The 71,839-nt window shown below is 37.4% G+C and overlaps 5 protein-coding genes across 7 annotated transcripts; 1 reads left to right on the forward strand and 4 right to left on the reverse strand.

Annotated features, from left to right (window-relative positions):
* Positions 1–4,940: 4,940 nt before the first annotated feature.
* On the reverse strand, positions 4,941–7,161 carry LOC110894746. Of its 2 annotated transcripts, none has more exons than XM_022141980.2 (4): positions 7,029–7,161; positions 5,480–6,070; positions 5,291–5,374; positions 4,941–5,208 (listed from the first exon to the last, which is right to left on the reverse strand). In XM_022141980.2, exons 2-4 carry the CDS (start codon positions 6,027–6,029, stop codon positions 5,108–5,110), a joined length of 735 nt encoding a protein of 244 aa, XP_021997672.1. In that variant the 5' UTR covers positions 6,030–6,070; positions 7,029–7,161; the 3' UTR covers positions 4,941–5,107. The 2 variants fall into 2 exon arrangements, with proteins under 2 accessions (XP_021997672.1, XP_021997671.1); XM_022141979.2 differs by having other exon boundaries at positions 5,480–6,075.
* A 5,105-nt stretch (positions 7,162–12,266) lies between these two features.
* Positions 12,267–15,170, reverse strand: LOC110894747 (small nuclear ribonucleoprotein SmD3b). Its single transcript, XM_022141981.2, has 5 exons — positions 14,904–15,170; positions 14,266–14,318; positions 13,486–13,552; positions 13,330–13,386; positions 12,267–12,521 (listed from the first exon to the last, which is right to left on the reverse strand). The coding sequence occupies exons 1-5, from the start codon at positions 15,060–15,062 to the stop codon at positions 12,474–12,476; spliced, it is 384 nt and encodes a 127-aa protein (XP_021997673.1). The 5' UTR covers positions 15,063–15,170; the 3' UTR covers positions 12,267–12,473.
* A 1,742-nt stretch (positions 15,171–16,912) lies between these two features.
* LOC110894749 (pentatricopeptide repeat-containing protein At5g42310, chloroplastic) lies at positions 16,913–20,281 on the reverse strand. Its single transcript, XM_022141982.2, has 4 exons — positions 18,485–20,281; positions 18,240–18,392; positions 18,079–18,150; positions 16,913–17,494 (listed from the first exon to the last, which is right to left on the reverse strand). Exons 1-4 carry the CDS (start codon positions 20,207–20,209, stop codon positions 17,360–17,362), a joined length of 2,085 nt encoding a protein of 694 aa, XP_021997674.1. The 5' UTR covers positions 20,210–20,281; the 3' UTR covers positions 16,913–17,359.
* Positions 20,282–32,064: 11,783 nt separating this feature from the next.
* Positions 32,065–33,466, forward strand: LOC110894750. The gene is made up of 3 exons (XM_022141983.2): positions 32,065–32,369; positions 32,458–32,532; positions 33,216–33,466. The coding sequence occupies exons 1-3, from the start codon at positions 32,205–32,207 to the stop codon at positions 33,270–33,272; spliced, it is 297 nt and encodes a 98-aa protein (XP_021997675.1). The 5' UTR covers positions 32,065–32,204; the 3' UTR covers positions 33,273–33,466.
* Positions 33,467–34,963: 1,497 nt separating this feature from the next.
* Positions 34,964–39,038, reverse strand: LOC110894751 (AT-rich interactive domain-containing protein 5). 2 transcript variants are annotated; one of them, XM_022141984.2, is made up of 14 exons: positions 38,772–39,038; positions 37,641–38,277; positions 37,418–37,551; positions 37,300–37,339; positions 37,145–37,197; positions 36,905–36,950; positions 36,664–36,759; positions 36,489–36,584; positions 36,323–36,374; positions 36,156–36,225; positions 35,982–36,051; positions 35,828–35,878; positions 35,631–35,723; positions 34,964–35,353 (listed from the first exon to the last, which is right to left on the reverse strand). In XM_022141984.2, exons 2-14 carry the CDS (start codon positions 38,268–38,270, stop codon positions 35,249–35,251), a joined length of 1,536 nt encoding a protein of 511 aa, XP_021997676.1. In that variant the 5' UTR covers positions 38,271–38,277; positions 38,772–39,038; the 3' UTR covers positions 34,964–35,248. The 2 variants fall into 2 exon arrangements, with proteins under 2 accessions (XP_021997676.1, XP_021997679.1); XM_022141987.2 differs by having other exon boundaries at positions 35,002–35,353; positions 35,651–35,723.
* Positions 39,039–71,839: the final 32,801 nt, after the last annotated feature.

A 71,839-nucleotide genomic window follows, 5' to 3' on the forward strand; every position in this document is an offset into this window, starting at 1 on the left:
CACACTAGAATTTAAAACAAAATATGAAAAATCTTCAGTTTTTAAATAACCTACACATATGTAGGTTATATGTAGGTTAAATTACCTACATGTATGTAGACTATGCGTAGGGAAAAATATATGATTTTTTTATGTAGATCTAACACAAATATGAATGTAAGAAACATAAAATTTAAGAAATATGAACTTTATATCCCAAAATTTAGTGATTTAGAGTTGTTTTTTTTTGTTCTCGCAATAATTAGTGTTCTGTAATGATCCTTATCCTATATATATATATATATAAAAGTTGTATGTATAGGTGTGTGAGAGAGGGGGAGGGCTGTTTTTCGTCTTTTTGTGGCCTATCGGAAACGTCCGCAGGTGGACGGTGAGGACGCCGCTTGGGGGGGGGGGGGCAACATGGAGAGGGGACCGCGCCGGTGAGGGACGATCCAAGTCGGGCTCCCACACCGTGCAGCCTTATAAAAACAACTAAAAATAATGTGGAAATTCAAGAAAACGACTAAAAATCATGTGGGAAATTCAAGTTTCAAAGACGAAGAAATCGAGGACATTTTGATAAATTCATTTAAACTAGGACCCATATACAAAGAAACAATATAAATAACGACGTTTCATATAAATCGGTCAAATTAGGCTGTATGCTCTTTTTTTGTAGATTTGGATAAAGATGTTTGAATGGTTAAATTTGGATAAAATTCATTTGGATAAAGATTTCGAAGGCTGTACGCACCAATCGTTCAAATTTGGATAAAGATGTTTGAATGGTTAGCGAGCACTTACTTTTTTTAATTTATAATAATAACTAGTGTTTAGTACGTGCGCGTTGCGGCACGTTAAACCGTAATGCGTGGCAACCAAATTGTTCAAAAGTTGACTAAACAATAAAAGCGGTCGTTTCAGGTTTAATTTGAAAGCATCGCAAACCCGTGCGTTATTGAGAGACATCAATAATATTTGGAACTTTAAGAAAATTATCACAGAAAAAATAAGAATAAATATAATAAACCAACTATAAATAAATAGTGCAATTGCACTATTGATGTCTTATTTAATATATAACAACGGCAAACTGTTAAAAGATCAAATTTGTATATAATCTATCCAGGAAAATAAGAATAATTACAATAAACCAACTACAAATAAATGGTACCAATTGCAATATTGATGTGCTATTTTGTGAACAACAAACTATTTTTTTTGTTTTTCTCATTTATTATCCAGGTAGTTTTTTTATTTTTTAGTGGTTTTGCTTTTTTTTTTCTGGCGAACTGAGAAATATCATCTGAACAAAATCGGTATAGGTATTCGTTTGTATTGTTTTTTGTTACTTAAAGTGTGTCTATATCCTCTTTATTGCTATATCGAGTGTCTGTATCACACCGGTGTTGTAATGAAATGAACCATTGCCGACTGGAAGCCTACCATAACAGTTGGCCGATGTTATATATATCTGAAAAATTTCAAATAAAGTAAAAAAATTAGAAAATAATTAAATAACCATTTAAAGGGAAAGCTTGAGAGACATAAGTTATGTTCCGTATTTTGAAAATAGGTAGAAGGAAATAAATAACCACAAGCAGGGGAAATATACGTATCAAAGAAGATAATACCACAAGCTATGAAATAGACTCACGACACAACTGGATTCAGGAGGATTTGATAATCAAGTTTTCAGATTTCAGAAAGGGGTCAACGTACCAGTACATCGGAGCTCTGCCGGAGCTCCCCTGCCGCCACCGCCCGCGGTGCCGCCGTCATCATCACTTGCTCCTGGTGTCTCTCTCTCTAACTTCAGTCTCTCTCTCTAAAATTGCTGGATGTCAGTGTACAAATATCGGTGAGGTCAGGTTGTGAGTTAGGTGTGTACAAGGAGGGGTGTTCTGAGTGTGGTGTGGTTGCCTGATCGTTTGGCCGGAAGGCGGAATAGATGGCGGAAGTAGCTCCGGTGATCGGTCAAGTGGGAAAAGGGGGAAGAGTCGGTGTGCGGCAGTTCATGTAGGGTTTTGGTTTTAATAACAGCTTGCTAACGGCCGTTACCGTTAAAACACTATTGCTCGGTTATGTCTTGAATTGATAATATATATAAACTAGAGAGAGTCGGTTATTAAGAAAACTTGGTTAATTTTTTCATATACATTCTGTGATTCGTAGACTCTTTATGTATTTGTTTTTCCAAGTTAGTATCTATTTGGTATTTTAAATAGAGTAAATTACGATTTTGACCTCTGTGGTTATATTACTTTAACCCTATTAGCTAAAAAAGAATTTTTTTAACATCTGTACCCCCAACGTCTCTGTAACTAACTATTTTGGCCCCTGCTTCTAACTCAATCCATAACCCAGGTTAATTAAATGTCACATGCTTCTCACATGATAGGCAAATAAGTAATTTCACATGTATCTCTATGTCTCTCTCTCAGCTTTCTCTTTGAATTTCGTGAATGAATAAATTGTTTTGACTTTTAACTCAAACTAGTTTTTGCCCTGCCCGCGTTGCGGGGCAATAAGCCGAATATTTCTCTCTCATAACATGTATGTCTGTACAGAGGGTAAAATCGTAATTATATTTTGAACTGGAGGCGAAATCATAATTTTAAACTGAGAGGAAAATCATAATTTTGAGCTACGGGGAAAAACATAATTTTATTTTGAATTGTGGGCAAAAACATAATTTTGAGCTGAAGGTAGAATTGTAATTTTGAGCTAGAGGAAAAAGCAACATTTTATTTTAATCTGGGGGCAAAAACGTAATTTTAAACGGAGGGCGAAACCGTAATTTTAAACTGGGAACAAAATAAAAAAAAAGAGTTTTTGACCCGAGGGCAAAAGCGTAATTTTGAGCTAAGGGCAAAGGTATAATTTTATTTTGAGCTGAGGGTAAAAACGTAATTTTAAACGAAGGACGAAAGTGTAATTTTAAACTGTGAATAAAATTAAATTAAAAATGGTATAGTCCAATAGGGAAGTGCGACACAGCTGTGTGGCACTATTCCCCCAACTTATTTTTGTATACGTAGGGTAATTACTCTAATGTTAACATAATAACTCTAGTTATGTGTATGCTTGTCTTCTCCACTAAGTGGAATTAACAACGACAATAAAGATTATGTGTATGCTTGTCTTCTCCACTCAGTGGAATTAACCACAATGAAGATAATAACTAGGCCTTTTTGGAGATCGTCAGTTCGAACCCAAGTCACACGGGGGGATTTGTTCAACACGAGTTACACCAGAGAGTTTCGACTCTTGCGGTGGCACAACTGGTACCAAGTGGTATCAGGGGTTATGGTTCTTTCGAGAACGTAGTTTGGGCTATTTAAGCACGTGTTATGCCCTCTATAGAGAAACCCTGTGGCCAGTCTCGCAAGCCGACCTGCGACTACCCAATCAATTTGAAAGTTGTCGTTCCAAAAAAAAGTTATTTGTACGCTTAAATCTATTTATACTGGATCCTAATACTTAAATGAATAATATAACGTAGGATGAGAGTATTTGGACCAATGTTTTAAAAACCTGTTTAATCTGACCGGCTAAACCGGTTAAACCGGATGTCGGATACTTGGCTGCCACGAATCATACAGGTAAACTAAGGAAATGGCAAAGAAGTTGTATCGCCGGTAAATTGGGTTATACCGGTTTAAACTGGTATACCGGTACCGGTTCATACCGGGCCAAAGGTCAAAATTTTGAACTTTTAATTTTTATCTGCCTAAAATGGTGACTATTTACCTTCTTAGTTAAAGTGTAAAACTTAGCACTCACAATTGACAATCCACATCGATCAAACTTCTTCCTCACTCAAAGATAGAAAATCATTGGGTTTTTCAAATTAAGTTCTTCAACCAATTATCAAGGTTTACCTTCTTTTGACTTTTGTTCAATCATAATGGGTATTTATTCATGAATTTTTGGATAATTCTTTGATTATAGATTAACTTCTGAATTTTTTTTTTTATTATGGAAAATGTAGTTTTTTATTATTTTTTGAGTTGAAATTATATTTTATGGATTTATAGAGTTAATTAGTCAACACAGTTGAACTGCCCGTTTCAACCGATTGAACAATTTTTAAGTCTAACCCGATACGATTATTTTAAAACATTGTTTTGAACCCCACGTCCCCACCCACATCGACTCTTCTATCTTTCAATGGTATATGATCTTTATCTCGTAATTTTTATTTTAGTCATTTAATCAAAATTGTTTTTGATATTTATTGTATAATTTAATATATATATTTATAGATAGGAAAACGTAGAAGAAATTTTTTCTCGTTTCTATAATGATATGTTAAATCATGTCCGTGTGGCACACCTTCATTCGTTGAACGTCATAAGTCTATATATATAAACAAAACTCGTAGATGAACTTAGAATGTGACTCTAAAGCCTATCATTATCTTTCATCTTAGTCCTTAGATGTCTTCTACCTTTATAATTGGTCTTTTGATTACATTTATTTACTTCCTTTGCTCAGAATAATGACAAAAGAGATCAAAGTCCAAAGGTGGTGGCCCTAACATTTATAATTGGGCCAACTAATGACTATAAAGAGAGCATTACCCAACTTACCGCTTCTTCATATGGGCCCAAGTCTCAATGATTTTCATCTAAAATGAACATATATTTCTTTTTTTGAAACGAAAATGAACATATATAGAAGGGTTAAATCGCAACAATCCCAACCGGTTCATGTTAAAACCGCCTCAAGCCTCAAGCTCATCACGTGATAGATAAATCAAACTCATCGAGCGGCCCACTCAGAGCAGGTCCAAACTAACTAACTTAACCACATAAAACTTTTCAGTGTTGGGGATTTAACCCATGTTACTTTAAAAACAAGTCATTAGATTACAATAAAGGATTTCTAAACTGACAATGTAACAAACCTGTGACAAGTGCAAATGAATTATCATTTCAAAAGAGTTCTCAAGCTAAACATAAAAAAACTGAAAAATTCTATTAAAAAAGAGTAAAACTAGTATTACATAATGCATAAATTCATTTTCATAAGATACAAAAACTTTAAAATAAAGAAAAAACTAATACGAAAAGTGTGACATGGCAAAGTCAAATTTACCTATCTGCAGCAGCCTTAGAATTCAGTTCTTGTGTTGGATGTGTTGTGTTATTGGCATTGAATTTCTGGTTATTGAAGACTTCCCCAAGATATTTAGCGCTTGCATTCGTTGCATTTCTTTTCCTGCAACCAAAAAACAGTCGGAACCAAATACAAATAATATACGAGGCAACCAAATTTTGAGTTCTATGCTGCAAGAACATACCTTCTTCTATGGTTAACTGAATCGCTCTTTTCTCTAACTCAACTGCGTGTCTACTAAGCTCCAAAGGCGATAAACGCAAGAGCACTGTAAGATCATAAGAATCATCAGATCAAAATAGATTCATAAATTATTAAACGTCTTATGTTCGGTAGTAATCCATTTAAAAAAAAGGGAATCAAGAATATATACATTGAATATTATCCTTATACTCTGACCCATCACATTGATTGATAAAATTCTGCAAATTTACCAATCGGTCAGTCCTCTGTTCCTCATTATACTCTTTAAACCGAGAAACAGACACCTTCGAAGCCATTTGGTTCGGCACCACTAAAGAACCGTAACGCATATTATTCCCATTAATCTGGCTCATTTCTTGTTTTATATGAGGTACACTTGCAGATTGAGAATAACCAACGTTTTTCCCATGGTATCCTTCATGTTTACTATGCAGGAGATTAAAACGCTCATGTGCGAGATTATTGGTCAAGATAGGAGATGGCGCATAGTCGGGTGTAGCCCTTTTAGCACCGCATGTTTTAGATGCGTCTGCAAACAGTTGTCCGTCGACTGGAAGTAAACGTTCCGAATGGATGTCGCGCGTTATGTTGTTATTATTGTTCTGCTGCACCTCTCTTAGTGCTACTTTTTTGGCTGCGAAAACCGGCTGTTTGTGAAATGCGGTTGTGCCGGGTACATTAGTCCCGAGATCAGTTGTGTTAATCTCAGAGTTGATCATTTCGAGATCTTCGTAAACAAAATATCCACCAAAGTGTTTAACTGACCTAGTGACAATATTAATTTCATCAATAAAATGGCAATTTAGAATTTTAGACACAATAATTTTATTTTTTTACTATCATGTCTGGTTAAGACTAGAAAGTCAACAACATCAAACTGTTTTTTTCTTTCGTTAGAACTAAGAAATCGCTATGCACTACTGAAACAGACTTAGAAATTATCCCAAACAATGCATACATACTGTAACTGTAAAATTTAACATCAAACGCAATGTCGATTTATAAAATCAAGCTACCAACGGTAATCAGTTACTAACCCTATCTAACTCTGGGTTTAAAAAGCGCGCCTGAGGTGGCCTAAGGGACAACCCTATCACCTCAGCCTACACAAACAAGAAGCGCAGCTGAGACGCGTTTTTTGGCCAAAAAAAACTGACCCTGAGGCGCACGCCCTATGTATTTTCCATAGTTTTGTGCAGCAAGTTGTTGTACAGCATGCTTTTCAGGTTGTAAGTGTATGTAATTTCAATATTAAAACATATATAAAGCGTATTTGTGTCTAAATATCGGGTAGATGATGCTAGAAAATATATAAAAAAATTAAAAATTTATTTGCACCTACCCTATGGCTTTTGTGCACTTAAAACCAAGATCTAACTAACAGCAAAATTAGGTTTGTAACATGAAACTTATTAATCAAGCAACCAAACAAGAATCAATTACTACTAACCCTATCTAAAAATTAACAACAAAATGAATAAGATGTAACGAGACGATCGAAAATGAAAGTCAAATCAATTTACGAAATCAAGTAAATAGAAATGAGATTTGGCTCATAATTCAGTAATGCATAAAATCAGAAACAAGTAGAAAGCACATCAAAATTCAAATCAAATGAATCTGTGAATCGAACTCCGGTAACAATATGATTTGGATTTGAATTGAATTGATCGGTTAATTGAAGTAAATAAATATAGAAGAGGTTGAAGAATTATTACCGTTTATTTTATAGCATTGAATTGAATTGAGTGGATCCGAAAGAAAGAGAGACGGCGCAATTGGGGTTTTGAAACAAGGTTTGGCTCCAACAAAAAGCTGCCTCGCTGCTTAGGTCACCTTCCTTTTTTTATTTTATTCATTTCTGTTTTTTAATTGTCAACTTTGGATAGATTCTTAGAGCATAGGGTGTGGTTTGGGTAGTCCTTTTAGGTCTATCCGTTACGTAGGCGTCACGTCACATTGGGTGAAGGATCATTCCTTTGGAGACTACCTAAGGGTGTGGAACACTACCCAACTTATAATAAAAACCAATATATAATAAAGGAGAGAGAGAGCACAAACCAATCAGCTGGCTCGTCTCCACCGGCCTGGTGGTGTCGTTTGCGCCGCGACGAGGGGGAGGGGGACGGTGTGGGACGAGGGCTCACGTTGGCTTCAGAGTTTAGCTTAAGCGCTTCTCCGAGAAACAATACCGTCGACTACCACTTGACAGCCATTGTGCCACTACAATAGTTGAACACTCTTTGGGACGAAAACCCGGGTGGACTCAGGAGAGAACCTGACACCTCCGCAAGGAGGCTAGGCTCTATCAATCATTGCATAATCCACTAAAGTGGCACAAATGGGGATGAGAACCTAAGCCTACGCACCACGAGAGCATAAGTGATGGATTACAAACAAGCAACTTTTCTAGTGAGGTTTACAACTATGTGCCCTTCAAGAAAATAATAATAATAATAACTATAACTAACAACTAATAAGTCGTAATCATGAGAAATGTTTTTTTTAACATTTCTCATGATTACGACTTATCAGTATGTATTACGTGTTTTTAAACCATTGTTCTCATTTTTAACAATTAAAATTAAGACGATGGAATAATTATATTTGAAAGGAAAGTTTAAAATCTTAAAATGACTTAAGGGGAAAGGAGATTATACGTATATGTGTTCTTTTGAGCTTTGCTTTCGTTTTATCAGTTATTTTAAAACCGAGTAACTTTTATATAGTTGAAATATATTCAAAAATTTATGTTATAAGTTTGAGATTTTAGTAAATTCTGGTCAAACAGAAAAAAGATCTGTGTTGCTTGATGATATAATTTCACGTCTAAATTGTTTAATTCCAACTATATTGGTAAACTAATTACAATGGTGCATTTAAACAAATTACAATAACGTGTCTAACGTACAATGATGTGTTCAAGTGGTCTAGGCCCAGTGCAGAACGATGTGTGTTATGTGATTATAATGGTGTGTCCAAACCATTAGAGCAATAAGTCTGAAACCCAATGCGGATGCATATACCCAAGGGCGGACCTAAAGTCAACCCAAGGTGGGCGGGCGCACCCCCGGGGAAAAAAAATTAGTGCTAAATTCCTTCGAAAATCCCGTCCGGACCCCTTGGAATTTTTCGTCCGCACCCCTTGGAATTTTTCGACCGCAACCTTGAAGTTTTTCGTCTGCACCCCTTAGGTAAAAAGTGTTATCAATTTATATTTTAAACCCAAATACCCATACCTTTACCCACTTATAATTCCTAACTAGCTAGCCCACTAAGTCTTAGCCCATTAACCACCCAACAATATTTCAAACTATAATAAAATAATTAAAGCCCAAAACCTTTAGAAATTCTCTCCCTCTCTCTCTCTCTCTCTTGCGTCCCTGCACTGCCAACGAACAACATCACCCAGCGACAACAGTCCAGCAGCCGGCAACCACCGGAATCAGCCACCATACCACCGTCGTTTGACACCAAATTTAACCGGAATCCGAACACGGGTAAGTTTCTTTGTTATTTTGACGATTTTGGTTGATATTATAGGAGAAAAAAGGGTAATAAAGTTGTTAAATAGGTTTGAAATTTTATGTGTTTTGACGCTGTTTATGGTTGTTTAGATGATTTTTAGGGTGATTATGTTGTTTATATATTTTTAGGGTGATTACAACTTACGTTATGATTTCTAGGGCTTGAATAGTTGAAAGTTAAAATTGAAACATTATGTTATGGAGCGATGAACTTATGTTATATAAAGAAAGAATTGCTTAAGAAATTAGTTTTGGATAGATTTCAAAAAATGAAAACCCGTAGGGCGTCGACGTTTTAATTATGTTTGTAACAAGGTTTGACATGTTTTTGATGATTATATAAATTTAGTTTGATGTTCGTTTATTTTACATGACCCGACCCGACCCGATACGAACCGATTTTTACTTATATACCTAAGGGCCTAAAATTTTTAAAAATGTTTCGCACCCCCATGGAAAAATTCCTGGGTCCGCCACTGCATATACCCTCCACATAAAATACATATGCGGAGCTCTAAATAGTTACAGAAAAATCACTTTCTACTATACCATACCCCCTATAGCTTTATTTGTGTATAATATCTTGGAATTTAGAAATAACGTGGTAAACTTGTTAGAAAGCCTTTCATATCACGTCATTTTTTTCTTTGCAATTTATTTAAAACGACTTTGCACTGTGTACATATCTTTTTCTCATTAATATAGAACACACATTACACACTCCTAGTAGCACCTTGACCCGTTTATCGAAATCAACCCATATGACATTTCAGTTAAGATTGATGAGTAAATTACTTTTTCACTCCCAATATTTTGGTGGTTTTAACTACTTGAATCCAAAATTAAAAAGTTTAACGTTTTGAGTCTTTAATCGCTTATTTTATAACGTTCTCAGTCCAATTTTTAACACTTGTACTTTTGATTTTGGACTCAAGTGGTTAAAACCACTAAAATACAGGGACTCAAAACGTTATAAAATGAGCGGTTAGGAACTTGAAATGTTAAACTTTTTGATTTTGACCTCAAGTGGTTAAAACCACTAAAATAAAGGGACTCAAAAAGTAATTTACTCAAGATTGATTAAAGAGTAATTACAAGTTTTGTCTTTTATGTTTACACCAAATTGCAGGCGGTGTTCTTTGCCTTTAAAATTGACGAGTTTTGTACTTAATGTTTCAAAATCTTGCATGGTATGTCCTTCGAGCCTAATCCAGTTTATTATTATTATTATTATTATTATTAAATCTAGTCATGTGTCATGCACATGAGAGCATTCTTGTCATTAGACCATTCGAGGGGTTAGTATGTAAATAATATATATATAGGGACTGTTTTGTAAAAATAAAAAAGATTTTTACCTCTTTCTTCTGCACTCCCTCTCTCTCACACACACTCTAACTTTCTCTCCGTCTTTCCTCTATCTCTCTCTCTCTCTAACTTTCTCTCCCTCTTTCTTCTATCTCTCTAAGCTCTCCACATTCTCTCTATAAAAAACCACTGCCAGAGTGGTGGGTTTAGCGGTAGGGGAAGATGTACGGTGTTGGGTGGTGAATTGTGGTGTGTTTAGCGGTGGTGGGAGGCGTACGTTGATGGGTGGGTACGATGGTGATGATGGGTGGCGGTGAAGGATGTGTACGGTGGTGGGTTGTGGATGGTGAAGGTGGGTTTGCGGTGGTGGAGGTGGTGTTAGGGGTGTTGCAGGTGGTGGTGGACGGAGTGGTGGTTTTGGTGGTGGTGGGAGGTGTACGGTGGTGGATTGTGGTGGGTTTAGCGGCGGTGGAAGGTGTATGGAGGTCAATTGTGTTGGTGCAATAATGATGATGGGTGGCAGTGGTCGGAGGTGTACGGTAGTGGGTGGGTGCGATGGTGATGATTGGTGGCAGCGGTGGGATGTGTATGGTGGTGGGTTGTAGATGGTGAGGGTGGGTTTGCGGTGGTGGAGGTGGTTTTAGGGGCGTTGAAGGTGGTAGTGGCCGGAGTGGTGGGTTCTGGATGGTGAAGGTGGGTTAGGCGGTGGTGGGAGGTGGTGTTAGGGGTGTTGCAGGTAGATTGATGTTGAAGATAGGTAGAGTTACAAATTATTTTGTTTTATTTTTTAAAACGATATTAAATAAATGGGGTAAAAAGACTAAAATACCCCTGGGTGAACAGATTTAACAAAAAAATAAACTAAGTTAGGCTCAAAGAACATATCGTACAAGATTTTGAAACATTAAGTACAAAACCCGTCAATTTTAAAGGCAAAGGACACCGCCAGCAATTTGGTGTAAACATAAAGGAGAAAACTTGTAATTTACTCTTGATTAAACAACTACATTGTTTTTATGATTCAGTAACTTTATATATATTATACTAGCTTATAAACCCGTATATTACACGGGTTGAATATCGAACAAATATAAATCATAAATTTGTGTATAGTTTTTATCAGCAAAATGACTTATTACTTAAAATTGTGAAATAAAATGTAAAGTTACATTTATCTATTCAAATACATTTTTTTAACTTTCATTTCTCTCTTGAGTCACTACAATGTATCTTATTATTACGACTGTAAAATAAGTAAAACTAAAAGAATAAAAACAACGATGATTAAACTAGAAGGGGCTGTTTGGTAGCCTCTGAATGGTCATTAAGAGGCTACCTCTTAATGGAACCAAACAAATTTTACCAATGAGAAGGTAGAAGAATGTGACATGTGATGATTTACCATTCAGAGGTTACCTCTTAACCATTCAGACTTGAGGTTACCTCTTATTCATTCAGAGGTTTTAAACCATTAAGAGGTAGCATCTGAATGGTCATTAAGAGGCTACCAAACAGCCCCTAAGTGTTTTTAAAAATAGGCAAATTAGATTTAAATAATCCCAGTTTTCTCAATTTGGCCGATAATAATCACAACTCAGTTATTGACCACTAATAATCCGAACTGGTCCACTTTTTTGTCGATAATAGTCCACCGTTAAAAATAGCTTAACGGAGTTAAGCTTTTTTCCGAATTACAAACGAATGTTTTATGGATTTTGATCAGAACGAGGATACAAGTCGATTTATGAAAAACTTACATCGAAACGATGCTTCAAACGACTTGATTTTTGTTAATTAGAAGTTTAAACACCCGAATTGAAACACCGTTTTCGTCGTTTGGGGCAGTAGTTCGATGTAAATTTTACATCAATCAACTCGTATCCTCGTTCTAATCAAAAGCTCTAAAACATCAGTTTGTAATTCGGAAAAAAAAACTTAACTCCGTTAAGCTATTTTTAACCCAGACTATTATCGGCCAAAAATGGACCAGTTCTGATTATTATCGGCCAATAACTGAGTTGGAATTATTATCGGCCAAATTGAGAAAGTTGGGATTATTTAAATCCAATTTGCCTTAAAAATAAGTTGAGTTGACATACAAGCTTTAAAACATCTTTGAGCTTCCATCAAATCCACATTTTTTTGAACGACGAAAATCACCAAACCTGCCCTTTGCAGACTATCCCCTTGGTACATCAACTCCACATTCAGAACATATGCTTAGATAGAACTTATATCAAACATCAATCTTAATCTTACAAATCAAAAACAAAAACCTAAATGCAAATGATTACTAGGATCCAGTGATGATCATGATTAACAAAGATATCACCTCCCTCTACCAGGACCCGCAGCTCCACGACCAGCAGCCTGCGCCTGCATAGCAGCAAATCACCATCACTTCAAATGTTTTCAATGAGATAGATTCTCCTCAAAATCTCCTTCATTTACTACTCAGGCCGGATGGATATTTTATTTATTTAAGTGCTTGTATTAAAATTACAAATCTACACCAAAACACAAGTTATATTGCAAATCTACACCAAAATTGTAAATATTTTATCAAATTAGTTATGACGCTGTCCAGTCAACCAACAGAAACATTAGTTGGGACTAGTTCAAGAGGATTAACAGTTTCCCTTTATGAAGGAAACTAATAACAACTCTGACACGTAAATGACACATAATAGCAGATCTTTGATAAAAATATAGAATCACAAGATACGAATCCAGCTGGATGGATCCAACATGAATCCAGCTTTGTGAGCAACAAAGATTGGGATTATGATGTGTACGAATTTCAACATGTTTACTTATGAATGGGTCGGTTTGGGTCTCAAACAGATCAAGTCAAAACTTTCATTAACAAAGAACGTGTCAAAGGTCATCTTAAGTCTATTTTTTATGCATGAAATTTCCTAGGTTGTTTTTATTCCAAGATCAAGAATACTAAAGTGATAATACTGCTTTTCTACTTATAAGTTATAACTAACTCATTAACTAATTATAAAGAAAAATGTACCAAAAAAAGAACACTAACATGTTTGTGGATTAGCCCAGACCGAACCAGTTTTGTACACGTTTCCATAAAACCAGTTTTGACTGTTACCTACACCCTCTAGTCATGGGCTTTGACTTGAAATCTGTTTCAAGTAATATTGTGAAAAGTAATTGTAATACTTACCCGAGCTCGCATAGCAACAGCACGGCCCCGACCAACACCAAGTGATGAACCTTTCCCCTACAAGAAAACAAAATTGTATGAATTAGAGATATATGCTTATCTATAAAAACATTCACACATAACACGTTGAGGACTTGAGGGACTCAAAGATGGTACCTTAATTCTAGCTTCTAAACGTTTGAACATTGGGGCGTTCTTAAGCATGTCTGGTATGATCATGAACCTGCAAAGATTTGATAAGCTCAACTTAATTAGGTGAGTGCATCATTCTAGTGTAAGAAAGAACAATGTGTAAGTGGCATATATAGAATACAATGTCAAGTGTTGCTGTTAGATTACGTGTACATACGAGTATTAAGTATTGGATCCAATGACTTTTCTAAATGACTAGTTTGACTGTTCCAAACGGTTGACAAAAGTTGATTGATAGAAAATAGTTAACCAATCCCCTCGTTGTACATTTTGGACAGACTTTTAGAAACCCACATGTACAGTGTAGCTAGTGTTTACAAAAGTGGTACAGTAATTTTGGTTTTCTGAAAACGTAAATTGTCGTTAAACTCTGGCTTTTGGATCATACTTTCTAATGATAACCTTGGTTTAGAAAAGCATGAGGCATGAGCTACACATACGCAAGGTTTTGCTGTATGCCTCTATGTACAACCAAAAGCTACATCTCACTCATATCTTTTAAATATCAGCCTTTTTATCTAGTAAACCATTCATAATTTCTTCATCCTTTGGTTGTATTTACATATCAATTTTGACCCAAATGTGCATGAGGCACTGACTCAAGTCCCTGAGGCCCGCGCTTTTTAAACCCAAGAAGATAACTAGAACATATAATAACTATATAAACAAAACAGTACTACCTAAGATGCCTTAGTATTTCCTCAAAAAACGCCCAATAGCTAATCTCAAAGAACAAATACACACCTGACTTTGCTGCCCCGAATAAACACATGTTCAAGCTGAGCCACCTTCCCATCCTGCAGACATGCAGAACTACATTACACTACAGTTGTTTCAAACGTTCAAGAAAAACAATTTAATTCCATAACAAAATTAAGTTTAAACTTCCACTAAATTGGTGCTATTGTCTAAACCACCATTATCAAACAAACATCCCTATTCATGTGTGCGAAGTCAGTTATCTAATAAAAGCATAAAGATGAACAATTTTTTTGTTCATTTAATTAAAAGAATGAACATGAGCACATGTATTGAACGTCCGTTTATGTTCGTTCATTTATGTTGGTAAAAGTTAAATGAATGAACACGAACATACCGTCTTTCGTGTTTGTTCGGTTCGTTTGGAAGCCTAGTGCTAACAAAGAGCCCTAACAACTAACAAGCACATTCCTATAACTATTTTTAGGGTTTAGGGTTTACAAACACACAAAAAAGTAATTCAGTGTTCAATTATGACCAAATCTTTATCAAAAATCATATAAATGTGGTTGTTGCAGTTGCAGATCTACTCACTAACAGTTAGGGTTTACATCATCAAGTAGTTAACGAACGAATAAAAACAGAAACTATAATTGCATAAAAATGAGGAATGGAGTAGAAACCTTAGCAGTGAAGGTGATGTTTTCTAATTGACAATTCCAGTTGTCTTCGCATTCAATCATGCTGCCTCTGTAAACTTCGCCGCTCTTGAGTTCGACGGTGACTATGTGTCCGGCGGCCTCGTGCAGCAGCTTCACCGGAATCCCTAAGCTCCGACTCATTCTGGCCGGATTATCTGACTCTCTCTCTAGAAATTTGTGGTGATCGGCGGCAAGGGTTGCAGTGTTTTGAAAATGGAGAGTGCAGCGATTGGGTTTATTTAGGGGTTGTTTGGTAGCCTCGACCATTCAGATCCTACCTCTTATTGGTTTAAAACCTCTGAATAAATACGTGGTAATCTCAAGTCTGAATGGTTAAGAGGTAACTCTGAATGGTAAATCATCACATGTCACATTCTTCTACCTTTTCACTGGTAAAATTCTTAATGGTTCCATTAAGAGGTAGCCTCTTAATGACCATTCAGAGGCTACCAAACAGCCCCTTAGACCGGTGGGTGTGGGCGTTCTTGGCCTTTAACGCGGGGTACAACACCCTGGGTTGGCGTTTGGGTGGCGTTATCTGCTTGGCGTGGGGCGTTGGTGTGGATGACGTGTCTGTCAATGGTTGGCTGGTTGTAGATGACCGTTCGACTAGTTAAAAATTAGGTGTCACATGGCAACGCCAGCCTAGCCACGCCCCTTCCACGCCCCACGTTTTTTGGTATGGACTGATGAAACCAACACCTGTTATATGTGTCGAGCAATACCCCCAATTCAAACCTCTCCACACCCGGGAAGTAAGGTCAAGGGTACTTACGTCAAACAAATAACTTCCTTTTTGTTTTTAAGTTGTTTAAATATAAAGAAAATACAAAAATAATTATTTATATTTATACTCCATATAATTACGATAGCGAAGCATAGCGGTATGATTTTAAATTGTGAGTATAAAGAAAATACGAAAATAATTATTTATACTTCAATATAATTATGATGGTGAAGCATAGCGGTATGATATTTGTCACACATGAAAGTTGTTTGGGTTTAAATTTAAAAAAAAAAATGCAAGGGTGGTTAAAAATTGATGTTCAAAAGAAAATTTTATGATAGTCAAGTTTATATCTTTTTCATAATAAGTAGTGGGATTCCCTGGTATCACGAAACAGGAATTTGGTGGATGTCGGTTTATTTGTTACGATACCGGCACTCGTTATATCGACCAAGAAAAAAAATGAATAAAAGTTGTGATACAAAATTACATTGTGTGAAAGTGAGTGTTAAGGAACACCACGTTGAATTTAAAGAAAAGAGTAAAAAGTTAACCCCAGTTGGTTTAAATAAAATTTATATCAAAACATAGATACAATTACGCATGTAGCAATGATGCATTTCCCTTATTTTTTAAATGTTCATGACTTTTTCATACAACACTTTTTTTTAAATTGCACCATAAAATCAAACATATTTTAATCATTAATTTTAGTATCATATTGCTATACAAAATATGACAACTTAAAAACCCAAAAAAATTGTGTTGTATTTCTATGTTGTATAACATTTTTGTGCTGAATTTTTTATGTTTTATACAAGTTGTTTTCTGCTTGATTTTTTTACTAGATTTTTTATGTTGTATTTTTAGTGAAGACTTTTTTATACAAGTTTTTTTATGTAGAAGATTTTTTTTGTTGTATTTTAAGAAAATAAAAGGGATGAAAGTTTGTGTTTTAGGACCAAAATGTCCATTCATCCTATATTCATCATATTTACAAGGGAGTGACATAATCTCTATAATCATTATTAGACTAGTTACACAAAATTCACTTTTTAGTTTTCCCATGTAATTGTATTTATATGAGTAGTTCAATGAGAATCATATATGGTGTTAAATATGACCAATTGTATTGTGATAACATGATGGTATCATCGTTTCTTGCCAATTATATGCTAGAAACAAAGAACCATAAATGACATAAAGTGAAATGCCACATTGTGATAATTCAAGATATATCCTTCGAATTTATTCAATCCTAGTAAAAATAAACTATGGTTGTATGTAAATTCACCATATATACACAAAGTCAAATACATAAATTTCAACCTGATATTTCCAGTTAAAAAATTATCACCTGCAACATGCATATGCACAAATTATCCAAAGAATGAGTCCATTACACGTACTTGTGTATGCTTCTACCTTAGCAATTTAAATAAATTAAGAATCCCATGTGAATTTTGTATCTGCTGCTCCCAGTTTGTTGTATTTTCTTGTTTGACCCTTTGACTTTTTAACAGATAACATTTACAAGTAAGAACAAGGTCTACCTGGTGAACATAATTCTGATATGTGCAAGTATGCTACAAAAGTAAACAAGCTCATAGTGGATAATTTCAAACCCAATTGAGCAACAAACGGACCACCCACCCGATGTTGGTGGACCATGGTTTACCAGGGTGTTGTGGGTGGTTGGTGAATGATGATATCAGTACTTTGCCGTGGTATGGAACTCTGATTTCAGTCTTTGTCTCATATACTTCAGTGCAGACCGTAGCTTAGCTCTAGCTTTGCGGTCTGGGGTGCACCCAGACAATATCATTTCTTCATAAACGGCCGGGACCTGAAATTTAACACCTTTTCAGAGAAGGGTACTGGAAACGTGCTTAAAATGCCCTCTAAAATTCCGACTAAAGCTGGTAGGAGAATGATAATAGGCAAACAGATCATTCCTGATTATAAATTTGCAAAAACTGAAAAGGGAAACATTTCGGTTTCGACTGACTGCTCAAAATGGAAATAGTTGTAAGTTGTAACTTTCTTTCATGTGATAGGAGTATGTCATATACTTCATGTTCAAATAAGAATAACACCTTTGACTTTTCAGAGTCAAACAAGAGCTCCAAATTTGCTATAAAATATTTTGCAAACACTATTTTCCTTCCACAAAAAATTCAATTGGAAGTACATTGGTTTTATTTAAAGACCTATCGACATCAAAGCTGCTTTTTATTGATTCCCAACGGTCAAGAAGGTAATCTTGCCCAAAAAATAACAGTATACAATATTCAAGAAGTTACACTTATTTTGGGACATATTAAATATATTTAATTTATATAGTTATTAATTATTTCTTGGAAATTAAATTAAATACATGTATATATTAAAATAATGGTTCTAGTTAGAGTAGATGTACAGATTCCATACCTCATCAAATTTCTCCACACGAATCAAAGCTTTCATAAGAGTGGTGTATGTGACAACATCCGGTTTCAGGTCCTGTAGTTGGGAAATCACATATTAACATTCATTCATTTGTATAACCACAATTAGGAAAGAGCTCAAATGAGGTTTTTGAAGACGCTTACATTTTCTTTCATTGAACGTAAAATTGCGAAGGCTTCAACGTCTCTCCTATCTTCACAGAAAGCATTTATTAATGCATTAAGAGCTAAATTACTAGGTTTCAAACCATCACTTCTCATGACCCTAAATGCATTCAGTGCTTCCTCAGATAGACCCTGCTCAATAAACAAATTTCAATATGAGAAGTTGTTTATTCATGTTCATTTTATAAATAAAGAGAGTTAACAAAAGTAGATGATAAAATTACCCTCTGAGCATAGGCATTAATCAGAGCATTATAAATCGTTGATGTTGGTTTCAAACCAGCAGATTTCATATCCTCTAAGCATTCAGTGGCATCCATGAACCTCCCTGACCGACCATATATATCAACTAACGTCGTATAAGTTATCACATTAGGCTGCAAGCCCTGACTTTTCATCTTTCTTAACAAGCCCCTCACTCCCTCCCACCTTTCCTGTTCTCCAAATGAGTTAATCATTATATTATACGTAGCAACACAAGGCGAACACCCACTCTGCTGCATTTCATCGAACAGTTCCTCTGCTTTATCATGCTGTCCAGATTTACAATGACAATCTATAATCGTGTTCCACGTAACCGTATCAGGCTCAATCCCTTCATCTCTCATCCGTTCCAACACCGCCATCGCATTATCAAGACAATTATACTTCCCAAACGTATCAATCATCACATTGTAAAACTGTCGTTCCGGTTTCACACCACACGCCTGCATCTCCTTCAAAACTTGAAACAATCTTTGCCACTCGCCTCTATCGCGATACGCGACCAAAATCCTACTAAACACATACGAATTCGGCTTCACATTATTCACCTCCATTTCCTTCAACACAATCCTCGCACTCTCCCACCTACCAGCATTCCCATACGCCTCTATCAAAAGACTATACGTATACTCATCCGGTGAAACCCCATTCCTCTCCATCTCATCCACTACCCACTCCGCATCCTTTAAACTACCGTTATTAACATACGCTTTCAACACCGCGTTATAAGCCCTAGTCCTCGGTTTCAATCCGCCATCACTAATCTCTTCAAAAACCGCTTCCGCTTCCTCAACTCTCCCCAAACTCCCCAACAATGATACAATAGAAACAACAGTCGAAACCTTTGGTGTCAATCCGTTCCCCTGAATCACACCTAAAAAATGCATAGCTCTATCAACATCACCTGCTTTTGTAAAACCTAAAACAACATTATTCAACAACTCTATATCTAACTCAACAGCATCTGAAACCATTTCATCATATAACTTGTTCAACAATCCAGAATCTATTTGATTATTCCGTACAAGCGATTGAATAATTAAACTATAATTAACAAAATCTGACTGGTAACCTTCCGCACGCATTCTGTTCATCAGAATAACCGCTTTTTCTAAATCATCGTTACGCGCGCACGCGCCGATGAGAACGTTGTAAGTTAACGGAGTGAGCGCGTGGTTCTGCGAAAGCAAAAACGCTTCGTACAGCATCTCGGAGCGTCCGAGCGCGTGGATCAAAATCGAGTAGAGAAATTCATACGAGAAGCATAATTTGTGCCTGTGGAGCCAATCAACGAGCGCGTAGACTGTTGAAACTGAGTCCGGTGAAGAAGATGAAGTTGCTAGGGTTTTGAGAAGGTAATGCCAGAGAGAAGCCGGAACTGATCGGTATGACCCGGCGAGTTGTGACTCAGTGATTTGTGACTCGGTTGAGTCGCCGGATGTGGAGAGGAAGTGGAGGAGAGGAGAGAAGTCGTAGCGGCGGTTAACGTAGGGTGAAATGACGTCGTCGTCGTGTTGAGTGATGACGTCATCTTCTGATAAAGAGAGTGAGGTGATGGATGAACGGAAAGGTGAGTGTTTGTAGGAGGCTGTAGAGAGGGGCGGATTGGAGATGTTGCGGTGGCGGAGGAAGTGTGTGGTGGTGGTTGTGGTGGCGGACGGTGGAGGGAGGAGGAGAGCGTTCATTATTTGCAGTTTCCGAAACTGGTGGTTGGGGACATGGTGACGGTTTATCCGTTGTGTAAAGTATGCATTTAGTCCTTAAACTATGAGTGAGTGTCAAACTTAAACAAAAATCGGTGTGTTTAATTGTTTATCTATTCAGGGTATCGAATGATGCGAAATTATTCTTTTGAAATTTATCATGATTTCAATGTTAATTGTAAGTATCCTACTTTAGTTGGTTAAAATCACGATATTAGTTTCACTAAAATGAATAATACGGGTATCGATTTGTTAAGCAATCTCTTTGTTCCTGAAATTCTCTTTCAATATTATCATTGACATCAATGTGGTTTGACCTCCGGAAGCTCGATCAGTGTGAGATTCTACCAACATCATGGAAACCGCGACAATGGCAACAAGAAACTAGGAGTTGGAAAAAAACATTAAAGACCATGAAAAGCTCTTCTAAGATTAGATGTAGCATTAGAACGAGTGGAGCAGTCGTTTGAGGTTTACATACATTTTGTTAACGTTGGAAGGCTTAGTGCGGAATTCGAACAACTCTATGGCTTTCCCAAAGATGCACTTAGAATAACTTACATAAAAAAGAAAGACAAAATGCACCAATTGGGGAAAGGTAAATTCCATGGGTTTGTGGGAAAGATGTCGATTATTGGATTTGAAAATGTGAACAATATTTTCCATGGATGAAACTTCGTAAGGGTTTAAGGTGAGGTATGTGATCAAATAATGTCCCAAAGTGGTATTATTAGTCGTATACCAAAGCTATAAGAATTCTAGTTAGTGTAATATCATGGAATAAGTACCCAAGAGCAATTGTAGCAAGATTTTCAACTACGATGCTAGAAGATACAGTGGGAGCATTAACTTCTATTTTACATACGGATTTTGGAATAATATATTTAATAACATGTTTAAAATCATAATATCGTCACTAACATGTTTTGGTTGCAGTTTTCAAAATTTAGGGTTTGTGTTTGTTGGTGTGCACGTAAAAGAAAGAAAAAGAGAGACAATCGTGTGGCGGTTTGATGTTGATGATTCGAAGAGTGGATATGAAGTTGTGAGAGTTGAATCGAATAATTTAGGGTTTTCAGTTGAAGAAGATGGTGAAATTAGTGAAATTATGGTTACAAGAAGATGGTGAAATTAGTGAAATTAGGCTCTTAACCTTGTGGTCATGGGTTCGAGCCCTACGGTGGGCGCCAATGATGAAACACAGGTTAACACTGAGGCTAATCTGTAGGATTGTCTCTTCTGTGGGTTCAATCTCTTTCTCTACTCGTGAAAAGGCTATGATCCTGCAAAACAGCAACACCGTTAATCTCGTCAAGACGGGAATATAGGAGTTTCCCTCTTAACCAGGCTCCGGCGTGAGAATAAGTACTGTTCTGAGAGGGATAAAACAGTGTGTGTTGAGTGTGAGAGTGTAGAGGATAAGATGATTCAACCTGAATGATGAAGGGTCCTATTTATAGCCGGGCGATGGAAGAGGGAGGAGCAGTGTTGCCAGCTGTTACAGGGCGCCAGCTGTCCGACCAAGGGGAATATCCTCTTGGTCTCCTCTGCTGTGGTCAGGCTAGTGGTACACGTGGCGCACCTACATTTGCTCATGCTGGAAATGTCGTACTGCTGATGTCAGTCCTGCTCCTTGATTTGTTACAGGCCTACGTGGCGCTTGATGAGTGGTGACACGTTTGTCCTTTTTGTCGGAGGGAGCATCTTCGGTGCCACGTTGCCACATTCCAGAAGCTTCTAGAAGCTTCTGGATTCGTTTGCTGATGTGTGCGCCTTGTAGGATGGAAAAGTGACGTGGTCCTTGCCATGTAGGCAAAGATTTGGGAGTTGGGACCATACCTCTTCAAGAGGTGATGATAATTGTGAGATTGGAGAAGATTAGTCCCCGAGTGCATTATATATCCTATATTTTTATCTGCCATTTGAAATTATATATGCATTTGTACGTGCTTAAGCTCAACAGATTGGAAACTGGTCCATTGGATTGCTTTTGTCTTTTGAAACAAATGGGACGCAAGCTCTATTCCTCCAACCTAATTCACAAATTTCTTTACTTGCTTTTTTTTCTCTTTTATTCTTTATTCAAATATTAGTCTTTTACATGCTTTTTTTTTTTTTCTCTTATATTCATTAGTCAAATATTAAACTAAAGGCTTTATCATAACATTTATATTTATATTTATATCCTGTTACGAGATGTCCTACTAAAATGTAAGAATTCAATTCTATTAGCCTAATCGATTCATTTTATATTATAGGGGTTATAGTCCGCGCGATGCGTGGCTTCATCCAAAACCGTATTATTTACTTATAATATTTCAATAACAACTTCAGCATTTTAATATAAAACACAAAAGATTTCAATAAAGCACTCCATAACCCTTCGAGAGGATGCAAGTGACCGTCTATTCAATTGAAAGGAATCATTTCATTACATCTCTGCATAAAAAACAAAATCGATAAATTTAGGGAAAATGGGATTGAAAGATGATAACCCAACAGTGAAGGATCTCATTTTACAGCTCCGATAAATGCAGGCGTGTTTTCAAATAATGCTTCCGAAATGTTTGAAGACCGACAAATGTCCAAATAAGTAGCACTGTGAACATTTGTCGTTCTTTGGACAAATGCCCACAGTGTTGCTTCTTTGGACATTTGTCGGTCTTCAAACATCTAGTAAGCATTATTTGAAAAAAACCCTCTAATTTATCGAAGTTGTAGAATGAGATCCTTAACTGTTGGGTTATCATCTTTCAACCACGTTTTCCCTAAATATATCATTTCTGTTGTTCATACCTCCCAAAGCCACTTATCCGCCTCCAAAGAGATCAAGACAGCTTGAAGCATAATCTGTACTTGCAAGTAGACAGGTATGCCACTCTACCCATTCACTGTCACCATGATAAAAAGGAATCATTTTGAGATTTAACCAAATGCTATGATTTATTTCAAAAACATGAATGATAAGTGAAAATGTCAAAAAAAAAAACAAAAAAAAAAACAAAGAAATAGAAATACCTGCAAATATGACACTATATAAGTGATAATAGCCCCATGTTCAATAAGTTTGTTTGCTATACATGTCATGTGCCAATATTACCTATCCTAGGTGGCATTCTTCCTTCTGCAGGGAGTATCGACTGCAACATTCACTGAAGTTGATTAACTACTGACTAATATTATTCCCTTCAAGCATCATGAACATTTATAAAAACAAAAAATGATAATTTTAGAAATATGCAAAACAAAAAAACTACCTCCTCTAATCCAATTTACCACAACATAAAGTGCTCTAATCTAAATATCTAACAAAGCCAATACACAATATAGAAATTATCAATAAGATACCTTAAAAACAACTTCCATCGCATCCGATACTATCTTATAATAATAACAACACTATAGTAAAAGAGATATATCAATTAAGGATTTATATAATTTAATAAATGACTACTTAACATATAGATTAAACTTTCAACTAATAACAAATGAGCGGTTAAAAGCACAATTAAGAGATGCAAAAAATGTAATAAATTGAAATTGAAAACCATAACGAATGTCATAAACCAAAAAAACCATATAAAATGTTGATATCTACCATATGAAAGGCAAAACACATGACCTAAATGTCATATAACTAATGACTACACCTAACGTAAGGTACAACCAGTTCAACACTCAACACCTGCTCATTTTCATCAAAAGAATAATGAACCCTGTCAAGGACGTTAATTCGAGTTGTTTTCATAAACTTCTTCCACCTGGTTAACGCGTATCGAAAACCTCCGTCGGTTTTTCTTTCACGTCTGGTACCGTTAGTAAATTGTTGTGGGGGATCTAGATGCATAAGCCTAACGGTGATATCTTTCAAACCTTCATCAAGTCTAGCCATCCGTGATACAGGATCAGCAATCCTTTGTATTGTTGTAAAAAATAAAATTAATAATAAATATGAAACTAAAAGAAGAATGTTTATTAAGTAACAAAAAATAGTAACACTTGTTTTTTAGTGGTTTGTAAAATGATATTAAAACTTACAAAATAACGTTCACAAGCAGTACGAACAAAACGACGAACACCACCAGGTATTTGTTCATCAACTTCATTTTCAGCATCGATAGGTGCAACGTCAGCCTGCAAAATAAATATATAACATGTATTAAATTAACATATATAAAATATATATTTAAGTACCAAAATGTAACTTACCTCATCGACATCTACATCAGGAAAATTCATTTCAACACCATTTTTTCCAAAAATTTTTAAATGGAAAAAATTACCAAAAGCTTTCGTAAATAACAAAAAACAACCAGCCTTCAACTGTAACTGATTGACAATTACGTCAATACCAACAGTAAAACCGACTTTACCGTCAGACGTTTCAATGACAACGTTAAACGTTTTGTTATCTAAAAGTACAGTAGAGATTACATCATTTGATGAATAATCATAATATTTTGGCAGGATACATTCAGGAATGACCTGTGAGAATAATAAAAAAAAAAGAAAAAAACAAATTAGTTTTAATATAAGTAAATTAATACATCAACACATTAAGAAAAATAAAAAATAGAATTTATCTTACATAAAAATTAGATGATGGAGGGAGCAGATACGTCCAGAAAGAGCCACGACTAACCCCATCAACGAAATATGTTAATTTAAACGTAGTACAAATTAAATACTACCAAACAGCCTTTGGTTAGTCGCAAATGTTCTACAACATTGGACCAACCATGAAAAAAGAATAACTTTCCTTTAGCAGCGTTTAAAGATACATTAAATAATCGGCCATCTTCAATGTGTATAATAACATTTGTAGGGCCTTTATCTACACCCCACAATTTGACCGCAACATAATCTGGAATGGACTAATAAAATAAAAAATTGCAAAGTTAATTATAATTACAATGAAAATATATAAACTATTCAATAATAATAAACTGTATTTAATAATAAGAAAAATAAAATAACAAAAATAACTTATGTAATCATTTATCATTTACCAGAATAACTTCATCTACTACATTCATTAGCCTACAGAACCAGGGTCCTCTGAAACTGATTAAAAAAAATTCGATGTTAATAAAGTGTAACATGTTAATGTTAGTGTGATAAAAAAAAACCAAAAAAACATGAAAAAAAAACACAGATACTACATATGAAATGTTACATAAACTAACAAAATGAACAAAAAATACCTTGATGAACTTTCTGCCATATGAAATATCTAAAAAAACAGGTTACATAAACAAACCACATCAGATGAATGATTTAAAAAATTATAAATAACAACATAAAAAACAATGTGAACGACATGTTATAATAACAATCTATATATAACAAACCTCATCAAAAGTATCTTTTATTAAGAAATCTATATTAAATGGAGGCAACCGATGATATAACCATTATGATACATCATAATAAAAAATCGTGTAGAGGGATACCATTATTAAAGAAGGAATTTAAGAAAAACAACTTACAGATTTGTAGAGGGATATGTGAAATTCAGAAATCGATTCAATAAGTTTCAAATGTAGATGAAGACGGTGAAGAATGTAAAAGCATCTATATATGTAGATCCACTAAAGAACATCATTGTTATATGGAAACCGATGGTATTCTTGGAAGAAGATTGGAGTGAAGATCAAGAGTTATTTGGAACCATACCTACAAAGGAAGTAACTATATTTTTTAAATAATATAACAGCAACCTAATTATAGAAAAAATGTCTAATTAAAGAAACATATTTATATTATCAAATTCATAAATTAAGCATAAAAACATTACTCTGTTTATAGAAAAAAACGGTTTTAAAAAAGAAATTAAATTTCATAAATTAAGTAAACTGCAATAAAATCAATATCAATTAAAATAAATTAAATAAATTATTAATTAAAAAAAACCATAACACAAAAAACAATCAAAATATATTATTAATTAAAAAATCTAAACAGAAAGCCTAAATATAAAATTATATATAATAAACTTTAAAAAATAATATGGTGGGATTAAAAGTATAAGATTTAACTAACCTCTGTTGCTTGACGAATGGTGGGATTCAGCTCGTTATGACGGAGTTAGGGATTCACATGAAAAAAAAAAATCAACAAAAATTAGTAACTTCGATAAATATGATCGGATCTACAGAAATCAATAAAAATCAAAAAGTTTATTTTGTTTGAAAGAAAAATCAACAAAAACCTCTGATCAACAAAGAACAATAACTTAGACAACATCACTGACAGCTCGACAACATTACATACACTCCATCAGCAAAACCATTGACTATTACAGACCATACGAAAGAAAAAGTACAAAGGAATTAAACACCTAATAGGCTACAAACAACAGTAACATCAACAAATAACAATACATGAACAAATAACAATACATGAACAAAGATTTTAATACCCTAAATAACAGAAAAAAAAATAAACCAAACATCAAAATGGACAATTAGAGACCATGAAAAAGAAATTGTACAATTGAGTTAAAACCCTAATCGGCTATGAAAATCAGTAACATCAACAACTCACAATAAATGGACAAAGAATTTAAAACCAAAAATCACAAAAAAAAAAAATTGTTCAACATCGACCACATACACAACTCTAAGAAACGAACAATCTAACAAAGCCATTGAAACTGAAAATCAAATAAAAAAAACGAAATAGTATATAACTGATGGGTTTATCGGAATCAAGCATAAATACCGTCTATGAATACCAGCACGGTAAGGCTCAAACAAAGGTCTCAAGCTATCATAGCTGCACCATAGGTTGCAAGCATATAAAAATGCACCTGCCATCCTCTATGATGCCATGTCAAACAATGATCAGACCTAGAACATCATCGCCAACTAAAATAGCGAAGGCAACAGTCAACGGTTTAATCAGTTTAAGAGAAAAAGAAAGGACCAAGCCAGAAGCCACCAAAGCTGCAATAGGGGTTGTAGGTGCTAACCTGCCATCCTCCATATCTGCCATGCCATGGCGACGTATTGGCTTTATTTTGTTCAACATCAACGACATACACATCTCTAAGAAACGAACAATCTAGCAAATACATTGAAACTGAAAATCAAATAAAAAACGAAATAGTATATAACTAATGTATTTATCGGAATCAAGATTGAATACCGTCGATGAATACCAGCACGGTAAGGCTCAGACAAAGGTCTCAAGCTATCATGGCTGCACCATAGGTTGCAAGCATATAAAAATGCACCTGCCATCCTCTATGATCCAACGTCAAACAATGATCTGACCTACAACATCATCGCCAACTAAAATAGCAAAGGCAACAGTCAACAGATTAATCAGGTTAAGAGAAAACGAAAGGACCAAGCCAGAAGCCACCAAGGCTGCAATAGGGGTTGTAGGTGCTTGCACCTGCCATCCTCCATATCTGCCACGCCATGGCGACAGATTGGCTTTATTTTGATAATTCATCACAGCCTCTGTGTAACAACCGTCCATTTAAACCAACCACAGCCAAACAGAATTTTCCGATTAAAGCCTTCAATAACCTTTTATATCCTCCTAAATCTTAAAATCTGCATATTCGGAACCAGATCAAAAGTTAAACCTGATCTAATAACTTGTAATGCACATTTTATTTTTTAAAACCGCGTTTAACACGAGACCAGCCAGTGATGTGATCCTTCATGTTCACAACATCCAAAAACTGGCCATAGATACTGAAATACTCTTTTAGACGCGCTTCATTTGTCTCCCATTATATCCCACAAAAAAACTTGAACTTGCCCATATCAGATTGCATTTTGTAAACCCCAACTTAAACCAGAATTACAAACAATATTCACGTTTCATTCAGTTTAAATGTGGGTCAAGATAATCAACACTATTAAACCGATATACCCCTGATTATAATTTATGACATAGATTTAGAGATTATCGAATAAAAAAAAACGAAATCTTATGTAACTGATGGGGTTATCGGAATGAAGCATGAATAACGTCGATGAAGAAAGTTAACTAAATAGATTGGTTATACCTCTTCACAAAATCACCGATTTGATGCGGCCGATGTGATTTCTGGCAAAATTAGCCATATGAAAACATATAATCGATCATGAAATACTATAATTAAATAGTACCATATACGATCTGACTTCAAATCCGATGAGTCTAGAACAAAATTATTGGATCGATTATAGTTCCTGTGTTCGACGTCTTCGTTCAGAGAGGAAAAAGAGAGAGAGTCCGATTTAGGGTTTTGAGAGGAGAGAGAAGGTTTAAGCGTAAATGAGAAGACTTGGTTCAATCATCAACTATGAGGTGTGCCACATAGATGCTGACATGGCTTGCTGAGTTGGCTTGCACCATTGGGTGACATGTGTCCCCCAATGGTTTGCTTTATTATATATATAGATATAGATTATATTATATTTATTGACACACTTTGCTTTAAAAATGTATAGTTCATGAAACACGTCGAGTTCCGGTCCATCTCAACTCGTGTGATTAAACAAATAAAGTGAACACGTACCGATCCACTTTTGAGCATATTTTTATAGTTTTATTATATACCTAAACAATTTTTAATAGTTTTTGAATTGTTTTTCCTTTTTATAGTATTTGTTTTTTTGGATTTGGATAACAAACTATATACACATATAACCCTTTTTGATAATTTTATTTACCTCTAACAACTTGTTTTCGTTATCTTTATATAAAATTTATTTAAAATATAATTGTATTCCAAATAAAACATTTTTGTAGGAACAAAGCAAACTATGTACCTTTTTTTGTTATAGTGTCGCATATGTGATAGTTTGGTACAAAAATATACGCTCACTGTCTTTTTTACAAGACAACCTGCCGCGTAGCGCGAGTGTCTCACCTAGTTATAGACATTTCACTATTTTTGTAACGATGCACAAACTAAATCTGTTAATGGAGACTCAAATGACAAAAAGTTGCAACCATGGAAAAGTTAAGGACTCAAGGTATAATTTTATGTAAACCTAACGGATGCAAGTTGTAATGTACTCAAACATAAAACATAGAAAACCTTAAATAAACCTTAAATATGAGGAATGGTATATGTACCAAGTATTACTTGTGTTATACTTCATATATTTTATTCTAAATTCTCTTAGTCAAAATACAACATAAATAAATAAATAGAATAGAATAATAGATTTTAAACTCTACTTAAAACTACATTATTTATAATAAGTGGTCAGATTCTTTAGTGTTTTGCTGTAGGAATTCGGTCAATATTGATACAGTTCATTATGGTATCAGCACTCGAAAGAAATCGATCGAAACAATAAAAACTAATACCAATATCAATGTTAGTACCAATATTAAGCTGGTATTGATTTAATTGTCACGATAGCAAGAGTCGCTATAATCTAATATAATTTTTTGCTGTTTATGATAGTTTTTTTATGTTGTTTTGACTGAAAATTATTATTTTATAACTTATTATTATTATACATCTTAAATTGGAATTGGAATGTAGGTGATTTTTTCAAATGCACTCCCTAGACTTTTCATAAGCATCCCAAGCTTTTACATATTGCAATTTAAGTTACTGTAATGGCTTCTTCATAAGCACCAACAAGCTTTTACATACTGCAATGTAAGTTTGTTGACTTTACTAGCCTCAAAATTTCATAAAATGACAGATTTATTCCTAGACTACTACTACTACATATTACAACTTTTACAAATTAAACACTCAAGTTTGTAATATTTTAAGTTTGTTACTATACCATATATGATAGTGTTATTGGATTTTATCATCCTAAACTATTGGCTATTGGCCGCTGCCACCCCCAACCATCACTTTGACGTCCGTCACCCCCAAGTTAACATTTAGAGTGTTTTGTCACCGGATCGTTAACTGATCGCTAATTTTTTATCATGTTACTATACTTTTGGGGGTGTCATAGGGATCTTAAGAAGGTTTTAGGGATCTTAGGACACCCCAAATGTATAATAACAGGATCAAAAGTTAGTGATCAATTAACGACGTGGTGACAAAACACACTAAGTGTTAAGTTGGGGGTGGCGAGCGTCAAAGTGTTAGTAGGGAGTGGCAGTGGCCAATAGGCAATAGTTAGAGGTAATAAAATCCAATAACCTTATATAATATACGTTTTTAAGCTATTATTTTCTTCGGTAATTTTCATAGGCTAATTAATTTTTAAAAATATTTATTTGAGTTTACCCCTTTCGTTCCTTTATTTAAAAAAAAACTAACTTTACGTGCGTATTTTTATGTACGCGTCGGTACAGATTTGGGTTTGTTTACGTTTAGACGTAAACTTTTTTATGGAAATGAATCAGCTCAAATATAATACATTTCGTACTTATTTTATGTACGTTTCTATTTGGTATATGTTTTGACGTAAATTTTGTACCAAACCGAGCGTAGTTAAATATTATACATTTTCACCTGATGGTACAAATTCGGGTTAATCTACATTTCGACCACTAGCAATGCAAGATATGTAAAATTACAACTATATTATAACTATCATATATCTATATTAAAAACCATAGTCGTTGATGTTTACACTTCGTGACTTTGGTCATTTCACTTTGCAAAACACTCATGGTTGCCCTTGATGTGAACGCGTTTTCTTTTTTCCTTTTGTGGTTTCTATATTTTTAAAGCTATAATAAGCCCTATTGATTACACGTGTTAGTTATTTCTCTATACGTACTCTATGTTTATTTGATACGCTACGTTATAAGTTATAACCGTGGTATAAATTTGATTTACTTTACCTTTTTCATTCAATCGAAAAGCTTATATAGGTTATATTGACTTAAACCAAGTATGTTGAAACATTCATTTTCATATGGTTAATGCATGACGTAACGCTTAGACTGATCTATTTAAATAACATCATAATTATTTTTACAATTTTATTACTTACTATTTTAGGGGCTGTTTGGCTAAGCTTATTGGAATGACTTATTTACTTATTTGCTTATTTGAAAAGCAAATAAGTCATAATGGAATGACTTAGGGCCTGTTTGGTTGGCTCTGAATGAAACCATTCAGAGGTCCACCTCTGATTCGGTCAGATGTGAAGGTGTTTGGTTCATTAAGACATCACCTCTGAATGGGTTCCATTCAGTCTGCTAGTTACCACATCTGAATGAAACATTGGACTTGTATGCCCTTTGCCCCCATCTCCTTCACGAGTTCTCCACAGCCTCATCTCCTCTCCTCTCCACTCCTCCACAATCACCGGCCTCCTCCTCCACAGCCGCCATCACCGTCCCGCCGTCGTCCCCGGTTGCACATCAGCGGAGAAGAAGAAGAAGAAGAAGGGGGGCGGGGGGTTGTCGGCTGAACAAAATCACCACCGCCACCGCTGTGAGAGGCGGCGGCTCCACCTGCCGTCGCAGGAGATCATCGGAGAGGGGGGGTTTAAGAGGTGAGGGTTGGATGTTTGGGTGAGGGGTTGATTTCTTTGTGTTTGATTTAAGTTATGTATGTGTGTATATGTAGAGGAAAAAGAAGGTTTTGAGAGGAAGGAGATGAAGAATATGAGAGTCTGCACCTTTTGTTTAGATGGGTAAAAATGTATTTTCACACGGTCATTCAGATGTGCAACCAAACAGCAGTTCACTGGTTCAGAGCCTCTTAACCTTTCAGAGCCTCTTATTCATTCAACACTTATTGGTTCAGATGTTGCCAAACAGCCCCTTATTTACTTATTTCTCTCACATAATAAGCTAACCCAAACACCTTTTAACTTTTCAAAAAGTAAATAAGTAAATAAGTCACTAAAATAAGCTTAGCCAAACACCCCTTACACTTGCAAAATTAATTAATTTTGTGAAAGCTCCGAATAACACGACCCGACGAAACTCCTGCAAGAAGTCGGTTACCTTCACAAGACAATAACCTGAATGTTCATTCTTCCACTCCAAAACAGAAACCCTAGATCAACCACCTCTCAAAACCCTAACAACAATGGCTACCGGTTGGAAGAAATCATTAGGTAATATCCGTTCCGCCGTCGGAAATGCAATGGGCGGTCTTCGAGGCGGAAGCAACCTCGCATCCTGGGTGGTTGCCGGAACCCTAGCATACTTTTTGTGGATCAAACCGTCACAAGAGCTCAAACGAGAACAAGAAGTACCGCTTTTTAACTCTAATATTATTCGGAATGTTGTGAGATTGATTGATTGTGATTGTTTGTTTGATTGTTTTGTTTTTGTTGCAGGAGAGAGCTGCAATTGCGGCAGCGTCTGATCGGTATCGGTATGTTGAGAAAGTGAAACCGGTTCCGGATCTTCAGGTTCGATTTTGCCCTAATTTTGATGATCATGTGCATATTTTACCTGAAGAATATTAAAATTGAGTCGATTTGATGACATTTAACTGATTTCGGTATCAAAAGCTGCTGTTAATCCGAATTTGTTTGTGAAATAGACGATTCAGTTAGTGTTGTTGATTTTGTATAGATAGAGTGCGGTTATTAACTGAAAATCCGGTACTCATTTTGTTTGGTCGGTATGGTACCGGTTCACATGGTTGCCAATAGCGGCTATAGCGCGCTACTAAGCATATAGGTCATATGTCGCTATATGGTATATAACGATAAATAACAACGTTTTTATTTTTATTTTATTTTTTCATCTCCACTACTCGATGCCTCAGGTTTGGTCTTATAACATGTATTTTTCCGTATTTTTCTCATTTTCGTTGCTCGATAACATGTATTTTTCTGTTTCGCTATCTTATCTCGCTATGTAGCATATGGGTAGCTTGTCGCTCCTATTGACAACTACGCCGGTTCGGTAGTATTCGGTAAAAAATGCTTATCCCTAATTGAGTGGATTTGATAACAATTAAGTGATTTATGTATTTAAAACTGCTTTTGATTCGGATTTGGTTATGAAATGGATGATTTGATTACTGCTGTTAATTTTGCATGGATAGAGTTAAGTTATTAACTGAATTTAATGTTTGATTGTGTAGGAAACAGGGCTAATTTATGGGAACAAAACTAAAAGTAATAATAATACTGAAAAGTGAAGGAGGCATTTCTGGAAGAGGTTTGTAGTATACGGTGGTTATGAAACTTAATTATGGTGTTAAATTTTATAAAGTTTTTGGAGAGAAAAGTTTATAGTTATTCAGTTTGCAGATAAGTTCTGCATTGTAATAATGTTCATGTATGAGTACCAAATTTATACATATGAAATGGTAATTGTTTATTCTACTGTGTATGAGGTAGCTTGATTGAGCAGTATTCTATAAATTATTATTCATTTTGGTGGCTTTGTATTTCTGCACCTGAACTATTGAATTGTTGATTCACTAATAATCACTCTTTTTTTGTGGGAAGATGAAATGAATGCATTTGTGTAGTATCAAAGATGAGTTAGGGGCTGTTTGGCAACATCTGAATGGTCAAGTGCTAAATTAGTAAGAGGTCTGAACTATTAAGTGCTGAACCAGTAGGCCTGAACCATTAAGAGCCTGTATAATGCTTAACCGTTTAGAGGCAAATGTCTGACCAATTCAGATTAGAGGTCTTGACCATTCAAACTCTCTATAAATCTTAATCATTCAGAGGCAAATGTCTGAACCATTCAAACATCTGCTCGTGAAACAAACAGTCTGAACCATTAAGTGCTGAACCAGTAAGAGATCTGAACCATTAAGAGCTCCATTAAGAAGTAAACAAAGAGCCCCTTAGAAGTTTAGTTCTATATATGCACAAACATGCACTTATGCATAATTATAACCACATACAAACGGGTTTTAAAAAGCACGCCTAGGTGCGAGGCGCGCTTTTTACAAAAAGCCCCCAAAAGCACAATTTTGGGTGGTTTTTTAGGCCTGAGACGCGTGCCTCATGCACATAGGCTGTTTCTATGCTGTTTTTAAATATCAAACTGTTGTACAATAGGTTTTTGGCATGTACTTATAGGTAAAATCATATATAAACTTTATTTATAGCTATATTTTGGATAAGGGATGCTAAAAACCTATGGGGTTTATATAAAAAAATATATAAATCACTTTGCGCCTTGGGTACGAAAAGCCCGCAACTTTTGTGCTTTGCGCTTCGCGTCTCGGTTTTAGACCTCGTCGCTTTTGTGCGCCTCACTTTTTAAAACCAATCATACAGATGTATATGAATCCTCTATATAAGAATCGATAGTCATTTGGATATCTTAACAAATCGACCAAACGTATTGAACTGCCATACTGTTTTAGTTCTTGTTGTAGCAGAGGGCTGTTCTGGTTTCATCATCAGATAATACTGGTTTGGTCATCAGGCTGGTCAATGTTCAAATTAGTCAAAGTATTAAGTTTAGGAAGTTTTACTTGTGCTCCTGGTCTCCTACTACATGTACAAGTAAAACCTAAAGAAAAAAAAACAGAAAAAATTCAGAGAAATGAGAATTGGGCTGTTAGTTGATGAAAATAAAACATAAGAAAACAGGTGGGGATAGCCCTCTTCATGTGTGGCGCCCTCCTATATACATCACGAGCGCCACGAGTTCATGGGGCGCATCTTTTTGTGTATAAAATCTTTTTTAATGTATATTTACTACTACTATTTATAGAGATTGTAAAATGAGATACAATGTCATTGAAGTGTATTAAACATTTAATAGTATGGTCATTGCGTTTTTCATCGCATTACCGCCAAGTTCTTGCAAAATGTTATATACCTGTACCGTCAGTTTATCGAAACAAATTCCATGATCACATACTGAAAACAGCAATAACTAAATACATGAAACACAAGTGAAGCAACAAAACTATACCAAAAACTTGCCCACTGATATTACAAATCAGGCCATAAAAGGCCATAACTTACGGGCAACTGTGAACTGAAACGGTGTATCAGGTCAAACTGTAACTACTTAACTGTAACTACTTTACTGTAAACCATACACAACAAAGACCGTTTTTTAATCATAATTAACACTAAATATTTGCTTGCTACCACTTTCAATGTCCTAATTACTGACAAGTAAAAAGGGTAAGGAAGTTTAGATGTTTGACTGCTCAAAAGGCACACGAACCAAAAGCCGTCCATGTAAGCTCACAACCGCAGATGTGCGAAGCGGATCGATTCTTGATGGTAGGCTAATCACCTATAATATCATAGCCAAACATCAATTAATTATCAACAAACCATCACTTAAATGTGGCACTTTTAACCCGTTAACACAAATGGCTCCGATTTGGGTCATGTTTTATCTCAAACCTTTAGGATCCAGATGCGGAAAACCAAACCTTTGGACGAAAGTCGCAAAACTGGCCAAACCTCATGGACGAAAATGGCATTTTACTCAACATATAAATGCACAACAACTTCCATAAGAAATAATTCAGCTTTGTTTTATTAAATGTTTTACTCAATCAACAAACCTTTTTGAAAGGTGTAATACCCCATGGATTGTCAGGTTGCTCAGGTTGACCTGTGATGACAACGCGTCCAGCGGGATCTGACTGGACACGCACCTGAATCCATCAGAAAACAAAGATGTATACTCGATTCTTAGCCAGAGATTCAGCAAATCGGTAATTTAAAATGAAAACAAAAGAGTCACAAGTTAGTCTCTTACCTCTTCTCGCAGAAGCCCGGGAACTAGGGCATACACCTCAAAACAATCTTTCTGTTTCCACGATAAAAAAAATAGTCAACTTTGACATCTAGTACTTGAAAAAGTCAAAATGCATGTCATAAATGTTACTGGTTTGATAATTGATAATACTTACTGTTACTAGCACGTTTATTTTAACCCAATTAGCAGGAGGACCGACATCAGCAATTGTTGTGACAACTCCTCTTTAAGAAAAATGACACACAAATAAAAGAATTTGAATAAATGAAATGAAAATGGCGATGCAAATATAAAATTAAACGAAAAAACATAATTGATCGTTAACTACCTAGATGTTTCTATTCGTGCCGCTTTCATAGAATGCTCCATTTCACTTGGTCTCTTTTGTTTTAATGACCCTATATGTGATCATTACTCAATTAAGAAAACACAATTTATTGATGTATAATGTTATTATTATATGTATTACTATATACTTTGACAAGAGGACATTACCGATGCTTTTAAGACTTTTTTCACGCCTCTGTGGACTGTTGGAATTCTTCTCCTAAAAAAAGAAAAACAATAAGTCAATTCATCATTGCAAGATTTCTTTATTATGTTTTTGTCACTTGTAGAGTAGTAAAATGACAAAATGCCCCTGAACGATTGCCTTACTAACCTCACCAAAACCTAAGAGACGTTGAGCATGCCAACCTTGCATGGCTCGAGCTGCAGCATCCCTCCGGGCCCTACCTGGTGTCTGATGACCATTCGCCTGCACAACCCATTTATAAATTTATATTTGGACTCAAAACAAAAATACATATATAAAATCTGAAACTTAATCAACAAACCTCATTATCAACAATAGGGGCCTCGGGGAAGACGGTTGAAAGAGGGAATTCAAGCTCACCAACCTGGAGCTTATGCCTTTCGTATTCAAGAAGTGCCTATAAATAAACAAAATATTTATTGCAACTAGTGATTAAGAAATTAATAACACAGGGCCTGTGACACCTTAAACTATATTAACTTATCAAAGTAGCTACATATCACATATGTGATATGTATATCCACCAAAGACAGCATGACTACCTTTTCATAGAACTGGCGGAATGTCCACGAAACGGTTGTGCAAGTCCTTCAGAATATAAACCATACAGGATTAGTAGCATGATAATCACATACAAATATCTTTTTTGTACAGGTTAGAGAAGACACTGAAATGTGACACGAACACAGATTTGGAGGAATGAATGAATGACCATTATCTCCTATTTTTTTTTTTAATAAAACACTAGATGATATTGAATAATAAACTCATGTTCTTCTTACTTTGGTGGATGGAAAGATTCTCCTACTTGTCGCCACAACTTTGACACAGTTACCTGAAGAGAGATCGAACGTTGAATACTGTTAAACTGCGCCCGTTTTTTTTTTTTTTTTTAAGATTTAGCTCACGATTATTGGAAGAAGGAAAAAAGGTATACCTGGTCGTATCCACCCAATTTGATAACAGACCTCCACAACCTATCAGAAAAGCACAAAAATAAAATGAGTCTTCACCCAAACATCAAAATATCATGATATGGGAATCAATAGGCTTACTTTAGGCAATTTAACGGCTGTTGATAAAACTTTGGAGGCTTAAATTCCAAGCCTTTCTCCTTATACACGGCTTCTACCTCTTTCATAAATGCTTCTTGATCCTCTTCAGTCCCTGATTCATATCCCTCATCCATCTAATAGCAACATATCAAATTGTTAATAATTAAAATAGCTAAAGGTCCTCTAAAGAAGTCGATTAAAAAAATTTCGAATGTAACATTACCTTTGTTTCCTCTAGGTCGTTCTTCAATGTCTCTGTAGTATGACCCTCAGCTTTATTAGGTAAATATGCCACATGTTCTTGATGTTCTTCATTATTGTTACTCTCTAGCATCTTCATAGAACCGTCAAGATCATCATCCATATATGTAGCATTGTTCTGACTATCCTCAACCTTATCATCACCCATTGGTGAAGCATCTTTCTTACTATCATGAGCCTCATCCACAGGCAATTCCTGCTCGATTTTGTTAGCTTGTATCTTCTCTTCATCTTGCTCAGTTTCATTTGGGCCTGTGTTAGCTTGCATCTCCTCTTCGTCTTGTTCGAATTCATTTGGGCCCGTGTTAGTTTGCATCTCCTCTCCATCTTGCTCGGTTTCATTTGGGCCTGAGGTGGCTTGCACCTCATCTTCGTCTTGCTTGGTTTCATTTGGGCCTGTGTTAGCTTGCATCTCCTCTTCATCTTGCTCAATTTTATTTGGGCTTGTGTTAACTAAACCAGAAGACTCTTCTGGTTTGCCTTCTACATATTCCACACTTGTCTTGTCTTCTCCAACACACTCTTCACCACTTAGTTCTTCATCTTCTAGAAACTTTCCAGCATCCTCCATCTCAACTTCTTTCTGATCCATTAAAACTCTACAACAGAGTATTTCAAATACATTCATAAGTAAATTTCCATAAATTTCAAATACAAACCATAGCTTACTACAGTAAAAAAGCACACAAAATCAGCGTGTCAAAACAGTAAGTCATGACAAGAACAGCATTATGACGAAATAATTTCGTTATCAATGTGATCCTATAGGTTTTAGACAGCTATTAGAAACAAAATTCTACAACAAAACAGGAGGAATCTAAATTGACAACAAATTACAAAAGCTATTGAGGCTACATTGCGTGTGTTATGAAGCGAATAAGCTAGGGTTTGTTCTAACAAATTTTGAACTAATAAAAAATTCATACACAGAAACCCTAACTTCCTACCGTCAAAAACGCACAAAATCAGCTTCTGAAAACTGTAATTCATGACAAAAACAGCATCGATGTGATCCTATAGCTTCTAGAAACAAAATTATACAACGAAACAGGAGGAATCCAATCTCGAAAGAAATTGAGGTTGATAAACTTACATTGCGTGGGTTATGAAGCGAATAAGTTATCTAGGGTTTGTTGTTAATAATAATAAATAAAGAATAGGTTATCCAGGGTTGTGTTGAGGAAGAGAGTGAGAGGAGAGGGAGCACGGCGGAGGTGGTGGTGGTGGTGGCAGTGGTGTGTCTGGCTGTCTGCTGTCTCCTGCTGTTGCGGTTTGTTCGTCAAAATCAGAGAATGAGTCTTCCTGTGTGTACCACGTGGATAGAGTTTGTTACCTGTGAAATGTCTAAATTGCCCCCACCGATGTTTTTGTTTACTTTTCTTCCGTATTATACGTGTGTGACTTGTAATTTTTTTTTTTTTTTTTTTTTTTTTTTGGAGTGAAAATTTTTCTTTTATACCATTCGACATGAAAAAGGGCAATTACAAAGCAATGGCAGGTAGTCGGGCAACAAGTTGCGCCGCCACCCCCTTTTGAATAGAAAAACCAATTCTACTAAATACAAAGTTTGAAACCTTTAGCGACTTGTAATGATTTTAGAGAAATGTAAATGCATCTTGGTTAGTTTTGTCTTTTTCTTGTTTTTTAGGAACTTCTTTTTATTCAACAGACGGGCATAACTAATATAGAAATCTTTTAACCGAACAATTTCTAAACCATTTTTAGTATGCTATCAATCTCAATCACTTGACCCAACGACTGTCCTTTTGAGTTTTGTCCACTCCAAAGAAAGTTCTTGAAGAGGTATGGTCCCAATTCTCTGCCTATATGGCAGGGACCACACCACTTTTTAAGCATACTTGGCGCCTACATCAGTAAAGCAATCCAGAAGCTTCTAGAAACTTCTGAAAGATCTGCAGGTGGCACCAAAGATGCTCCATCCGACAAAAAGGACAACACGTGTCACCAGTCGCAGAATGCCACATAGGCCTGCGACAAATCAGGGGGGCAGAACAGACAACACCAGTACAAGGTTTCCAGCATGGACGAATGTATACGCGCCACGTGTACCACTACACCGGCCATGGCAGAGCAGACCAAGAGGATATTCCCCTTGGTCGGACAGCTGGCGCGCGTCCACAGCTGGCACAGCTGCTCCTCCCTTCTTCACCCTCCGGCTATAAATAGGACCCTTCATCATTCAGGTTCAGGATCTTTACTCTCTTCACTCACTCTATACACACACTGTTTTATTCTCCCAGAACAGTACTTATTCTCAGGCCGGAGCCTGGTTAAGAGGGAAAACCCCCATCTCTCCCTCTTAACGAGACTAACGGTGTTACTATTTTCCAGGACCCGAGCTATTATCACGAGTAAGGAAAGAGATTGAACCCACAGAAGAATTAACCCCACAGATTAACCTCGGTGTTAACCTGTGTTTCATCATTGGCGCCATCCGCTTTTTTGCAAAACCAATCTCATCTCATCTCTTTTCTTTTCAAGAAACACTCGTAAAAATGGCTGAACAAAACCCTTCACACCATGTAGATGGAGAAGTTTCTTCCTTTGAACTCGTTTCGGACACAGCACACGTCCAAAGGGGTCAAAGGAACGAAATCATCCAGGAAGGGTAAACAAACAACGATTTTCCTAGCATTTTCGGAAGTGCGTCCAGGGTCGCTAGCCAAACCACAACTGGACCCATTTTCCAAACCCCCACTAGGATAATCACTCAGACCACAAACGGAGCCACTTTCCAACCTCCACCAGGGGTAGTCCAACAAATACTTCCATCCGGGTTGGTTCAACAAACACCTCCACCGGTGCAGACATCAAGCCATGGAGCTGGCCCCTCAGCTCCATCCGAACAAGCACAGCTAAATTTCTCTACACTTTTAGGGCTACCCGAAGGAAAAACTCTGGCTTCCTGGTACGCCGAGCAGATGGCATCTATAAACCTTGTTTATACACAACTGAGCGCGCAACAAGCCCTGTTCCAAGCACAAGCTAACCAGTCGGCATTCGCTACCCCACCGCAACGATCTCTGAGCACACACACGACTCAACAGGTCAATGCGTGGACCTTACGCCCAGAAAAAGGACCTGCACCAAACATCAGAAAGCCCAGTGTACACGACACGCGCGACACCTACGGCGAAAAAGAAAGCAATTATGTGCAGCACTCCAACTTACAACGAAGGCCGATCCAAAGCCGTCTGGGCGCGCGCAATATGAACAATGAGTGGGAAGACGAAGAGGAAGACCCAACATACAAAGAAAGCACAGTGTTCAGCAAACTACACCCAGAACACGCGTCGTACAAACCAGCTAAGCGCGCAGGGTACATGTCACGGCCCCCGACCCGGTTTGACCCGTTTCAGGAGCCGCGGGACAGAAATCCCGTGATATTTTTTTATGTGATTTTAGCAGCGGAATTCTTTAACATCAGGATTGTTATAAAGCTAAAAACCTTTCCCGATTATTTTATTTCACAATTCGGGCTAAAACCCCGATAATTTACAATAATAAGATTTTTCTGATAAATCTTTATTTCAAAACATATTTCTTTATTTTATACTGAGCCACTATCTTAAGCTTGAAATGCTCCCCGACACTTTTCCTGAATTACAGTAGATCACCTGAAACATGTTTGAAAAAGGTTTTGTCAGCGGGGAAATACTGAGTGAATCATTCAGTTTACTTAAAACGACACATTTGTTATAATTCACAGTGTTAAGATCTTTTACATATGTTTCTGATATCAACCAACTACCCACAGTATTTGTCACTCGACCGGATCTGTGACAGTGGTCATATCACCATTGGCTGCCCCAATGAATGACGTATCACTTAATTTTAGGTTCGCCCACCTAATTGTGATAAAAACAGTAGTAATGTGCACAATACCCCACATACTGGCTGTAATTTGGTGATTACATCAACTTAATCACTGTAATTATAATTCTGAAAATAATTTGGAGTATTGTAAAACATTTTGATAAAAAGAGAGAATGACTCACATTGCAGATTTAATACGGACAGAATATGATTTAGCCTGGTTAACCTAATTTCAATAATAATGCACACAAAACTGGGTTAGTGATCAATACAGCAGTCACGATAACTCATGAAATCAAATTCTCACAATGAACGACAAAGTGCAATACTTAAACATTCATCGATTTAACGACGAATGACAAAGTATAACCCAATATGGGCGGCACTTAAACATTCTTTGGATATATTGATCTCGGAAAATGAATCGTAATAGCGATCGAGTAATTACCCTGTTTTGCGGCAGCAATTCGAAAGCAGTGTGTGTTTATTTGTAGTAATTTGGTGCTAATTCGACGTACAGACAACAACTTTGCGTCCTTTCAACTTCTAATTTCAAGTCCCAAGGTTGGCTATTTATAGCCAGAAAATAGCCTCGCTTACGGACCGTAAGCCGTAACCCTTACTGTCCGTAAGGGTGCGGTCTAATTTGTAGAGTAGCCTAGTCAGTGGTATAGGCTTGATGAATCAACTAAAATCGAATTTCAGTATGTACAACGAAATTTTGTTGATAATTATCAACTAGGGTTTACCCCCCCTGAGTTTTAGGGGCCCTGATCCTGATTTTGATTGTTCCGAAAATTTTAGGGTTAGTGCGGAATTACTTGGGTGTCTTACTTAGGGTTTCCTTATTGACTAATTATCATTCTAATTATAAATTTTAATGAGAGTTATTACATCCTCCCCACCTTAAGAAAAATCTCGTCCTCGAGATTTATTGAAATAGATGAGGGTATTTCCGCTTCATTTCTGACTCCAGTTCCCAAGTATATTCTGGTCCTCTCCTTGAATTCCATTTGACTTTCACCAGTACTAGTCGCTTGTGTTTGAGAAACTTGACTTTTCGATCTTCTATTTGTAAAGGTTTTTCTATGAATTTTAGCTTTTCATTTACCTCTATGTCTTGAAGAGGTACTACCAGGGATTCGTCTGATAGACATTTCTTAAGATTGGATACATGAAATACATCATGTACTCCAGCTAATTCTTCTGGTAGTTGTAAGCGATAAGCAACTGGTCCGATTCGTTGAATCACTGGAAATGGTCCAACATATCTTGGACTCAGTTTTCCTTTCTTACCAAATCGTACTACTCCTTTCCAAGGAGATACTTTCAAAAGTACTTTGTCTCCTATCTGGAATTCGAGTGGCTTGCGGCGATTGTCTGCATAGCTCTTTTGGCGATCTCGAGCCGTCTTTAGTCTTTCCTTGATTTGTGTTATCTTGTCAGTGGTTTCTTGCACGATTTCTGGACCTGATAATTGACTTTCTCCTATTTCTGCCCAACATACTGGAGTTCTGCACTTGCGTCCATACAGTGCTTCGAATGAAGCGGCATCAATGCTTGAGTGATAACTATTATTATAGGAGAATTCGATTAATGGTAAATGGTTATCCCAATTACCTCCAAAGTCAATTACACATGCTCGGAGCATGTCTTCTAGAGTTTGGATCGTCCTTTCACTTTGTCCGTCTGTTTGTGGATGATATGCAGTACTTAAATTGAGTCGGGTTCCCATTGATTCTTGGAAACTTGTCCAGAAACGGGAAGTGAAACGACTATCTCTATCCGATACAATGGAGAGTGGAACTCTATGTAAGGATACTATTTCATCTACGTACAACTTGGCTAACCTTTCCATGCTAAAGGTTTCCTTCATTGGTAGAAAATGAGCGGATTTGGTTAATCGGTCTACGATCACCCAAATGGCATCATTACCTTTTCTGGTTTTGGGTAACTTAGTAACAAAGTCCATTGTTATGAGTTCCCATTTCCATACAGGCATTTCTAATTGTTGTAGTAGTCCTGAAGGTTTCTGATGTTCTGCTTTAACTTGTGAACAAGTTAGACACTTAGATACGTATTCGGCTATATCCTTCTTCATTCCTATCCACCAGAAATTCTTTCTTAAATTTTGGTACATCTTATTGTTTCCTGGATGTACAGTATACCTAGATTTATGAGCTTCGTCTAAAATCTTTGACCTTAAATTTCCCTGTTTAGGTACCCAAATTCTGCTTTTGTGGAATTTCCAAATTCCATCATTTCCTTGTTCCAATTCTTTTAGGTAACCTTTCATTCCTTCGGCATCGTCCTTGATTGCCGTTTCCTGAATTTCCTTTAATTGTTCCATTAAATCTACTTGTAGATTTATTCTAAGGGCATGGACTTGCCTTTGCTTCTCATGATACTTACGACTTAAGGCGTCTGCGACTACGTTTGCCTTTCCTTCATGATATTGAATATCACAGTCGTAATCACTCAGGATTTCCATCGAATCTTCTTTGCCTCATGTTTAACTCTTTTTGCCCAAATATATACCTTAAACTCTTATGATCTGTATAAACAGTAAACTTACTTCCATACAGATAATGTCTCCATATCTTAAGGGCAAAAACTATAGCTCCTAATTCTAAATCATGAGTCGTATAGTTTTCTTCGTGCTTTTTCAATTGTCTGGAAGCATACGTAATTACCTTCTTGCGTTGCATCAACACACATCTGTATCCTAATTTTGAAGCATCACAATATACCTCAAAATCTTCTGTTCCTTCTGGTAAGGCTAAGATTGGAGCTTTGGTCAATTTCTGCTTTAAGATTCTGAAGGCTTCTTCTTGTTTAGGTCCCCACTCAAACTTAGTGGCTTTACAGGTTAGCTTAGTTAATGGTATAGCTATCTTGGAAAAATCCTTAATAAACCGTCTATAATATCCAGCTAATCCTATAAAACTTCTAATTTCCATTGCAGTTTGCGGAACCTTCCAATTGGTAATTGCTTCTATCTTAGCAGGATCTACGTGAATACCTTCGTGATTCACCATGTGTCCTAAGAATTGCACTTCTTGTAGCCAAAATTCACACTTCGAGAATTTAGTGTACAACTTTTCTTTTCTTAACAAAGTTAAGAGTGCATGCAAGTGCTGACAATGTTCGACCTGACTTTTTGAATAAATAAGTATATCGTCTATGAAAACAATTACAAATTTATCCAAATATGGTTTACAGATCCTGTTCATCATGTCCATAAATGATGCAGGTGCATTAGTTAATCCAAAGGGCATGACTGTAAACTCATAATGTCCATACCTAGTTCTAAAAGCAGTTTTAGGTATGTCTTCTTCTTGAACCTTCAATTGATGATATCCGGAGCGCAAATATATCTTAGAAAAATATTTAGCGCCTTGTAATTGATCGAAAAGATCATCGATCCTAGGTAATGGGTATCGATTCTTAATTGTAACCTTATTCAACTCTCTATAATCGATACACATTCTCATCGATCCATCTTTCTTTTTCACAAACAACATTGGTGCACCCCAAGGGGATGAACTAGGTTGTATAAATCCTTTGCTTAGTAATTCATCTAATTGCTTTTTCAATTCTAACATTTCGGTAGGAGCTAATCGATAGGGTGCCTTGGCTATCGGTGTAGTTCCTGGAATTAGATGAATCCTAAATTCTACCTCCCTATCTGGTGGTAACCCAGGTAAATCTTCCGGAAATACATCTGGGTATTCTGAGACTACAGGAATTTCCTTAAGTTCTTTTCCTTTAGTACAAATGATTACTGAAATCATATATACTATTCCTTGTTTCCGTTCATAATTAGCAACTTTCATTACTGATATGAACTTCAGCGGCTTTCGAGGTTTATCTCCTGTAATCATAATTACTTTCCCAGTAGGTGATTGAATTTCTATAGAGTTTCTATCACAAATGATTTGAGCATGGTTGGCTATTAACCAATCCATTCCTAACACAACATCAAATTCAGCTAATTTCATAGGCAATAGGTTTGCAACAAATTTATGACCTGAGAGTTCTATTTCTACTTTTTGCAAAACCTGATTGATTTTTACTGAATTCCCATCTGCGGTTTCGACTGTAAAAATCTGCCTAACGGTAGTTAAGGGTAACTTAAGAGCCTGACAGAATGAAGTATTTATAAAACTTTGGTTTGCACCAGAGTCAAATAATACTTTTGCATAAACGTTGTGAACTAGAAACGTACCGGCGATGACATCCGGAATGAGCTCTGCTTCTTGAGTGGTTAGCTGGAATGCTCTGGCATTCTTCTTAGTAGCTCCTTCGGTCGCTTTGGGTTTATTGTCTACTGGGTTGGCTAACTTAGGACATTCTGTCTTGAAATGTCCGGCTTCTCCACAATTGTAACAAATTATGGATTTCTTCCTGCAGTTTTCTTCACGATGTCCTATCGTTTTGCAAAAATTGCAAAGTTTGTTACATTTTCCAAAATGATTCTTTTTGCAAATTTTGCAGAATGGCAAAGTTGAGAATTTCCCTGTTCCTCTTTTCTTGAAATTCCTACTATTACCCACCCTAAATCCTTGGGTAATTTTCTGAGCTAATTCCTTCTTCCTATTTTCATCCTTGGTGCGCATCAGTTCATCGGTTAGGGTGTTAGCTAATTCTACTGCATCGTCAATAGTGCAAGGTCTCGCAGCCTTAACGATATTGCGAATTTCGCTAATTAATCCCCAAATATAGCGAGAAATGAGTACCGGTTCTGGCGAAGCCAGGTTAGGTACCACTCTAGCATATTCGAAGAATGTCGAAGTATAACCACGACAATCCACACCTAACATCCGATGAGTTAGGAACTTATTTGCCATTTGTTCCTTTTCATACCCAGGACAAAATTTTCTTTTTACGAGATTCTTAAATTCTTCCCAAGTCATAGCATAAGCCATATCTCTTCCTTTAGCTTGTAACACAGTGTTCCACCATTCGAGTGCTCCTTCTTTAAACAGATTTGATGCGTACATGACCTGATCATCTTTGGCACACTTACTTATTGCAATTACTGCTTCGGTTTTCTCTAACCAACGCAGTGATGCAGTTGCCCCTTCATTGCCTGCAAATTCAGTGGGTTTACAAGCAAGGAATTCTTTGAAAGTGCAACCAGGTGTTGCAGCCTTCCGTTTCTTAGGGAGCGGCGTGTGCTGGGATTCATTATCATGATTAACATGATTATGGCCACCGTTTATACTATTACTGAAGTTATCTTCAGTAGTACGTTTACTAGGAATGATATGTTGCGGTTCGATTGGACTTTTTACAGCAGCAACAAATGCTGGAATAGCATTGGCTATCCCTTGAGCAACAATATTTTCAATATCTTGTCTAGTCATATATTGATCCCCTAGATGTTGCTCCGACTGATTAACCTCATTTACTGGTTCATTACCACTATTTGCCATCTGATAATATATAATAATTTTTATTAGTATTTGATAAATAGTAGTCATACATAAACAATTAGACAATTTATAATACACGTATAGTCAAAATTATCGATTTCTCGATTCATTTCATATCCGTTATAGTATGCATCACTACACACAGATATTTTACAAAGTTTTATTCGGAGTTATGTTACAGACTGATTTCACTATTTACTATACTATTACACAACTATAGTTTTACCATCCTCCTATCCCTCACCATTTGTTGTTCTAAAAACGCATTTCCCTTTCATCATATTTCCAGGCAATCTGTCCCCCTATCTCCCTGATTCTATTCCCTGCATCCATCAACTCTTCACCGAAATGGCGAAGTTCAGCCATATTCTCAGTGCTCATTGGTGGATTAGGTAGGGGTTCTGGATCAAATTGCGGAAGGAAGGAATAAGGGTCGTTGACAATATTTTGAAATTGCCAATCATTCGTCCACCATTCTTCCATTTCTATAGGTTGAGCGTGGACTATTGGTTCTGGGATTGCTGGTGCAAAATTCATAGGGATTGGATTTTCACTAGGATAGGTAAAAACATTCGTATTGACAGGCTGAATAGTTTCACAGTTTGCTAATAGAAAATCTATTTCATCCTGAAAAGTAATTTCCTGGTTCTGGTTTTGATTGGAGCTCTCTCCGATTTCTATCTGAGTTGGTCTAGAACCTTGTCCTACTTCCATTTCTATATCTTTAGAATATTCCTCAAACTGTATCTCCATTTGCCTAGAATCTTTCTTATCTTCAATTTCCATCTCCGGCTGTTTACCAGTTTCTTTTGCTATTTCTAAAGGATTGTTTATTTTAGGAAGTTTCGGAACTGGCTTTTTCCTACGGATACGATGTCCCCACACGTAATTCTTCTTTTTCTTTCGTTTTGGCTTTGTCAAAGGTGGAGCATGGAATTCTACAGGTTGGTCCACATCAGCAAAGTATCCAGTAAACTCTTGGGAAACTTCTATATTCACCGGGTAAAGATTGAGGTTCTGAAAAGCTTCAGATATCTCGCTCATGCTGTGTAGCATATATGCAAAATGCACAGAAATACTAAGTTAAAACTTTGGAACAAAGTTTAACAAATAAACATCGAAGTTTTTATTGCACACTATTTGTACAAAATAACAGGAAAGAACACACTCAGATTTATTTTTTTATTTACTGAGAAGTGTTATTACTAGACTTAGGGTATTTAAAGATTTGCATGTTCTGCTACAGTAGCTAGCATATACAAATTTGCCCATTTCTCATCTAGCTTGTCTTCTCAAGGTGATTTATTAATTAACTCCTGGGTTTCCTTTTTAATTCTCTTTTCCCGGATTTGCTCCTTACTTTTCTTAATAATCATACTCCTTTTTCTAGGAGAAAGCGGTTTCTCATATTGTGCTTTTCGCACAAATATTCCTTCTTCAGGAATTGTAGGGAGCTTTGAAAATTTAGTTTTGGATGAACTTCCCTCTTCATAGACTGACCTATCTAATTTAAGATAGATATCTTGCAACTTTTGCTTACCCATACCGTAACTAACAAATAGTCAGTTTAATAAAACACATAATCACATAATAGTAATCAGGAAAAATTAAGTATCTGTTAAATACTTAATTAGCTTAACTCAGTGGCTCTGATACCACCTTATTTCTGTCACGGCCCCCGACCCGGTTTGACCCGTTTCAGGAGCCGCGGGACAGAAATCCCGTGATATTTATTTATGTGATTTTAGCAGCGGAATTCTTTAACATCAGGATCGTTATAAAGCTAAAAACCTTTCCCGATTATTTTATTTCACAATTCGGGCTAAAACCCCGATAATTTACAATAATAAGATTTTTCTGATAAATCTTTATTTCAAAACATATTTCTTTATTTTATACTGAGCCACTATCTTAAGCTTGAAATGCTCCCCGGCACTTTTCCTGAATTACAGTAGATCACCTGAAACATGTTTGAAAAAGGTTTTGTCAGCGGGGAAATACTGAGTGAATCATTCAGTTTACTTAAAGCGACACATTTGTTATAATTCACAGTGTTAAGATCTTTTACATATGTTTCTGATATCAACCAACTACCCACAGTATTTGTCACTCGACCGGATCTGTGACAGTGGTCATATCACCATTGGCTGCCCCAATGAATGACGTATCACTTAATTTTAGGTTCGCCCACCTAATTATGATAAAAACAGTAGTAATGTGCACAATACCCCACATACTGGCTGTAATTTGGTGATTACATCAACTTAATCACTATAATTATAATTCTGAAAATAATTTGGAGTATTGTAAAACATTGATTAGATGGAGGCTAAAATATATTAGTGCTAGAAAGAAAAGGAAATCTAGTGTAATGGTAAGAAAAAGAGCCCCTTGGACCCCGCCAGGGGCTGCCGCCCCTGGGACCCCGCTACGTTTGAAGTATCATCCCCAGTCCTTACTTCACGTTGATCCAGAAAGGGAAAGATAAAGTTGTTGATGATCTTACGAAAGACAGATGACTACCAGAGCCCCAATCAGCAGTCTTTCGGTAGTCTCAGGTTATTAGATAGAACTTCCAAACATCCCTTCAACGGCGGGGGTGGCGCCCCCACACCCTCCCAACGCGAACTTTAAAAATGTAACTTATGTATTTTTCGGAGAAATACTCTTGAGCTTGAGCAGGATTGTTGTCAGCTTGATTGCCCGGATCGTGCCGGGTTAAAGATCAATAGAAACATACCTCCCATGCCATTGAGGCTTACCGATGTGGGGTTTCACGCTAATTTTGGTGAAGTCGTCTCCATCTCCACCACCAAAAGCTTCAAAATCCCAAGCAGAAGAAAAACATGAATGATTTTGATTTAACGCGCCTAATCCTTGTATACTAACCAACCCGGTTGCGGACTTGGTTAAGCGTTGTCCTTTAGCATAAAAGTTGACAAGTTTTTTGAGGTGGGGGGGATGCAGTTAGGTCCGATGGATTAGCAGTTAGCTGCTGCCTGCATACGTGTAGAGCACTGTACAGGTTATAGTCTGGTTTTTGAGAAGTACTTATCTCGGACATCCGGTTAGGAAGTTGATACTGGAATCATTGATTCTACTCAGGATGGTTAACAATAGACCTCTGGTCTGCTTCCCTGTCCAATCAGTCTGGACAATACGGTATCCCTCATGACTGAGGAGATGAAAACACTTATATATAGGAAGTACCAGCGGCGTATCCACCATGTTTTGACCGTCCAAAAACACTTCAAATGCTTTGCGGGGGTGTTTTGGGATATGTCCGCGACACGCGGACGATGTTGCGACTTTACTCTATTCATATAGTATGCATCTATTACACAAGAAATTCTTCGATTTCTTCCGGAAGCAAAGAGGTTTGAATCATTAAAAATCTATTCCATTTGTCTGCTGATGGCAGGAGGACAGCAAGGCCGACAATTAACAAAACGATTTACAAAAAGTGGACTGAAATCTTGCAAGGAGCAAGAATAGAAATTTTTGAGTAAAAATAACCTTTTAGAAAGTTTCTAAAATGTTGAGGGGAGGATTTTGGGCATTTAACCGAAGAATGCATCTCATTTACACATGTGTAAATTTTCTTTAACTCACGAGTTCCATGAAGTTCCATGTAAAACTATAAGACCCGCCCTAATCTTGAACATCCTTGAGTTAAGTAACAAACAAATGACCACCATCTTTGCTTAACCTTTTTCCCAGTGTATGTGAGGATGAGCTCGCCGATGGCCCTCTCGTTGAGTACCTATATTCTCTTACACATGGAGTTGACTCGGAGATGCTTCTTATGTCATTGGCATCGAAATTCACAAGACGGATAAGAGGTAGCGCTAAAGAGGCTCTCAGAAAGTGGTTGTGAGTGGAGGAGAGAGAAAATGTAATAATCAACATGTGATTTATTTACAAGGATAGGGTTTCGCCGTGTATGTCGGTTTATAAAGGGGTCCCAGGTCTGCAAGTTACACTATGTCACATGAGATATGTAGACGGAGACATGTCTATAAGGTTTTATCATCTGAGCCGTGGTAAGGCTCAATGATCCTAAGATAAGAAACTTAGTGGGTTTTCGCCTGATGAATGTAACATGTGTTACACCAAAACTTGTTTCGAAGGACGTTGAGGTCGTTGCATAAAGGAGGTAGGATTTCGATTTTGATGTTCAACATATGGTGGTGGACGAGGATTTTATGACTCGCTCACATTACGAAAGACGACGGTTTGGTTTTTAGCTACATTACTAAGTAAAACGGGAACTTAACTATATATGTAATGGCAATTTTAGTACATTTTAAATAAGAAAGAATAGGGCTCAGGTAATGACACCAGACGTTTACAATCCTGGAACTCAACATTTCCTCTCAAGTGTTCTCGTGTTTAATTCACTCAGTGTTGGCTCCGTCTTTTGTATTTTTTGGTTGATCTATGTGGATTTTGCGACCTTGTTTTTCGTTTTCTTGCAAGTTTTACATTTGGGCTTATCCCCTGAGAGTGAAACTCCTGAAATCCTCAAGAATCTTCTTACTTTGCTAGAAAATCTATACACGTTGACAACAGACATGACAGAAATTGAAAGGCAAGAGCAGATTGAGAAAGAAACTGCAGAAGAAGAGGTGGATTGAGGAGCAGCTTTCAAACAACGAGTAGATCGTCGTGATTAGAAATGAAGTATTTTATGCATTTCATGCATAAGGAATAACCTTCCAAGGTTATACAAAATTGAGCCAAACCAAGCCGAGCCGAGCCTGAGTGAACAAATCCTGGCCATTGATCGCTCATTCTACATCGGCATCCTCGTCCCTGCCTAGACTCTCCTAACGTGATTCCATAAAAGCTAGCGTAAGTTACTAAAGGTGATATAAAGCAACAACAAGAAGCTTCGCGAATAAGGGTTTCGAGATTGTGCTGGGGTCCGTGTTTAGTGTTGAAGGGGTAATTTTACCAAATATTTAAAGTTACGTCCCATACCGTCCGTGTTATAAACCATTTGTCAATCGTCGAAGTCGCGAGAGCACTGAAGGTTTGTATTCTTCCTTGTTGTGCGGCATAGCATACTCGGGTGTACAAGTGCAGTTGTAGCTGATAGGCTACAGGTCCTATTCTTCTGCGTTCTATAAGAAACAAATGCCTTATAATGCAGAATTTGTTGGTTTACCGTCAACGTCAGTAAAAATAAGCAAGCAACACAAATGGCCGAGGACATCTTCTTAACCCGAAATGGCTGAGGAGAGCAAAGGTTCCTTTTTACATCAAATACCTCCACACTTGAATCTTTGCTTGTCCGACATTTTCAGTTTTGGTATCGGTATTTTAAGAGGAAATTGAACACCTGCAGGAGGTAAGGGCTTGTGCAGCATCTGTGCCAAGGGCCTGAACCTGTCAAGAATGAAAGATGGTAACCACCACCCTTGAAATGATCAAAATGAGCCTTTAGAGTACTTTCACCCACTATGAAGTTACTATAGTTTTACGTTGGAGAATGACTCACATTGCAGATTTAATACGGACAGAATATGATTTAGCCTGGTTAACCTAATTTCAATAATAATGCACACAAAACTGGGTTAGTGATCAATATAGCAGTCACGATAACTCACGAAATCAAATTCTCACAATGAACGACAAAGTGCAATACTTAAACATTCATCGATTTAACGACGAACGACAAAGTATAACCCAATGTGGGCGGCACTTAAACATTCTTTGGATATATTGATCTCGGAAAATGAATCGTAATAGCGATCGAGTAATCACCCTGTTTTGCGGCAGCAATTCGAAAGCAGTGTGTGTTTATTTGTAGTAATTTGGTGCTAATTCGATGTACAGACAACAACTTTGTGTCGTTTCAACTTCTAATTTCAAGTCCCAAGGTCGGCTATTTATAGCCAGAAAATAGCCTCGCTTACGGACCGTAAGCCGTAACCCTTACGGTCCATAAGGGTGCGGTCTAATTTGTAGAGTAGCCTAGTCAGTGGTATAGGCTTGATGAATCAACTAAAATCAAATTTCAGTATGTACAACGCAATTTTGTTGATAATTATCAACTAGGGTTTACCCCCCCCCCCCCCCCCCCCGAGTTTTAGGGGCCCTGATCCCGATTCTGATTGTTCCGAAAATTTTAGGGTTAGTGCAGAATTACTTGGGTGTCTTAATTAGGGTTTCCTTATTGACTAATTATCATTCTAATTATAAATTTTAATGAGAGTTGTTACAATACAACCCAAAGGAAGAACATGATTATACCTTAAGCTATCGTGCAGATGACATGGCTGAAGATTCAAAATTCATCAGGGAAATCACCACAGCTGCTATAGACAAAGTTACCGCACAACGTGGGCAAATACAATGGCCTGACAGACCCAGATGACCACCTCCAAGTTTTTAAAGGCGCAGGAGCAACAGGCGGGTGGAACCTACCAACTTGGTGCCATCTTTTCGCGCAAACATTTGTGGGCGCAGCGCGCGTCTGGTTCGACAGCTTACCAGTAGGAAAAATCAAATCATGGGTCGACTTTCGAGAGAAGTTCCTCGCACACTTCTCCCAACAACGAAGACACACCAGAGACCCGGTTGATTGTCTGAATATATGGCGTCTAGACCACGAAAGCGTGGAAGATTTTATCACAAGATATAACAAGGAATGTCTGGAGATCGGAGACGTAGGTGAAAAGATGATGCGCGTGTACTTCATGAGGGCAGTCAAGTGTGATGATCTAATCAAGCGCGTGAAAGGAAGAGACGGAGGACCCAAAGACTGGGAAACTTTCATTGAGGCAGCCAAAACAATAGCACAAACAGATAAACAGTTGACCGGTGACGACCACCGTCAACGCGCGCATAACTCTAATGACCGACACGGCAGAAAGGGCAGAGGCCAGCCATGGAAGACTTCCAGTCACAGAGAAAGAAGCCCACCGAGAGAAGACGCGCGACACACAATCAATCAGATAGCCCACCGAAAAGAAGTAAAAAGAGAAAACAGAGAGAAACAGTGGACACCATTGACAAAGACCCCTTCTGAGGTCTTGGCCACTGAAAATCACCAATACAAACCACCCCTGCAGATGCGCAACAAAAGGGGTCAGGATCCCAATCTCTTCTGTGAATTCCACAAAGACACGGGTCACCTAACCGATGATTGTTTCAGTCTAAAGTAAGAAATTGAAAGGGCCCTGAGAGATGGAAAGCTCACTCATTTGGTAAAGGGCGGGAAACGCGATTACCGCCAAATTCAAAGACGAGAAGAAGGGCCAGATAACAAAAAACTCAGGAAGTTAGAAACCCACATGGTTCAGGGAGGTCCAAGAAGGCCAAAGAAAAACTACAACAAGCGCACACAAGACGACTCGTGGCGCGAGTGGCAAGTTATTTTTCCCGTTGTTAGAGGGGGCCCAAGGGAAAAGCGACCGATAGTCATCTCAGGAGTGATTGGTCACTACCAAACAGACTACATTTTCATCGACCCGGGAAGCACCGCGGACATCATATATGAACAATGCTTTAACCAATTTGATCAGGAAGACAAGGCGCGCTTGGAACCAGTCGATTACCCACTCACTGGTTTCTGCAACGAAGCCGTCTTCCCCCTGGGACAGATATCATTCCCGGTGTTACTCTCAGACGAGAGAAATTCGAGAACAGAAGAGGTCACATTCATGGTGTTACCAGCACATTCAAGACATGACATCCTCTTAAGAAGAGAATCTCAAGGAGACTTCAGTATGATATGCTCTGCACCACACTCAGCCGTTGGATTCCCAACAGAAATAGGCATAGCATTAATATACGCAAGCAAAGAAGTCTTAGCAACAGATGAGGTCAGACCCGCAAAGGCAAGCAAACAAGCACCACGCGCGGAGGCAGAAAAATGGGTACTGAACAGCGCATACCCAGAACAGACAGTCACCTTGGGACCTGCAATGTCCGAATTAACGCGCGCGACGCTCAAGAAGTTGTTACACGAAAATATGGACGTGTTTGCCTGGACACCAGCAGATATGGTGGGTGTTCCACGGCACATAGCAGAACATCGGTTAAACGTCTCGGAAGAAGCGAAGCCAGTAGTACATGCCAAACGCCACCTGGGCGATATAAAACACGATGCCATGAAGGAGCAAGTAATGGAGCTGTTAAATGCAGGCATCATTAGAGAAGTCAGATATCAAACATGGGTGGCAAGCCCAGTGATGGTAAAGAAACCAAATGGAAGCTGGAGAATGTGCGTAGATTACAAAGATCTAAACAAGGCATGCCCACGTGACTGTTACGCCTTACCAGACATAGACGAAAAGATCGACTCTCTAGCAACATTCAGGTGGAAGTGCTTCCTTGACTGTTACAAGGGGTATCACCAGGTCCAAATGGCTGTTCAGGATTAAGACAAAACAGCATTCCGCACACCAACAGGGCTGTACTGTTACACCAAGATGCCTTTCGGCTTAAAGAATGCGGGCGCGACCTATCAGAGATTGATGAACGAGACATTCAGTGACGCCATCGGCAAGTACATCGAGGTGTATATGGATGATTTGGTAATTATGAGCAAGGAAGAAAGCATGATGCTGGTGAACATCCAAAAAACTTTCAACACGCTGCGCAGCGTAAGTATTAAGCTGAATCCAGCAAAATGCTCATTTGGCATGGAAGAAGGAAAGTTCTTAGGGTCCATTGTCACAAAAGATGGCTTCAAGGTAAATCCAGAAAAAGTTCAAGCAATCGAAAGAATGCCTTCCCCATCAAACATCAAAGAGATGCAAAAATTAGCAGGACGATTAGCAGCGCTCAATCGTTTCCTAGCTAATCACGCCACAAAATCTTTTCCGTTCATCAAGACATTGCGCAACTGTATGAAGAAGAGCCAGTTTCAATGGACTCCAGAAGCAGAGAGTGCATTCCGCGAAATGAAAGATTGTCTCATCAAGCTGCCAACACTAACCGCACCAAACAAAGGAGAACCTTTGGTACTATATTTGTCAGCTTCTGATAGAGCAGTTGGAGCAGTTTTACTTGTCGATCGTCAAGGTATCCAAACACCAGTCTACTATGTGTCACGAACCTTGACAGACCCAGAAATTCGGTATGCTATCATGGAGAAACTAGTCCTCGCTCTGATCCATGCTTCAAGACGGCTGCGCTGGTATTTTGCCAACCACGTTATCCATGTGTTAACAAATTACAATATTGGCAACATCCTCGCAAGGCCAGAAATCTCAGGAAGGCTAGCCAAATGGGCGATAGAACTGGGAGGTCACAATGTGGTTTTCAGACCACGACCCGTCAATCAAAGGCCAAGTCTTGGCAGACTTTATGACAGAAGTCCCGGATGACAAGGATCGAGAATGTAAAGCAATGGAAAAGGCTGAGAAACAGCAGGTAAAAGAACCATGGTTGTTATACACAGACGGCGCGTCTAACGAGGACGGAGCAGGCGCAGGGCTTAGGCTGGTAAGTCCCGACAAACATGAGTTCACGTACGCAATACGTCTGGATTTCAAAAGTACGAACAACGAAGCCGAGTATGAAGCTTTCCTTGCTGGCTTAAGGTTAGCAATCAAAATGGGAGTCCGACACATCGAAGCGCATGTGGACTCCATGCTGGTGGCTGGCCAGATCAACGGGCAATACGAAGCCAAGGGAGATGTAATGGCGCTCTATCTAAGTCAAGCAAAGACGTTGCTACAAACTTTCTATTCCTACAAGGTGCATCACATAAACAGAAACAAGAACAAGCCCGCAGACGCGCTGAGCAAACTTGCATCTACAAGCTTCCAACACCTGGCAAAGGATGTGCACATAGAAGTTTTGAGCAACCCATCCGTCCCACTAAGGGAGGTAAGCGTCATCCAAACAGGAACAACATCTTGGATGACCCTAATAATCATGTACCTTTAATCGGGGATTCTCCCGGAAAACAAAGCGGAGGCAAGAAAAATCCAATACAAGGCCGAGCATTACCAAATGGCCGATAGAATTTTATACAGGAAGTCATACCTTGGCCCGTTGCTAAGATGCGTAGACGCTGAAGACGCAAACTACTTAATCCGGGAAGTCCATGAAGGAATCTGTGGTATACATGCCGGGCCAAGAATGGTGGTGGCAAGGGTGATGAATGTCGGGTACTACTGGCCCGGAATGCATTTGGACGCAGTAAAAGAGCTGAGGAAATGCAGTGGATGCCAACGACATGCGCCCAAGACAATGTGCCCCAAAAACGAGCTAGTGCCAGTGACCACCGCATGGCCCTTCCAGCAATGGGGCATAGACATGGCCGGTCCCTTTCCAGAAGCCCCAGGAGCGGTCAAATTCATAATAGTCGCAGTCGACTATTTCACCAAATGGGTAGAGGCGAAGGCACTTGTAACGCCTCGTAATTTACTATTTCTATTTTAGACAATTCATATTCGTACCATGCTTCGAGGCGTTAATCACAATGAAATATATATATATATATATATATATATATATATATATATATATATATATATATATATATATATATATATATATATATATATATATATATTATCACCTATTCGTTATTCGTACGATCGATCATCTAAATAAGTGATTTATGCACAAACCAGTGCTTTTCGGTTTGCAATTACGCGTTCAACGTCAATTACCGACCCTACTCGACATATTTTTGATCCTAAAACAAAATAATACGACATGCTACGGCGATCGGGTTTATAAAACGAATTCGTAGCAACTTTCGGGCTGTTTAAACACGCGAGATGGGCTTGTGGGCCTTGGGCCCAAGCCTAAAGCCCACTAACTAAATAAACCCTACGAATATAAGACTAGACCCTAATTCTTATCAAAAGGCAGCCGTTATCATCCATGGTTTCCTCTCAAAAACTCTTACCTGCAACTCAAAACATCACACACAAAAGTCACGGATCAAACAAAACGCAAACAAACTTCATCATCTTCACTCCCTCTTCCCCTCCATAACTGACCGGGGAGCACAGCGAAGTCCGACTGGACTTCGGTGACGAGACCAGCAGATTTACCGGTCGACCAAACACACCAGCTCCCCCTTGACTCGCTGACCATACGCGACGACGGCCGGCGGTGACGACGGTGGTGGTGCTTATCTCCGACGCGGTTCACCGATAAATCCCCACTCCTTCCTTCTCTTATCCTTTCAATAGATCCGATGCAGGTTTTGTTTTGATTATTCTCGATTTAAATTCCGGTCAGTTGTTCTCGGTTTGGTTTAGGCTCGTCTCGGGACTTTGCAATATTCATCAAGCACATCAGTGGTTTCGGGTCAGATTCTGGACGAATACGAGTCAGGTTGTGGGCCTTATTTTGGGTGCTCGGGTTTCAGCTCAACGCGGCGTAACTCGGGTCAGTTTCGGGTTACGACAGAACTACACGCGAGCCGCCGTTTCGTCGCCGGAACTGAATGGAGATCGACGGGAAGCCTTACGACTCGTTTCGGTACACATTTCTCATGCCTTTGTTTTGTTCGTTAATGCTCTGTTGAAATACAATGAATCTTCATTCAAATGAATTGAAAAAAAATATGGAACCTTGTATAACAGTCCGATGGGTACTTTGTTGAAGAAGATGACCAAGCATATTTTTTTTAATTGAACTCTCTTCTTGCAAGTTGCATAGTCCAATGCGTTCATAATTGTAGTAGTCTTATTTTATTCTTTCAACATGGTTCCCGTATGGAAATACAAGTCAGTAGATTGACTACATTTTTTTTATGCCATGACACTAATGGTAATGATTTTATATGATATGTATTAAGAATTTAAGATAAAAAAAATGATAAAAAAATATAAATAAAAGAAAGAAAGAAGCATATGGATGCACCATTACGTAGTAACTGGTGTAATAATATTAATAAATTTAATTCTTGAATTTTATGATAATCCACTTTTGCATACTAAAATGTTTAGTTATCTAAATATTATGTATGCTTAAATACACACTTTGCTACGTACTACAATTTTAGCTAGTCATATAACTTTTGTTATAAAGCTAGAAACTAAGTTTTATAAATAATAAATGGATTCGTTATTTATAAATTTGATATCTGAATGTTATAATGTAAGTATAGTCTTGGCTCACAATAATCTATTTGACACTAAATGATATAACGAGATAAATTCTAACGTTAAACTAATCGATTTGAGAACCATTAAACATTAGGAATATCATTTATTAATGAGATTGTTATGTGCCATTTCAAATATCTAAGTCAAACCCTCTCGTTCGTTCTCTTGAATTGTTCCAATCTTTACTCGTGCGTTATTTCACTAGGAGTCTCAATAGCAACCACTCATAAACTCGAGACTTCGGTGTTCCTTCCTCCTAATCTCTTACGCTCGTCAACATTTGGATAATCGGAAGACTTAGCAATTTTGTGAGTATACTCGTATTTCCCCCTTTTTACTTTTACCACTTTTGGGGTGTAACATGTTTACTTATCAAAAACTTACACATGAACATTTTGCTTAAACACATGAACATTCCTATAACATGCTTGTATACGTGATGGCTTGATACTTTAAACTTGGGTGATTCTTATGTGTTGAACTTATCATTAACTTCGTACGAGCCTAACCGTGACATATGTAGCGCTATAGGATTGACGACCCGCCCGTAGACTTTAGGTTATGTCATAAGCATGTTGCGTCTCTTTTGGTTTGATATGTTAGACACATGCCATATTTAAATGTTTATCTTGAATCACATGCTTGCTATGAGGAATTGTTTAAAACTTATCTTTTGCTATGTACGTACCAAACTTGTATACTCGCCTTTGCTTTTGCATTGAATTGTATTTTTAAACATGTTACAGGTTGATGATGACGATGCTATGAAAAGAAGTAGCGTTGATGCCTAGATACACATATAGACGTTTAGGTTAATATGTCGTATCAATTTTGCTTATGTTATTATGTTTTCTTTTGAACTTGTTGTTACTTGAGTTTATGTAATGTTGACAATTTGAAGTTATGAAATGAAATGGGGATTATTTAATTATCGTCACAAATAGTGTTATGATGTCTCGAGCAATCTTCACACTTCGTCTCATCCCGATGTTTCCGCCATTGGTTGGGGTGTGACAGATTGGTATCAGAGCCATAACTATAGGGAATTAGGAAGAGTAGGAATGCTTTAACCTAGTCTATAGTTTTAGAGCTTTATTATCGTTTATTGCTTGAAACTACTTGCATGCTACTTTACTCGCTTCTCATTTATTCGCTTTGACTTTTTAAACATATAAGTCGCTTGTGTGTTAATACTTGACGTGCTATTCTTATGTGTCAATACTTGTCTTACTATGTGTCGATACTTGATTTATTGATCTATTCTTTGTGTGTTATTCTCGACATGCCTTTTATGTGCTTATACTTGTTCGTTATTTCCTTTAACATACGCCTTTTTCCTAGGCATTTTACTCGATTTTTCTTAAACTCGAAAACACTCATATTATACAAACGAGACGAGTTTACCAAAATAGGCGTGAAACCCACAATTTGGTAAACGACTCTCATCCCAGTTGATTCTATTTTTCGCACGAAATTCACCATTAAGTTAGGAGTGAAATCCACATCTTAACGGAAATTTCAAATTTAAATTCTAGTGGACGCTCGTCATCGTGTCGAAATTTAATTTGACCCGACGAGTGCCAGCTACACTTAGGGTACGCAGTCGTCAAGTTAGGGGTGAAACCTGCACCTTGTCGACTAGTCCCGCTCCTTGATTTTCAAAAAAATCCCGCCAAATCTCGAATTTTCGATTGATTTGGAACATGTAGTAACCGGAAGGGTAAATATCGTTAACCGATGTGTCGGCGAGAGTATTTCACCTATTAGGCCAAAGCATGCTCTCAAATTCAAAAGACTCTTCGACCACTTTGGTTAGTCAACGTTCCGTTTTTGAACCATCCGAGTTTCTTTTATCAAACTTATGCTTTATTATTCCGATCTTTCATAATGAAACTCTCTTTTGTCAAGTTTGAACCATTTCGAGATTTCACTTTTGCGCATACATCATACTATTACTTTTCATACGATCATAAATTATTAGCATACATAAGTTTACGAAATTTTATTTACACTTCTTGCAACAACAAATGGAGACATGTCATCAAGATAGGAGTGATTCCCTTACTTTGACGACTAACTCCGTTTTATTTCTCACCTTACAACGACCTCACCAACGAGTTAGGGGTGATTCCCTTACCTAGGTGATCGTTACCAACACTTTCTTTTAATAGGCTATATTATGTAAACATGCTCATGTTTATACCTAAATCATTTATCATGTATTTCAAAATGCTTCATTTATTTAAACGTACCTCTTATTCTATAATCTATTTTCACATCATTCGCATACACAAAAATTTTAATGTTACCATAAACGCTTGTTCCTCGATTTTCAAAATTTCATGAAATACTACTTGTCAGCCTAGTCGGTCTAATAAATCCATTGCCCACAAATTCACCTACCAACGTAAAAATTGAAACACGCTCCTCTCACACCATTAAATTAGAGATTTTTATGTTCAATTAAGAATCAAATCAACTTTGTCGCGCATACCTATAAAATATTACCAATATTATTCAATCATTTACTAAAATTCCTTTTCAAAACCAATGAAACATTTTTCAACAATCACTAAGTTCATGTACCAAATTCCTTTTTCTAAGGATCAACTTTTTCACAAGAAGCTGTAAGTTTCAAAATTTTCTAACACAAAGTTACTTAAAACGATGCAAACTTATTAATCTCTAGAACTTTTTCAAAACCTCACTCGATACGTCAATTAAATTCAAAACACGTGGGCAAGGAAATTTCATAAGAACCGACAAATTTTCAACTTATGTAAACTCTTTTAAAACCGAAGTAGCATTTCCATTCCTTTACAAAGTGCTTTCCACATAACCAATAGACGTTTTATACTCTCTTACATTCACAAACTAGAGTCTATATTTCGTGACAACTCAATCTATTTTAACGTCACATTTTGCGTAAACCACTATATATGCATATCATTTTACACGTTTCAGTCAATATCTCACAACAATCTCATGCGTGTCACTCGTTTCCTTTTTCTTTCATACTCAAAACTTTTAAACCTTTTACGCACATAAACTCATGTATTGCGATTTATACTATAAACCAAATCATTATTTCCTACGTCCATACTTATACATTTTGTGCCTTCACTTATGCTCACACTTACACATTTATGTTATACTAATGATTCAAAATTCATACGTTTTACGTTTATGCATACACATACACTCACAACTATACATTTACGTTGTACATACATCCATGTTTATACTACATTCATATTCATATTCATATTTATATTCATGTTCCTGCATTTTATGTTTTCAAATTGTTGGAACCTGAAGGTTTATTCATGTAGGTTAGTATAGTTTAAGGGTTGTTTATGTCTTTTGTTAATGTACATGTATGGGCCGAATTTGTGTGGTTTGGGTTAGTGTTAGATGTGTCGCAATTGGGCCTAGGCATAGTCTAGATGTTTAGTATTTAAACAAACCTCAACCTTAGGGTTGAGGTTGTTGGTCAGTTATTGTTTTGGTGAGTTGGGGTTGCGACACAAGAGACAAGGAACCGAGTTCCTGTTGAAGTTTTGTATCAGTCTTTGCTAGTCATTGAATGCAAGATTTCGGTTTGTGTTTTGCTTATTGTCTTTATCTTGATTATTAGTGTACGTTCTTGAATCGACTTGTGATTGTTTTCCGCACTCTCACAAGTTAAAGTTTGATATCATTGAGAGATCCTAAACGGGTTTTTACAATTGGTATCAGAGCCATTGAAGCCATTCAAGGGCTCGGTTTTGATATCATTCAGATTCAAGAACTGTTTGTGCTACTGATCCAGTTTTGTTGCTTGTTTTTGCAGTGAAAACCATTGAAATACTAAGTCTGTTCTTGATCGAATCATTAAGAAATTTGCTGATTTTGGTTTGTTGATTTCAGAAAAGGGTGTTTGCTGATTTTACGGAAAGTTGGTGTTCAACAAATTCAAAGATTACAATATCTTTGAATTTTTGGAAGTGCTGAAAAATAGGGATTGCGAGTCAACAGATCTTATCTCTTATTTTTTTGCAGGTTTCGACTCGCAACCACAGTTTCGGCTCATCTTGTTTGGTTTCGACTCGCAACCATAGTCTCGGCTCATCCTGTTTGGTTTCGACTCGCAACCATAGTTTTGGCTCATCCTATTTTTGTTACGACTCGCAATCATCAGTCAGTCTCCACTCGCAACCACTGCTATTTCGACTCGCAACGACACTGATCACGGACCTTTGAACTGTTGACTATTTGGACCTAAAAAAAAATTTAATTAATTAATTAACTGATTAATTAAACATGTCGACAAACAACAGTGAATTGACTGCCCTAAATCAACAACAAGAATTGGATTCAAAGCTTGGAACCACAACACGCATTCCTAGGTTAACTGATGCAAATGATTTTCCCGAGTGGAAGTGGCGCTTTGAACAGCACTTGAAGGTTAAAGATTATAAACTGTGGCGAAGCATTTTGAGAGGTCCAAGGGAGATTATGATGGAAAGCTCCACTGAACCAGGTGTTAAGGTAAAGAAACCTAGAGATCAATATACCGAAGTTGATTTGCTTATTGTTGAAGAAGATGATCGAGCTCTTTCTTACTTGACCATGGGTTTGGGTCCTGATGTTGCTATTGGATTTCGCACCTGCAAATCTGCTAAAGAACTGTGGGATTCTCTGGTCGAAGTGTATGAAGGAAATGAAGATATGAAAGAAAGTCGAAGAAATCTGCTGCAACAAAATTTCAACAATTTCAACTACATTTATGGTGAAACGGTAGACAATCAGATTCAGAGATTTGTGAAGCTGGTAACCCAAATGCAAATGGAAGAAATTCATACAACCAATGCATCCACAAACCGACAACTTCTTAATGCATTGCCAAAGAGTTGGGATCATCATGTTGCCATGATCAAGAAAACTAAAGACCTCGCAAGATGCACTCTGTCAGAGATGATCTCTTATATTAAAGCATGTGAATTAGATGATAAGCAAAGAGACACAAACTACAAGAACAGTATGCTAGCTGCTGGTTTCTCCATCGCTCCCTCTTCATCTAACAACAACAACACAGCTTTGTTGTCTCAAGGAGGGTTTCAAATGTTTCGCAACACAGCTGCTGCTCCAACTTCAGCAAATGCTTACTGCTCTGGATCCTCCAATCAAGTGGTCTCTCCTGCTGCTCCTGCTTCCATTCCAAATGCTGGAAATATCTCTACTGCTGCTTCTGCCTCCGCTGCAAACAACGAAATGATAGCCTTCTTTGCTAAACAATCAAAGGAAAACTTGGATATCGCAGCTTCAGTGATAAACTGTTTGAATGCTTTCGTTGCAGGAAAACTTGATCCTCCAAAGTGGAGTCCCGATGATCTGACACAGGTTCATCCAGATGATGTTGAAGAGATGGACATCACCTGGCAAATGGCAATGGCAGCTTTTCGAGCTCAAAAGTTTGTGAAAAGAACAGGCAAAAACAGGTGGGGAAATGCCTGGAATGGAGCTGCTAAGGTGCCTTTTAACTTACGTTGCTACAACTGTCATGAAGAAGGGCATTATGCTCGAAACTGCACAAAGCCACTGATAAACAGAGAACAAACCCTTGCTCTGCCGGCAACTCCTAATTGAGAAAGAGCGCTTGTGACCACTACTGGTGTAGCAGATGCTGCTGCTGCTGGAAGTCCTCAGCCGCAAGGATTGGCGCAAGCACTGGTGGTTCAGCCCAACATCAATTTTGATTGGACTTCAGAAATTGAACGTCTGAACATATCAGCTCCAGAGAATCAAACTGCTGCAACCAACATCGCATTCATGACTTCAAGTGATCAAAGCCCAAAGCCTGAAGAAGAGACTGCAGCTGATGACTTTGCGTTCATGACTCAAATTCTTTCAGCTCCTGTTAAAGGTCTCACCAAAGAAGAGGTAATTTCCGTTTTCTGTACTCCTGAGTGTAGGGAAAGGGTTGAGGCTTACAGAATACACAACGCTGAGCTCATTCAAGATTATAATGACATAAAAAATAAGAACTTTACTTTATCTAAAAATGAGAAACTGTATAAAGAAAAAATTGAGGCTCAGCGAAAGGACATCATCAAACTAAAGGATGATGTGAGTGTAAAAACAGCCCATTTCCTAGAAGCTCAAGAAAAGGTGTGCATTTTAACAAAGGAACTGGAAGATATTAGAAACAGATATCAAATTAATGAACTTAATATCAAGAAGTTTGATTCTTCCAGTAAATTAGTTAAAAATCTTTGTGATCAACAAATCGCTTTTAAAGAAAAGAAAGGGCGCGGCTTGGGTTACACTCAGACTCCTCCTCCGTACAATGATAATTATACTTATCTACCAATGACTGAGGAGGAGATGATAAATGAGAGTAAAATGACGTATGGTTCGAAAAACCACAAATCGTCTGTTCATGACAGACATGTTGAGCCACAAAAGTCTACTCCATTGAATTTTGTTCACAAAGGCACAATTGATCCTAATGTTTCATCTTCGTGTGCAGATGATAGCTCTGAAGTAAAGTGTGATGATGTTCATGGGAGTGAACCGGTTATTATTTCAAATGTTTTTGAACCCTTGGAACCTCCTTGTTACACAATTTCCTAGAGAAGTTAGAGTGGAGGCGATTCGATTGTGGTGTACTCATACCAGACGTTTTTGCTTGTTAAAGTAATCGAAACGTGTGTGAGTTAAAAGTTATCTCGGTGTTCTTGTTTTTCATATTTTTCGGTTTATCTTGAATCATCTTGTGATTGGATTCCGCACTCTCACAAGATTAAGTTTGATATCATTGAAAGATCCGGTTTACGGGACTTACAAGTGATATCATTGAACCAGTCGTTATTTCAAATATTTCTGAACCCTATTTTGAACCTTATTCTGAACCAACTGAGTCAGACATTGCTTTTAGTCGTTCTTTGTTTGCGTCGTTTTCAGCTTACGTTTCGTCTTGTGAGCCTGTTGTTTTGGGCAAAACTGATAATGTTTGTGTTGATAACTTGAACAATAAGTGTGGTGATGATTGCTTTTCAGCTAATGTGTGTGATACTAATATTTCTAATGTTTCAGCTTGTGAAAATGTTACAGGTGAGGTCCCCCAGGATGCATTCAGTGAAACCACTGAAACGACTTCTCAAGAAAATCAAGAGTGTCCTGATTCTTCTTCTGAATCTGTCTTAGTGGGTGTCCCTAATGTTGAATCTAGTGGGACCCCATTGGAAACTGTAGTAAACAGTGATTCTGAAACTGTGTCAGAAAAAGAACATGAAACTATAGTAAATAGTGAACCTGAATCAGCGTTGCATGATAAATGTTCTGAGGAAATGCATATTGATGAAACATCTTCATGTTCAGAAAATGAACCTGAATCAGTTTTACATGACAAATGCATTGAGAAAAAGCATATTGATGAGACTTCCTCTTGTTCAGGAAGTGAACCTGAACTAGTTTCACATGATAAATGCCTTGATAAAACGCATTTGGATGAAACTCGTACATGTTCAAATTCTGAATCAAAATTAAATAAAAATGAAAAGGATGCTGATCCAAGTGAGATATCATTAGAAGAAAATTCATCAAAACCACCACAAATCAAATCATCTAAAGCCTCAGAAAAATCACAAGTCAAACATGTTCAGAAAACCAAAACATCAAATCACTCAAAATCAAGCAAACAGAGTAAAATTTTTCAAAATATGCACCATGTCAAGCGTCAAACATGTTTTAACTGTGGCATTGCTGGTCACATCGCCAGAAATTGTGGTCAACTCCCAAGGGCATCGTACAAGAAAACATCAGGGCAAAATCAGAAGGTTATGTCTAACCGATATCACTGTTCGGAGTCCATGATGTCTGCAAGGACTAAGACAATGAAGAACAACTATCACAAGACCAAACCTTCTGATCAGGATTGGAATGCAGCCAAACGCTATAATCAAAATCAAAATAGACAAACCAATTTTCAGCACCATCGATGTAATGCTTTTGGTAATTACAATTCCAATTGGTCAAGACAGTTTTGGAAACCTAAAGCTAATGGCATGCAATCCAATTCAATGAAATCATGTTATAAAGATTTCGCCACTAGAGATGCTTCGAAATTTCTGAATAATGATAATTTAGTGTGGCAGAGAGTGACCTATATTGATGCACAAGGAAAACCCAGATCCACTATGGGCTGGGTTCCTAAATCTAACTAATCCCGCTAATCGTGCAGGAACAGCTGTGGAGGACTACCGTGCGCCTCTGGTACATGGATAGTGGCCGTTCCAGGCACATGACAGGAGACTTATCCCAACTGGTGAATGTCAAAGAGTTTAATGGTGGATATGTCTCATTTGCGGGAGGAGAGTCAGGCAGAATCACATTAAAAGGAACTGTTCAAAACGGCGTCTTAAGCTTCGAAAATGTTAATTATGTTCCAGAACTGAAACACAATCTGTTGAGCATTTCTCAGATTTGTGATCGAGGGAATTCAGTTCATTTCACAAAGAAGGGGTGTCATGTTCTTAAACCTGGGATTGTTATTCTAGAAGACTGGTTCTTGATGACAGCTGAGAGAAAGGGAAATGCATACGTTATTGATATGAACAAGAAACCGTGTGAAGAGATCACTTGTCTATTTTCAAAGATTTCGGAGCATGATGGTCTGCTGTGGCATCGTCGTCTTGGGCATGTGAACATGAAAAACTTGAATCGTCTAGCTAAAGGTCAACTGGTACGTGATCTTCCAATCAAGGACTTCATGTTGGTGGAGAAATGTGTTGCTTGTGCGAAAGGGAAAGCTCATCGAAAACCCCATAAGACTAAACCAGCACCTTCGACAAAAGCTGTACTCGAGCTACTTCACATGGATCTTTTTGGCCCAGTGAATGTGCTAAGTATTGGGAAGAAAGCTTATTGTCTGGTAATCGTCGATGATTACTCTCGCTACACCTGGGTGTACTTTCTCAGTCATAAAAATGAAACTGCTGTATTGGTGAAACAATTCATCACTTTGGCTGAAAATCAAGCGAGTGCTAAGGTGAAGGTCATTTGATCAGACAATGGGACAGAATTCAAGAACATTACTTTGGATACATTCTGCATTGATAAGGGAATTGATCATCAGTACAGTGCGCCACGAACTCCTCAACAAAATGGAGTTGCTGAAAGAAGGAATCGTACTCTCATCGAGGCTGCGCGAACTATGCTGGCTGATTCGAAGCTTCCTAGCTTCTTTTGGGCTGAGGCTGTTAGCACGGCTTGTTACATCCAGAATCACGCTTTAGTAAACAAACGTCATATGAAAACGCCTTATGAGATTCTGGAGGGACGTAAACCTTCGGTTTCACACTTTCGTATCTTTGGTTGTCCATGTGTATTATTACTCATGGACTCCAACGGAAAGTTTGAAGTCAAAGGGGACGAATGTTTCTTTGTTGGATATGCTAAGGGCTCTGCTTATAGAGTATACAACAAAGTAACTAAAAAGGTCGTCGAGTCGTGCAACATAGAGTGGCTTGAAGAGAATGCTACGGATGCTAGAGTCGGTCCAGATTGGTTATACGATTATTCTGAATTGTTTAAATCATTTAACACTTTGTCAAGTGATTTCTCAGGTGCAGGTACGTCTATTCCCAAACAACCATTGTCATTTGAAGACACTGAAGACGAAGAACAGATGCAAGAAAGCATGAGGCATCATACCATTGATCCACCGGGAATGTCGTTTACGCAGCATCCTACGCCTCCGCCGACGTTCAATCGATCCCCTGAAGGTGCCCCAACTGGTGGTTCTGCATCAAGCAGTTCTGACAATGTACTGTTTCCTGAACCAATTCCTGAGGATTGCATTGTCACCACTCCTTTAGCTCATAGTACTGCAGCACCTAATGAGGGGGAGTCTAGCAACACCACCACTGAAGAGGAGATCGTGCCTGATTTGGCAATACCTACAAGTGTACAACGCAATCACCCAATAGAGAATGTGATTGGTCCTGTAAATGCTGGAATTTTGACCAGGAGTCAATCGGGAACCATCAATACTTGCTTATATTCTTGCTATCTTTCTCAAATCGAACCTAAAACTGTTGATATAGCTTTGCAGGAACCAGGCTGGGCAGATGCTATGCACGAAGAGCTGAACCAGTTTGAAAAACTTGGAGTATGGAAACTCGTCAAGTTGCCAAAAGGAAAGCGTAAACTTGGAACCAGATGGGTTTTTCGAAACAAGCAGGATTCTGCAGGGGTCATCGTTCGAAACAAAGCAAGGCTGGTGGTTCAGGGATTTAGACAGATAGAAGGTCTAGATTATGATGAAGTATATGCTCCGGTTGCACGACTTGAAGCCATCCGGATCTTCTTAGCTTACGCGTCATACATGGGATTCACTGTTTATCAGATGGATGTCAAGACTGCGTTTCTCTATGGAGATGTGAAGGAAGAAATTTTTGTCGAGCAGCCACCAGGGTTTGTACATCCAGACCATCCAGAGTATGCTTACAAGCTAGACAAGGCGTTGTACGGTTTACACCAAGCTCCTCGGGCTTGGTATGCCACCTTAACAGAACATCTTTTGGCTCATGGGTATACGCGTGGCACCATAGACCAGACTCTGTTTATCAAGAAAGTAGGAAGTGATCAAATCTTAGTTCAAATCTATGTTGATGATATCATTTTCGGATCTACAAGTGAGGATCTTTGCAAGGAATTCGAGAGAGTTATGAAGAAGAAATTTGAAATGAGTGCTCTCGGGGAAATGACACTGTTTTTGGGTCTACAAGTCAAGCAGAGTTCACAAGGGATTCTTATCCATCAAGGGAAGTATGTGGATGACGTGCTGGCAAAATTCAAGTTTCCGGACGCAAAGCCTGCTGAAACACCAATGGCAGAGAGACCGCTATTGACTGAAGATGAAGAAGGAGATTCTGTAGATCAACGTCAGTATAGGTCTATGATCGGGTCGTTGATGTATCTCACAGCAAGTCGTCCGGATATCATATTTGCTGTCTGCAACTGTGCACGATATCAGGCTAATCCTAAAACTTCTCATCTTATTGCTGTTAAAAGAATCTTTCGGTACCTTAAAGGCCGCCCCCGGTTTGGTCTGTGGTATCCGAGGGATTCCAATTTTGACTTGTTTGCTTTCTCTGACAGCAATTTTGGAGGTACTGACAGTGACAGGAAATCTACATCGGCGGGATGTCAATTTTTGGGTGACAGGCTCATTTCTTGGCAATGCAAGAAACAACAAACAGTGGCGATATCTACAGCTGAAGCCGAGTATGTTGCTGCTTCTGCTTCTTGCTCTCAAGTGGTGTGGATGCAACATCAATTGCAGGATTATGGTTTGACTTATCTTAACACTACTATTTACCGCGATAATGATGCTGCAATACAAATTGTTCGAAATCCTGTCTTTCACTCCAAAACCAAGCACATTGATATTAAAGTTCATTTTATCCGAGACTGTTTTGACAGAGGTCTTATTACTCTTGAACAAATCGACACAGATGCAAATGCGGCCGATTTGTTCACCAAACCTGTCAGCAGCTCGAAATTCAGAGTGCTTGTGGATTTTCTAAAAATGATCCGTTTTACTGACTGAGCATGTTTTTGTTTTTCGTAGGTAAATTTGTTCATAAAGTTTTCTATTCTTAGGTAGTTTTTTTTTTATTTTTTTTTTATTTATGCTCAAATTTAGGGGGAGAAATTTTGAAAAATACAAAAACATTAAAAAAATAAAAAATTCAAAAACATTAAAAAATCGAAAAATACAAAAAGAGGTGTGGCTGGACTGGGAAATGAAATGAATTTTCACATTATGGTCGAGGGCTGACTCATGTAAGACCAGTATCGAAATAGTTTGATTCTACTATGATGTGTTGGTAGGCTCTATCCTTAAGACTGGAAACATTAGTTGTTTCTGTTCAGAACTAAAATAGTACATGACCTCAGAAAAGAAAATCACTTGGAATTAGCTCATGTCTATTTGAATGTCTGTATGTTGTCCCGATACACACAATTTTGGTCTGACTCTGAAATCTTCTCTGAAAAAGTCGTGTACCTCCTCTGCTGCATCCAGATATATGCTGACCTGGAGGTGCTAGGCAACGTCAGCTTCTGCTGCATCCAGATACATGCTGACCTAGCTGTACGTTGTCGATCTGTAGATCAATTAACACCCGAAAGAGGCCCTCAAGTGCCCAAAAGAAACCCATGAAACCTATATCAAATTGAGAAAACTCATTTGATTTGTATATTACACCATCTCTGCTTAAGATCTATTCTGTTCTCTTCTCAATCTATTCCCAGTTAAGATTTCAGAAATTTGGATTGGACTTGTGAAATATGTGGTAGGGAAACTACTTGCATGATAGAGTGTGCTGTGCATAATTCCGAGATTTGATTAGTATTTGTTTGGGTGTTCATTGTTAATACATCAAAACATGATAAATGAGTTACAGGCAGTTATATGGAAAAGGTCTAGGGAGATGAGTTTAAGGGGACAAATATACTGGCAATTGTCTAGATCATCCAGTAGTAGATCAGTGTTGATAAGTGAAGTCAAGCCCGAAACCTTGTGATTTGATCCCTGAGTATCTATGCAAATTTCCTAACTTATTTTTGTAAATAATATTTTATTATTTAATTTTGTTTTTTTTAGGTTTTTGTTTTGCAAACATTGCTCAAAAGGTTTAACGGATAATTTTTAAAAATTTTATCTGAATTTGAAATTTAGATTAATGGGTTTATGTTGGGTATATTTGATAAATCTGTTAAGCCCAAATGTTAAGTCCCAAGCCCAT

Source organism: Helianthus annuus, chromosome 12 (assembly GCF_002127325.2).
Source record: "Helianthus annuus cultivar XRQ/B chromosome 12, HanXRQr2.0-SUNRISE, whole genome shotgun sequence".
Lineage (NCBI taxonomy): Eukaryota > Viridiplantae > Streptophyta > Magnoliopsida > Asterales > Asteraceae > Helianthus > Helianthus annuus.

What these genes read in the sequence shown, in the direction of transcription:
- LOC110894746 (XM_022141980.2), bottom strand. Translation starts at nt 6,029, where the DNA reads ATGATCAACTCTGAGATTAACACAACTGATCTCGGGACTAATGTACCC. An exon ending in GTATAAGGATAATATTCAAT is followed by an intron (nt 5,375 to 5,479) that starts GTATATATTCTT and finishes ATGATCTTACAG; the next exon opens with TGCTCTTGCGTTTATCGCCT. An exon ending in TCAGTTAACCATAGAAGAAG is followed by an intron (nt 5,209 to 5,290) that starts GTATGTTCTTGC and finishes TTTTGGTTGCAG; the next exon opens with GAAAAGAAATGCAACGAATG.
- LOC110894747 (XM_022141981.2), bottom strand. Translation starts at nt 15,062, where the DNA reads ATGAGTCGGAGCTTAGGGATTCCGGTGAAGCTGCTGCACGAGGCCGCC. An exon ending in ATTCGGGGCAGCAAAGTCAG is followed by an intron (nt 13,553 to 14,265) that starts GTGTGTATTTGT and finishes AAATCTTTGCAG; the next exon opens with GTTCATGATCATACCAGACA. An exon ending in CTGTTGCTATGCGAGCTCGG is followed by an intron (nt 12,522 to 13,329) that starts GTAAGTATTACA and finishes GCTGCTATGCAG; the next exon opens with GCGCAGGCTGCTGGTCGTGG.
- LOC110894749 (XM_022141982.2), bottom strand. Translation starts at nt 20,209, where the DNA reads ATGAACGCTCTCCTCCTCCCTCCACCGTCCGCCACCACAACCACCACC. An exon ending in TTAATGCCTATGCTCAGAGG is followed by an intron (nt 18,393 to 18,484) that starts GTAATTTTATCA and finishes TTTATTGAGCAG; the next exon opens with GGTCTATCTGAGGAAGCACT. An exon ending in GTGTGGAGAAATTTGATGAG is followed by an intron (nt 17,495 to 18,078) that starts GTATGGAATCTG and finishes GTTAAATTTCAG; the next exon opens with GTCCCGGCCGTTTATGAAGA.
- LOC110894750 (XM_022141983.2), top strand. Translation starts at nt 32,205, where the DNA reads ATGGCTACCGGTTGGAAGAAATCATTAGGTAATATCCGTTCCGCCGTC. An exon ending in AGCTCAAACGAGAACAAGAA is followed by an intron (nt 32,370 to 32,457) that starts GTACCGCTTTTT and finishes TTTTTGTTGCAG; the next exon opens with GAGAGAGCTGCAATTGCGGC. An exon ending in AACCGGTTCCGGATCTTCAG is followed by an intron (nt 32,533 to 33,215) that starts GTTCGATTTTGC and finishes TTGATTGTGTAG; the next exon opens with GAAACAGGGCTAATTTATGG.
- LOC110894751 (XM_022141984.2), bottom strand. Translation starts at nt 38,270, where the DNA reads ATGGATCAGAAAGAAGTTGAGATGGAGGATGCTGGAAAGTTTCTAGAA. An exon ending in ACGACCTAGAGGAAACAAAG is followed by an intron (nt 37,552 to 37,640) that starts GTAATGTTACAT and finishes TGTTGCTATTAG; the next exon opens with ATGGATGAGGGATATGAATC. An exon ending in GCACGAATAGAAACATCTAG is followed by an intron (nt 36,052 to 36,155) that starts GTAGTTAACGAT and finishes TTTTTCTTAAAG; the next exon opens with AGGAGTTGTCACAACAATTG.